We start from the raw sequence: 72,089 nt of genomic DNA, 5'->3' as shown, positions 1-72,089 counted from the left end.
TGCCACGAAATGGTTGCTTCATCTTCGGAATCAAATCAAAGTCACACGGACTTAAGTCCGGGGAGTGTTGTGGATGGCACAGCACTTCCCAGTCCCATCGACCGAACAGAGGAGTCACAGCATGTTGTTACAACACTGAATCCTATTTTTCAAGTACTCGCTACTTTCAAGTGAAGAACTGACTAGCTGGTAATTACAAATGAGCTTCTGTAAGGTAAAGGGTGTGAAACAAACATAAAATCACATTTCCTCAGAGCATTGTAAGCAGGGACTGAATGCACATATGAACAACATGCTAATATCATGGTTTTGTTACCATGTTGCCTATTGTTTTTTGACATCTGTGACAGTTCAAAGTCGCGCAGGATTAGCCGAGCACATATAACACACGCATACACACACACCCACACACACCCACACCCACTCACCCACCCACACACACACACACACACACACACACACACACACACACACACACATATATATATATATATATATATATATATATATATATATATATATAATTTGTGTTCTGCAATTGTGACGGGTCTGCGTAGCTTATTCGGCAGTTTGGCCAGGAAGATTCTAATAAACTGACGCTCATCTGAATATTGATTAGCCTCCATCATTTCCTTGAAATTTTCAACAGGATGACGCTGAGTACTATCAATATTATTTTCTTTCAACATAAAAAGTTTTGTGGGTATGGTACCGCGTCATACTGTATAAAACTACTGCTGGAGAAAAAACAACGTTTCGGCCACAGTTGCAGCGGCCTTCTTCTGGATCTACTGGTGCGTTCTAGCTACGCAGTGCCCCTTATATTTTGTTTTTGCTGTTCACTGCGCATGCCACTGCGTCATGATTTTAAAAAGATAGTTCGTTTCATTGGTCACTTAAGACCATGAAGAACCCGACGCACTTTATAGAATGCCTAAAGGGACAAATAATTTTACCTATGGACATCATGTAAAGTCACTATTTACGGACATGCCAGTGGATTAAACTATCCGGATCCTTTAGGAGCATGTCCCGTCAGACATATGCGACCCGGTTGAGTTGTGCCTGACTTCAGTGTACTTCAAATGGCAAGGAGAATACCACGGGCAGACAAACGGCGAAGGAATGGGGTCACCCCTATCTCCGGGGGCAGCCGACATATTCATGGAAGCCTTTAAAGCAGCGGCTCTTGGTTCCGCTCCTTTACGCCCACGTTGCCGGTTCAGATACGTGGGCGACACGTTCGCTATATGGCCTCATGCTGAAACGGAGCTACACAAGTTTCACGAATATTTGAACAACATGCACGGGAAGATACAGTTCACTCTCGAAGTAGAGAAGAATGGTGCAATTCCATTTCTAGAGTCGAAGTGTACAGGACAACGGAGGGCACGCTGGGGCGCAGAGTATATCGCAAGTCTACACATACAGACAGGTATCTGCAGGCCCAATCCTACCACCACCCAGCGCAGAAGAACTCGGTTATACGTTGTTTGGCAATCCGTGCGTAGCGCCTGAGTGATACGCAAAACATAACACCTAAGCTTAAAAGGCTATGCGCAACGTTTCTAGCAAATGGCTACAGCCCTAAGTCGATCCACACAGCCTTGTCGACAAATACAAGTAAGGAAGATAAGTAAGAAATAGACAAATGGTTCAAATGATTCTAAGCACTATGGGACTTAACATCTGAGGTCATCAGTCCCCTAGACTTAGAACTACTTAAACGTAACTAACCTAAGGACATCACACATCCATGCCCGAGGCAGGATTCGAACCTGCGACCGTAGCAAGAGCTAGACAAATTGCAGCCAACAGTGAGCTTACCTTATGTGAAAAATGTTACTGACCGAATAGGCAAACACCATCGACGGGGTAGGTTGCAGTCTGTCTTCTATATTGGTCCCAGGATCCAGGACGTGCTAGGCGCAACTAAGGACAAGGTGGATGCTTTACACACTGCAGGCGTGTACAAGGTGGAATGCGAATGTGGAGAGGCACACATCGGGGGGACTGGTAAGCCAATAGCAACACGCATTCTGGAACACGGGCGCTGCGTTCGTCTAGGGCAGCACAACAAATCTGCAGCGGCAGAACATCAACATGATTGCGGAAAAGAAAAGAAATTCAGCGAATTGGTCAAGTAGCCGGTTACGACGAAACGCAAAATCGGCGAGGCCATCGAAATACTTATACACTCTAAGAACATGAATAGAGAGGATGGACTCAGGCTTGCCCCATCTTGGCTGCCAGCAATCAGAACCCAACAGACCGCTCTGTCAACACGAGGCACGAGCACTACCGGAGAGTAACTGCCGCCTCGCGGCCGACGTTGTGATATTAGCTATTTTTGACTTCATTAAAACAGCAAATACGAGTAGTTAATACTTTCAGCCAGAAGGCAAATACTTGTTTGTAAATAATGATTAATGTATAATGAGGCGTCGCATGGCGACGGTGGAATTTTCTAAATAATGTAATTCGTCGTCTTTGGGCGGCAATATAAACAGAAAAATACGGATAGATATGCGATCCTTCACTATTTTGTTCGCTGGAGAACAAATGAAGCCTTGAGCGCTAAAAAGACTTGTACTGTTTTTCTCAAGTAAGACGGACGCAGATTTGTGGCAGTCTGATCTAATTTTTACTAAATGTATAAAAACGTGTTATGTCTAAGTTTGAGTGAAGTGTAAAAAACTGTTATAACTTACCGTGACGACGCACGAGCGACTCAAAGAAGACAATGGCTATATAAAAGAGCGCTCAATGGACATGATACGGACATAAAAATCTACCGTCATTGTTGTATTAAGCTTAAGGTACGATATATGTTTTAGTTATAATAAATATTTGTTCTGGGAATACTGAATCATTTAGCAGTGCTCATTCCTATTATCTCCTCAGTATTATTTTCATTTTAATTATGAATTTTGCTAATATTACAGACACCAAGATCAGCAGTCCAATGTGCGTGTTACATTGATAAAAAGAAAACTGTTTTATCGTCTTCTTGCATCAGCTTTAATATTGAATTTCCCTTTTGTGTGATGTTACAGTTGTTTTTGCGCCCTTAAGAACTTTCTGGTCCCTTAGGAAATTGTTTTGTCATAACAATAACTTCACAACCGGGTATGATCGTATCTACGATCATGAAGTAATTAGAAAGACGATAATGCGATTTCTTAATCAATAGCACGCTAGTTGTGACTGCCTCAAGCCACGCGAAACTGCAAGTAGAAACTAATCACATCTCATAATGCAATATTTTATGACAATGGTCAATCCATGATTCTTACGCCAATTGTGATTGATAAAACAGTAAGCTAAATCTCAATTTCCAACTTTCCATTGAATAGCAACATCACTTTTATTTTGTAACATCACACTTGGCGCCCGAACAGGGACTTGACCAAAAATTAGTTCAAATTCTTGGAAAATTTTCTATGTGCTTGTGTTAATATATGTTCTGTCGTTTCATGTACACATCATTTCTCTGTGAGTAAGACAGAAAATACGCTGGTCGATAACGCAGTTTAATTATCGAGAGAAAGGAAAAGAAAAGAGACGTGAATTTGCTGAGACAACATAGCGGTAATCAAGCCATCAAAAAGTAAGTCAGAATTTTGCATACGCAGTGTAGTGCTTCAGTAGCAACGTTGCTTTTCCAAGTCGATCCACATCCTTTCTATCTCCTTCCTGCTATAGAAAATCTGCTTTATTTTATCTTTCAAAGTAAAATTCTTCGTAGTCTGATAATAGAAATTATTTCTCCCCATTGTTAGTATAGCTGTATTACATTTTCAACATGGTGGATAGTGTGTGCAATTTGCAGTGAAGAGCATGTTCATTCATTTGTCTGAAACGTTTAGGTTCCATCTTGTCTTCTCGCCAGATAGAATTTCATTTGTTGCTCACGCGAGAGCGGTGCTCTTAGCGGACTCACCACGTCACTGACAAACGACGAAAGCCTTACGTAGCACGTGATTTACTGACGAAAATGGCAGATAGTGAACAGAGACAGGTGACAACAGGAGACGGGAGTGAAGACGTTAATAGTATTCCATACCCTTTACGATCGCGAACGGTAGGTTCCCGTGTGGAAACTGAACTAACCATGTCTGTAACAGGGGAAAGTGACCCTAAAGTCCAAATTCTTCCCGCTGCAGCTACAAATGACCTCGGTGCGTTAATGGAAGTGCTGAAACAACAGTTTTACGCAGTAAATGAGACTATAAAAACACAAAATGAGACTGTTAACGCCCGATTAGATGCAGTAAAAACACAAAATGAGACTATAAAAACACAAAATGAGACTGTTAACGCCCGATTAGATGCTGTAAGCGAATCAGTAAAAACACAAATTGAGGCTGTTAACGTCCGATTAGATGCTGTAAGCGAATCATTAAAAACACAGCTAGGCACAATCAAAACAGATCTGCATAAAGAAATTACGGCTGAATTAAATACCCATTTGGGTGAGGTGCAAACTAAGATCAGTGATCAAATTCAGAAAATGCAGAAACAGGTGAAAAGTGAAATAGCTGAAGTATCTGGAACATTAAACACAAAAATTCAGGCAGCTACCAAAGAAATAAACTCAGTTAGAAATGCAGTATCTGACATTGAAGGTGTAGTGGAGGATCTGTCGAGGCAGATAGACTCAATCAATATTGAAGAACAGGTTAAGAGCACCGTGAAAGCACACGCGGAGGCATTGTCGGAACACTACGGTGAATGGATAAAGGGTAAAGATATTTTTATCGAAAAGAAGGTCAGGGAGGAGCTTAGGGAGACTGTCAAGGATGTAACTTATGAAATCTTAGCTGCTCCTGGTAAGTCGGGAGACACAGTGGTTTCTGAATTGGGACAGATTCGGAGGACACTTACACGAGATCTTCCCGAGTGGAAGCAGCAAGTAGTGGACGAAGTCAGAATGCTGAGAAACTGGGTAGAAAATCCGCACACGCATACGCAAACTATAGGGAACAACTCTTTAGACGGTGACGAATGTCAGTCAACTCCTTATCGTTCACCGCCTGATTACATGCAAAACAACAGTCCTGTTGAGTCCCGAGTAGGGAAAATAAATGATCCGCCCACAATCGTGAGTTTAATGCAAGAGGAAAGTGTGATTAAGCATCGCACTTTTCCTGTTTTTCATCCGCAGAAACGAGACATACACCCCATCGTGTTCCTAAAGAATTTTTCCGGCATATTTCCCAGGAGCTGGACAGACAGACAGCGTATTCAGTTCGTCACTGGCTTTATTTCTGGTGATGCAGCATTATGGGGAACGGAAATGGTAGACACGTGTAGGAATTATGAAGAGTTTGAGAAAATGTTCTTGGCAAAATTTTGGAGTAATGGGGTACAGCAGAGATTAAGGAAGGAGGTGTATGGTGCGGAAATTTTCAATGAGAAGCATGGAAGTCTCCGGCGATACTTCGAGAAATATCTAGCAAAAATTAAATTTTGGGATTCTCCGATTTCTTCCAAGGACGTAATAATGATTCTCAAAAGCAAACTCCCTGTGTCTATTAGAGAGAAACTAGTAAATGTGTCCGAAGAAGACACGGATGTATTCCTTTCTGTGTTGGATTCCTTAGATTTAATTAGCGAGGGTGTGCGCTCCAAGGTTGGCAGCGGCAAATTCTTCCCTGGCAGCCAGCAGAATGCATCGCACGCGGACAACAATGCGCCGAAGGAGAGAGCGAGCTACTGCGACCGCTGTTGCCAACCTGCCAGCCGTTATGAAAACGCAAATGGCAATAACTTTAAATGGAAGCAGAAAACCAATTACAGTAATCAGCAGAGATACCACCCAATTCACAACCACCAGGTACAACATCAGTACGGAAACCCACCCTTTAATTCTGCGCCTGAGCAGTATGGAAATTCTCCACAAACGATTGGTAATTTTTCAAATGGGCCAGTGTACAATCAAAGTTATAGGTCGAAAAATAGCAAGTGGCATGGTCAAGGCGGAGGCCACCCAGCACATCAGAACAACTTTTCACAGAATAGAGGACCACGGAACAATTTTCAAACGGCACCAAATGCGAACTTTCCTTCACAAGGGCCGGCCGAAGTGGCCGTGCGGTTAAAGGCGCTGCAGTCTGGAACCGCAAGACCGCTACGGTCGCAGGTTCGAATCCTGCCTCGGGCATGGATGTTTGTGATGTCCTTAGGTTAGTTAGGTTTAACTAGTTCTAAGTTCTAGGGGACTAATGACCTCAGCAGTTGAGTCCCATAGTGCTCAGAGCCATTTGAACCATTTTGAACCTTCACAAGGAAATGGTTTTGCCGGCAACCAAAAGATCGGGCGACAGCAGCCGTCTCAAGTATTTTATTCACAAGTGAATGCACCCAGTGGATTTTACCCCTTTACACCGGCATTTGTACCACATAACCAGCACCAATATGAAACGGAACAAACACTTAAGGCCATGAATGACAAACAGGTTAAACATCCTGCGGCAAATTAGAGGCACCGCCTTTCAGCCTCCAAGAGGTCGCTGCGGATTTCCAGTGGGGGTACTAACGAATACTCTGACTCTGAGTATGCTAATGCGATACGGTACGACCATGAGACCGACTTACGAGATGACCTTGCACCTGACATACAAGCTCAAGACATTAATGACATTTATGATGAACAGGTCCAGGCTTCGATTAAGATTTCTATTGCCAACATTCCTGTCACAGCCATTGTTGATACAGGAGCAAACATCAATGTGATGTCATCACGTCTCTTCAGACAGGTGTCTTCTGTTTCAAAAGTTTTATCATTGCCGATTCAGGGCTGCTCCATATCGGGAGCGATTGGTCCATTGAAACAGAGAGTTAGTTTACAGACGCAGCTTCAACTGCAGATAGAATCTGTTTTGGTTTTTTGCCACTTTCTAATAGTAAAGAACTTGTCAGTTCCATGTCTCTTGGGGATGGAGTTTCTTCGACAAACAAAAGCAGTGATAGATATTGAATCTGGAATGTGTACCTTTATCGTAAATCAACAAGAAGTTGTTGTTAACTTGTTAAGGAGTAAAGTGAGGGCAGTGTTGACATTGCATCAGGTTTGGAGACGACAGAGGACCGGCAAACCGTGCTTTGATCAGACAAATGACCTGAGTAAATGGGATGACATAAATGACAATGAGTATGAAGACTTACTTCCTGACACAGACGAGATCGATGCTAAAGCCAAGGAATCGACTGAACTCAGGGGGGAGCAGAAATATGAGTTGTTCCATTTATTAGTAAGTTACAAGAAAATCTTTTCAAAGAAACCAGGAGTAATAAAAGGGTTCGAGTATAAAATGGAAGTGCTTCCCCACTCAACGTTCTACAAAGCAAGCTATTCAGTACCCTACGCCCGACGAGAAACTGTAAAGCATGAGATTAGGAAAATGCTGTGTTGGGATGTTATCGAGTTATCGAATTCGCCGTACTCAAGTCCCTTGTTGTCCGTACTTAAACAGGACGGTAGTGTCAGACTAGTACTGGACGCCAGATCAATAAACAAAATAATTGTACCGATAAGGACTCGACCTGAAGCACTTGAGGAGCACTTGCAAAAATTTCATGGCATTAGATTTTTGAGTACACTCGATTTAAGAAGTAGCTATTGGCAGGTGAAATTGGCCAAGGAATCCAGAAAATATACTGCTTTTATATTTGCCGGCCGCTCATATCAGTTTAAGGTCATGCCTTTTGGTTTAAATGTAAGCGCGGGACTATTTATTTCTGCTCTCGATTTTGTGTTAGGACCTGAACTTCTGGATGAGGTAACTGTTTATGTAGATGACGTGTTGATAGCCACTAAGAACTGGGAAGATCATTTAGCTATTCTACGAAAGGTGTTTCAGAGATTTCAAGAACATGGTGTTACAGCGAATCTGAAAAAGTCAAAATTTGGAAAACGTGAGGTAAAGTTTTTAGGTCATGTGATTACACCTGAAGGGATTAAACCCGACCCGGAAAAGTTGTCTGCGATTAAGAATTTCCCTACGCCGGTAACTAAGAGGCAACTAAGAGGATTTCTCGGTCTTTCGTCTTTCTTTCGACGATTTCTGTCTGGTCAAGTAATGAACAATCCCGCTTTGCACAATCTTCTGAAGAAAATTACGCATTGGATTTGGACACCAGAGTGTCAGAAAGCTTTTCAGGCAATTAAAGATGGTCTTTTAAACAATAACATTCTCTGTCATCCACAAATGGACAAAGAATTTTGTATCACCTCAGACGCTTCGTTTGTTGGAATTGGATCTTGTTTGTTTCAGATTGAATTAGTAGAAGAAACAGAGCAGATCAGAGTAATTAGTTTTGCGAGTAGGGTCTTAACAGAATGTGAAAAGTCCTATTCAGTTACTGAGCTGGAGGCACTTGCAGTTATTTGGTCCTTCAAGAGGTTTAATTATTACATTTTTGGCAGAAAGATAAAAGTGTTTACGGACCATAAAGCACTTTCGTATCTTTTGACCTGTAAATTACAACATCCGCGCCTGACCAGGTGGTGTTTATTTTTGCAAGAATACGACTTTGATATTGTGTATATAAAGGGCAAGGATAACATTATTGCAGACGCACTTTCTCGTTCACCAGAAGGTCTGCCTGAGACAAGTGAGTTGGTAGAACAGATGTCGAATTACAAAGTTCTTCTTATGCAGGATCCCATTCATAGAAAATATTTCTTGGAACTGTGCAAGCAAATCCAGACACTACACAGCACAGATCCTAAGTGGGGAAAAGTAATCAGACTTCTTCAAGAAAATCCAAACCATAAGTTGTCCAAATTCTTCAAGATTCATAATCAGGTATTATTTCATCGTACCTCTGTGTCATCAGACAACTGGCTTGTTTGTATACCTAGCAGTTTTGTCGAACATCTTTTGTGGTATACCCACATTTCTTGGGGCCACTATGATCCAGAGAAGTGTAAAAAGAAGATTGCTACTTACTGTTATGTGCCCAACCTACATCGTCGGATACACAAGTTGCTAAAATTCTGTGTCATCTGCCAAAAGGCGAAAGCTCTGAATATTCCTACTTTAATTCCATTGAATCCGATCATCGCAGAAAGACCTAATCAGCTCATTAGCATTGACCTGGCTGGCCCTCTACCGATGGGTAGGGGAGGTGTCAAATACCTCGTTGCTGTTCTCGACAACTTCACTAAATACGTTCGAATGTATGTTATGAAGACATCTTGTGCTCCGCCTATTATACGCTGTCTTGAAAATGACTATTTCCCTCGTTTCGGAGTCCCCGAATCTATACTTTCAGATAATGCATCCAACTTTACTTGCCGCAAATGGCGTGAGTTTTTGGCCCATCACAATGTCAAGCAGATCTTAATATCACGTTTTAGACCTCAGTCGAATTTGACTGAGCGGATCTTCAAGGAGTTTAACAGATTTGTTCGGACGTACATTCCAGACAAGCAAACTCGTTGGGTTGATTTTGTGACACCCTTTGAGGAGATAGTTAATAATTTGCCACACACTTCCACAGGTTTTACTCCACACGAGTTGATATCTCGAAAGAAGGAACAGAATGAGTGGGTTGATCCTCTTGCCAAGATACCTAGCACTGAGGTAGATCGAGATGTTAAAATTCGAGAAGCTTTAAGTTCCATTACCACCAATGCTCAATTAAGGAAGAAAGGCTATGATAAAAAAGTAAACAAAGTTGTAAGTTACCATGTAGGTGAAAAGGTATTACTTAAGACTCATTTCAAGCCATCCTTAAGTAGGAAAAATCGCAAGTGGCAACATATGTACCAAGGTCCTTACCTTATTTTAAGGAAACCGCACATAGGGAGCTATTTATTAACTGACCCGGCTACGGGGAGAGTAAAAGGCTTATTTCACCACCAAGACTTAAAGAAATTTTATAATGGTAGTGGTTAAATACTGTCGTGGAAATGAATTCTTGCTTACTGGAAATTTTCTTGTGTGAACTGTTAATGATAAGTATTGTGTTGAACAGCGCACTGACTACATGGTAACGGCTATTACATGTAAACTTTAAATATTAAATGCTATGTATGGAAAAATTGTTTATAGTGATGGACATTGAACTGATATTTCTTCAACAAGCTGAAGCAGGAAATTGGGGTTGCACCAAGAATTTCAATTTAATTTTAAGTTAGTATTAAGAAAAAAAAAGTGCTTGCGAGGCGATTGCCCGGAGCTATATAAATATGTAAAGGTGAGAAATGGAGGAGGATGCGTAAATAAGCACTTCTCTCAAGGTACAAGAAGATTTATAGATTTATTTTTAGTAATGTAAGTACTTGAAGTTCTGTTGTAAAAGCCCAAAAAACCTGCTTAAAAAAAAAAAAAAAAAAAAAAAAAAAAAAAAAAAAAAAAAGGGTACATGTTCAAACACTCCAGACAGTGGACAGGAGTAGAAGAAATAGCTTAAAGTTCAGTTAAAGTGTGCTGGTAAATGGAAAAACAAGTGGTAACCCGCATGTGTTCACGCAAGGAGACAATAAGCTGTAGTAAACTAAGTTAGGTGAAATACAGTACAAATAGAGGCAAACCATGAAGCATCAATAATGTAGCGTAAGTACTCCACGAGGCCATTAATTGCTATGAAAGTAAACTATTTCCCTGTGATCTGTGCCCAATGTAAAGAGTATATGAGGAATGTTAGCTGACGAATTGATTTCAGTAGAATAAAGGTACTAAATAACCACACAGCAAGCCCCCTGTATCATAAATAAGTCCAAGTAAAGATCTTCAGAAGATTTGTAGTGTAATCTAGCGTCCATTCAATACCCTAATTGAAGGCTAATCTAAAGAACAAGCAATTCAGTGATATTTAAACTTAATACTGACTATAACCAGAGTAAGACGTAGAAGTAGCAAAGCATGCTGTAATGAAAGAGGTTGAAATTTATGTATGTGCCTATGTTTATTATGATAATTTTATTTACATGCAGATTTTATTGCAAAAATGTCTCCTAAGACACTCCTCTTATGAAATCCATTTTCCTTGTGCCCGTTCCTTTTGATCCTGGTTCATTAACCCAGACCAAGGGTCGACTTGTAAAAGGCACGTGTGCTTCGAGGCAAAGCAGTGCTTATGAGAAATGTGACACGTAGCGTGATGAACTTCGCTAGCTTTGGTAATGTTTGTTATGGACCGGTTACGTAAGCCCAGTGAACTGTCGGTAATTCCATTCATGCGAAAAATAGTAGACACGCGTTACCCTATTTTTTTTTTAACAGAGAACGATTGCTGAGTACGTGAAGCGAAGAGGGAGACCTATTGTTATCCAATCTGCCCTCAAATATATAAAAAAAATTTGGCAAGCCCAAAAAAAAAAAAAAGATTCAGCGTTAAATGCGTACTCGTTAAGTAGTAGATATGCTGCGTGGCAGTAGAAAATGATCTTGGGTGCACTAAAGAATAAATGCAACGAGTGTTGGGAAACCTGTAGTTTTCATAATGAGGAGATGAGCCCTTAAATGAAAGTTTGAAAGAATATTTTTAGGTTCACTAGTGAAAGTAAACCTTGAGATATAAAGAGTCCATTCATAAAGCAGTTGTTCACTGGACTTAACAAAAGGAGTGACCATTAATTGTAAATATTAGCTCGTAAGTGATCTTTTGTAAATAGTAGAATATAAGTCTTTCTGTACCAATGGAGGAAACTTGCAAAATTAATTGTTTTGTAAATGAACTCCATCGGCGAAGGAACTAAGCACGAATGCTGTGTGAAGATGCACACTAAAGTGCGACGTGCATCATAAAAATAACTGTTTACTGAATAATAGTGGTAGTGTTGTACTGCAAGTGTAAAAAGAAGTCAAGGCTACGACAACAGGTGCAACGCAAAGTTCAGTGTTGTTCTAAGTGCAGCGACAGCTAAAACATTCGTCGTCACTTACCTGTGAGTCTCATGGGAGGCAGTTGACAGAGAAGTATGGAGGCAGCTTCAGTGTCTGGCTCCTCCGATGGAAAACGCGCGCGAGGTGTTTGTATCGATGCACTCGTGTGATACGAAGTTCACAAAAAAAAAGGAGCACTCGACGACCAGCAGCTCTGTTGCAGCCTGAGCGCGAACGGATACTGAGTGTTGGAGCTCACGCAACACTGTGCAGCCGCTGTGAGTGGCTGACATGTGGGTGACGAAACAATCCAAACTTTAAACTGCTAACCGCCATGACTTCCATCGTACATACTGGAGGAAAGACATTTGTACACTTGTGTGACTACATCTTCATATGTAAATTAAGCGATTTTCTTGAGTTGAAGTTAAGATGAGTGAGAAGTAGATTGTTAGATTACTCAGACCTTAAAGCCATTAATACCGGCACTCCTGAACACTGCTAAAATGAATTATAATCCTGTCTCTTGATGGACAAAGAAAATGAATGTGCACTATAGGAAGACCCTAAACTCCAGACCAGTCCCGATCCTTAACAAATGTACCCAATAGGTTGTAAGTTATACTAATAATTTTCCACTTCTTCTGTTTCATATTGTAAATAAAAACCCGGGAAGCCACTTGAATTCCTGGCACCACAGTGGAAAGGACAGATGTACTGCATGATGAACGCCGTAGACAGCTAACACAGAAAGTGAAAGCATCACGAAGTGTAGTGCTACGTTATTAAACTGTAATTGAACCACAATGAGTCAACAGATGCTCGAACATTGTCCACTCTAGTTTAGTGAAAATAAGCACTCGCTGTACTCATGTATTAGTTGTTAAGCTCAAGAGAAAGTAATTTCTGAATTCTATCCCCTGAAGAGCGAAATGAACGTTCACTTATTGTTATAAGCAAATATGAACCAAACTTAAATATGCACATAAATGTTAATCTTGGTACTACGGAATGAAGTCATTGATGAACAAAGAATGAAAAACTTTATTTTGAAAAATGATAAATATCTGATATATGTTTATAAATGTAATTTCAATTTATGTACACAGTACGCCAGTAACATTATGTAAATGTCACACCAAAAATCACGAATATCTCATGAGGACATGAGGATCGAGGTAATCTTTCGGCATTCCCTCTCTCCTCATGGGAGGCAATGTGATATTCGCAATTTTTGACTTCATTAAAACAGCAAATACGAGTAGTTAATACTTTCAGCCAGAAGGCAAATACTTGTTTGTAAATAATGATTAATGTATAATGAGGCGTCGCATGGCGACGGTGGAATTTTCTAAATAATGTAATTCGTCGTCTTTGGGCGGCAATATAAACAGAAAAATACGGATAGATATGCGATCCTTCACTATTTTGTTCGCTGGAGAACAAATGAAGCCTTGAGCGCTAAAAAGACTTGTACTGTTTTTCTCAAGTAAGACGGACGCAGATTTGTGGCAGTCTGATCTAATTTTTACTAAATGTATAAAAACGTGTTATGTCTAAGTTTGAGTGAAGTGTAAAAAACTGTTATAACTTACCGTGACGACGCACGAGCGACTCAAAGAAGACAATGGCTATATAAAAGAGCGCTCAATGGACATGATACGGACATAAAAATCTACCGTCATTGTTGTATTAAGCTTAAGGTACGATATATGTTTTAGTTATAATAAATATTTGTTCTGGGAATACTGAATCATTTAGCAGTGCTCATTCCTATTATCTCCTCAGTATTATTTTCATTTTAATTATGAATTTTGCTAATATTACAGACACCAAGATCAGCAGTCCAATGTGCGTGTTACATTGATAAAAAGAAAACTGTTTTATCGTCTTCTTGCATCAGCTTTAATATTGAATTTCCCTTTTGTGTGATGTTACAGTTGTTTTTGCGCCCTTAAGAACTTTCTGGTTCCTTAGGAAATTGTTTTGTCATAACAATAACTTCACAACCGGGTATGATCGTATCTACGATCATGAAGTAATTAGAAAGACGATAATGCGATTTCTTGATCAATAGCACGCTAGTTGTGACTGCCTCAAGCCACGCGAAACTGCAAGTAGAAACTAATCACATCTCATAATGCAACATTTTATGACAATGGTCAATCCATGATTCTTACGCCAATTGTGATTGATAAAACAGTAAGTTAAATCTCAATTTCCAACTTTCCATTGAATAGCAACATCACTTTTATTTTGTAACATCACAACGTCCAGCAGTTGGTAAACAGCAGCCAACTTCTCGTTTGCCGGTGACCACCAGTCATGGCACATAACACAACAGCCAAGAGACAACAGAGGTTACGCTCTCCATCCACCGCAATAACCTATTAAAATAAAGTTCCGCCTCCTTCTACCGTAAGTGACGAATGAAACGAACTACCTTCATGGTCTTAAGTGACCAATGAAACGAACTATCTTTTTAAAATTACGACGTAATGGTATGCGCAGTGAACAGTAACAACAAAATATAAGGGGCATTGCGTAGCTAGAACGCACCATTAGACCCAGAAGAAGGCCGCTGCAACCGTGGCCGAAACGTTGGGTTTCCTCCAGCAGTAGTTTTATACAATGTCCAGAAAACTTTTATGTCAACTAACTCTGCCCACGGAAGCCTAGGAAATTGTAATTTTCATTCATTAAAACATTTAATTTAACTCTGTTCTGAACGCTCTTTGACGAATACTCGTTTAGAAATGCCAACCGGAACTCTTCGTACGTTGTGCAGTCTGTCATTGCGATCTGCATTTTCGCTGCTGCTTTGCAGTGTAAACGACAACATTCAAATTTCAGACACAGAACACGTCCCCAAGAAGTGGGTAATGACAAATCAAATTGCGAAACCCACTTACATGGGTGCATACGCGAACAAAGAGTAAGACCGTACAGATACGAAGTGTCTTCTGCACTATTCCTCATCAAAGTCATTAGAGATACTTTTACAGCTTGTATTAGCTGTGTCGACCAGTCTCCGTAGATTACATAATCTTTCTTGTAAATCTCTATAGCCATCTACTTCACAACGCCTATGTTTACTGCTTGCGGGATCTATATCCCTTGCGTTGCTAGTAGTTCCAAATTTCTCGCCCTCATGATCTACCTCTTTATTAAACAACTGCGTGAGTATCTCTCTAGCTCTCTTATTGATCTGTATGAATTTTGTTGTGGGTAGGCAGGAGAGCCAACACCGTGTTACTAGAGGAAGCCGAAAGGCACGCGTTTTAGCTCACGCAGGCTGGCGTGAGGTCTGGAGCAGGACAAGGATAGTAGAATTTAGAAAAAACGGACGTAGCTGGTGGAATACTTAATTTTAATCCATTAATGGTGAACGTCGCTCTTGACGGTACATTATTCAGTATCAATCGTAACTGGTAATGGCGCCTTGCTAGGTCGTAGCAAATGACGTAGCTGAAGGCTATGCTAACTATCGTCTCGGCAAATGAGAGCGTATTTTGTCAGTGAACCATCGCTAGCAAAGTCGGTTGTACAACTGGGGCGAGTGCTAGGAAGTCTCTCTAGACCTGCCGTGTGGCGGCGCTCGGTCTGCAATCACTGATAGTGGCGACACGCGGGTCCGACGTATACTAACGGACCGCGGCCGATTTAAAGGCTACCACCTAGAAAGTGTGGTGTCTGGCGGTGACACCACAAATTTCTTTAAGTCTGGGTAGCGAGCGTACCTCATCACACTGATTGCGTTCTATCAGAAGCAACTTCGTTACGTACGGAATTCTGCTCTACAGCAGCTGCAAGTGCATCGATTTTATCTTCTTGTTCTACTACCTGCTAACAGACGTGATCAACAATTTTGCTATAAGTTGCACAAACATCGTTTTGCTGCCTTGATATGTGCTTCATCAGGTGTAGCGATATTCTGCCCAGACAGATCATGTTCGAGAGCTACCTACCATTCTGTTCTCAAAACGCTCACTAACATCACATTCCTCTTGACGTAAAACTTCTACTTGATTCTGAATTGATTTAGCAGTCGACTGATCCCCATTTGCCTCTGTCTCAATTCGACTTCCAAATTCACCTATTCTTTCATTTTTCTGCTCAAATTTAGCGTTTTGTTAATCAAATCTTTGACTGATTGCACTAATTTGTTCCTCCAGTAGCTTTTTATTCTTATTTTGCTCTTCATAAAAATTATTATCCTTCTCTTCAGCCTTCCTATCTAACATTTTTGATACTTTGCGTACGAATGTCATAATAATGTCTTCTCTTGGACTGGCTACTCCATCTCATTGCTCTGCTGCTGCTTGAACCTAGGGTTCTTCCAGTGCACTTCTACGCTCGCATTCTGGCTGTTTGCACAGCCTGCACCCACTTCCGACATTCCGGAGCGGTCTCCCGTTATCCTGCTTTTGTTCGCAACCTGCTGTGGGCTGGCCGTAGCCTCGCGCCCTTGGCTCTGCCCCACGCTGACATCTAGCCGCCCACAGCTGACGATGCCTGACCACTCTCGACACCATTAGCTTCCGTGTCTCCTGAATTCTCCATGTTAACAAAACTCTTTGCATGCGACCTGGTAAGGCTAGTGCTCATAGCTTTCCTACATCCTGCGCTCTACAATAGAGACACTAAACACTAACTAAAGAGTTGCCATCTTGGACACAAATATCACAATTACTAATTGAGATGTTGTTTACACTAATGTATACACACGCACAAAGCATATAACAATGAAAATTCCAAAAGAATCAAGACAAATTGAGTTGTACAAAAATAGAAATATTCCTATAAGACAGTGGATTAGTATATCCTAGGATGACTGTTTCTTATAAGAACCTGTGATCTAAAATGATCCTGGAAGAGTTGCGACTTGTAAGATTATCTCCTGGTTCTTCTATGTAAATGACTCAATGATATTTTATTTGTAGGATCGCTCATAATCTCGCTAGACATTTTCCCTCAACCAAGAAACAATTATAAACACATGTCAACATCGACCTTTTACCAAATTTGGTAAACAAATGAATTACAGTGCAACAGATAACATTAACGAGGCGAGTTAACGTGAAGTAACACGTATCACAAATGTAACAGGAGTTTGTAATATTATGGGATTGGCGCAGGTTCATTCATTAAGTTATTCGTTGAACTCTGTTGCAACTATTAATTCAATAATTGTGCCAATCGTTTAAATTCTGGGGTGAATTAGATTCATTAAGATTAAGCAAGGGGGGGGGGGGGGGGGGACGCCTGAGCAGTTGAGGGAATTTAGTTTTCTGAGAGTTTGCATTTATTTATCCTAAAACTGGCAAAACGGTAGCTGCAGAATTTATAGTGCTTTCTACGCGACATATTCTGTACATTTTGAATTACCTGGACGATACAAATGGAGAATTACCATCAATAATCTCACTAAATACATGGTTATGCTCATACATTCCTTCTTTTGGGAAATAATTGGAAGGAAAAGGAAGGATTTACTCAAGTACACAGTACACAGCAATTCAACTACATACACATGCAGTTAGATCAACATAGGGCGTCGACCGAGATCTACGTGACAATCGTGAGCAAATTTCTGCAACGCTATCGAGCGTACACATGTTAATTAATTGTCTGGTTCATTAGCAGTAGAGTGAAACTTCTAATTAAGCAACTCATACGGCCGGCCGGAGTGGCCGAGCGGTTAAAGGCGCTACAGTCTGGAACCGCGCGACCGCTGCGGCCGCAGGTTCGAATCCTGCCTCGGGCATGGATGTGTGTGATGTCCTTAGGTTAGTTAGGTTTAAGTAGTTCTAAGTTCTAGGGGACTTATGACCACAGCAGTTGCGTCCCATAGTGCTCAGAGCCATTTGAACCCAACTCATACGGAGTTTACTTTATAAAGAGAAAAATACAATACTTATTTATTAACTTTGGTGCAACATTTGAGTACCTAGCTAAATCTAGGCCATGCAACGTGTATTACTGCTGGCTTCACGACGAAAATCGGGGCAAGATCTGATATAAAAAATTACTTTAATGCAGAAAATTATTAAATCAGTACAAAATTAAGGAAAGATATGAGGTGGGTGGAATGCTTGTACACACTCGGTTAATTTCTAAACAATTTCTAAAACTACTTAGCTTTCTGGCTAAAATAATTGTATCTCAAATAATATGGATCGACACTACAATTCTTTTCATAGGATTACAGAAGGGGACTTCAACTTTTGTGTAACGTAAGTAATACGACATATGGTCATACGGCAGGCACGAAATCACTATAAGAACACTTAAAATTGTCACAGAAATCTCTCTGACTTAGCTCTTATTCTCATTATTAAGTTTGCAGGGTCCTTAACATCAAAATGAGATCGCGATAGACACTATATAATCCAAGAGATGCCAGCCATGTGCTGTGTGGTTGAACACAACACACAAAGAAACTGCACAAATAAACTTACATTCCCCACAAAATTACTCCTCCACGAAATATTTTGAATTTACTTCACTTTTAATCCCAGGATATCAGTTGCCCACATTTTCTGGGAACAGTCCTCACATATTCACGCTTTTCTTTAAAACTGATTGGAGCCAAAAAACATCCCACTTTCTTATTTTTTGTCCTTTATTTTTGAAATTTTCCAAATTAGTTAGAATACGAAGAATGTTTTGATCAGAAACTTCCTGGCAGATTAAAACTGTGTGCCCGACCGAGACTCAATCTCGGGACCTTAGCCTTTCGCGGGCACTTGCCCACGAGAGGCAAAGGTCCCGAGTTCGAGTCTCGGTCGGGCACACAGTTTTAATCTGCCAGGAAGTCTCATATCAGCGCACACTCCGCTGCAGAGTGAAAATCTCATTCTGGATGTTTTGATCATTTTAAACTAGAACTCAACTTAGTATACCAGCACAATCAAATCTGGCATCACTAACTTATTTTATTTAACTATAAGAAAATGGACTAATAAAGGTGGGGAACTATTTTCTGGTGCCAATGAATTTTTTCTTGAATTTATAAATTACGATATACTGATGGGAGACATGCCGGAACATCAGACTAGGTCACCTAGATAATCGTGGTGTTATTCCGTTTCTGTTTCAATCGAAATATTTTAGAATAAAGAATAAATCTCATCTTTTACGGCATACACTTACGTCAAAGTAAGTAAATAATTATTAATTAAATGTTCCATATGCTTTTGAAAAAAAATTATGTGTTTCAATTTTTTCTCGTCATTTGCTCAATTTTTTTCTCTACCTGAGTTGAAATTAATTTTTTCTGTCCTTTTCCGCCCCTAAAATTTTGTCGCTCTATGCGGCAACCTAGTGTTACCTAATGGTAGCAACGCTCCTGAGCATGATGTTAAAAAAAGTTACCCTCTGATGTGGAAGTTAAAATGGGTTTCTTTCAATGGTTTATTCGTTAATTCTCTTCGGTATGTCCTTCCAAAGTTTCCACTAAGTTTCATTGGTCTACAGTTTGTACTTGAGATCCTTGAGTAATGTTGGTCATGGAACGCAGTTTAAGTACCGTATTCAAGGAAGAAAATTTTGTTTAACCATGAGAAGAAAATTGCATGCTTAAAGAAATGTTTCAAAAATACACGATCCACGCGTCTCGCGAAGATCTGTCAACATTTTTTCCACCTACGTAGCAGACACTCACTAGAAAATCAATTTGCAAAAGCAGCTATCAATGTCACGTCACTGCTGACGTGTTAGGCGTTAACGTCTGGGTTATCGGCCATACCTTCAGAAACGACACCGACGTCTTTCAGAGCGGAGAGTGATTTACATCCCTTGCGTAAAAGTGACTGCAGATAAGTGCCTAGACGAGTAGTAATAAAAGTGGCGAGCAGCAGGGAACACGGGTTGTGAGTGAGATGTGGACGCCGGCGGTGGTCTCTCTGTGCCTGCTGGCCGCGTGGGCCGGCGCTCTGCCCTCCTCGGGCCCTCGCAGGGCGTGGCAGCTGCGCGGTGGGCGCATCGTGGGCGGCGAACCGGCGGACATCTCGCAGTTCCCGTGGCAGGTCTCGGTGCTGTGGTACGCCCAGCTCGTCTGCGGCGGCTCCATCATCAGCAGCAGATGGGTGCTGACTGCAGCGCACTGCGTCGACTACGGTAGCGCGCGACAATATACAGTCCGAGCCGGTAGCTCCATATACTACCAAGGTGGCACTGTCTACAGGGCCGCTCAGTTAATTCTTCACAACCTTTATAGTAGAGTGACGACGGATTACGACGTCGCCCTCATCAAAATAAGGGGCACCATTTCGATGGGTGACCACGTTAAGGTAAGACGTGCAGAATTATCATAGAACCACTTAAGTAAAATGTAGAGATCAGAAAATTGAAATTCATTCACTCTCTATGTCCTACGGCATTAAAAAAAACAGGAACTGTTTCATGTTGTGTGGTACGATGAACTACCTACGTTGGTAACGCCAGTTCGAAATTGCTTGACTGGGTTTTGCGGAGTATCGAATTTGGAGGACGTTGTTGTTAAAGCTTCTTCAGATTGTGTTTCGTATCGTAATTAATTATTTAACCTGTTAGTAATCAGAATATGGCAGACCCACGGAATGCATGCGTGGAACGGCTAGCATGAAGAGGCCGGCCGGAGTGGCCGAGCGGTTCTAGGTACTTCAGTCTGGAACAGCGCGACCGCTACGGTCGCAGGTTCGAATCCTGTCTCGGGCATGGATGTGTGAGTGATGTCCTTAGGTTAGTTAGGTTTAAATAGTTCTAAGTTCTATGGGACTGATGACCTCAGATGTTAAGTCCCATAGTGCTCAGAGCCATTTGAACCATTTAGCATGACGAGTAAGCCGCTAAACTTATAATATTTTCAAGAATCAACTCACGACGAGAATTTCATGAATTGGGTTCCATGGAGCGTCGGAGAAAGGGTAAGATGTGGTGATGTGTGTGCGTTACACATTCTGTCATGAAACCAAACAAGACCATCACACTGAGCAATAGATTTCAGAAAGAGTTCAAAATTTGATTATTTATTTACTCAATTTGGGATCATCATACAGTGATAAGGGGTTTGTCATCTTAATCCAACCAAAGTAAATACACTATTGGCCATTAAAATTACTACACCAAGAAGAAATGCAAATGATAAACGGGTATTCATTGGACAAATATATTATACTAGAACTGACATGTGATTACATTTGCACGCAATTTGGGTGCATAGACCCTGAGAAATCAGTACCCAGAACAACCACCTCTGGGCGTAATAACGGCCTTCATACGTCTTGGCATTGAGTCAAACACAACTTGGATGGCGTGTACAGGTACAGCTTCCCATGCAGCTTCAACACGATACCACAGTTCATCAAGAATAGTGACGAGCATATTGTAACGAGGCAGTTTCTCCGCCACCATTGACCAGACGTTTTCAATTGGTGACAGATGTGGAGAATGTGCTGGCCAGGGCAGCAGTCTAACATTTTCTGTATCCAGAAAGGCCCGCACAGGACCTGCAACATGCGGTCATGCATTATCCTGCTGAAATGTAGGGTTTCGCAGGGATCGAATGAAGGGTAGAGCCACGGGTCGTAATACATCTGAAATGTAACGTCCACTGTTCAAAGTGCCGTCAATGCGATCAAGAGGTGACCGAGACGTGTAACAAATGGCACCCCAAACCATCACACCGGGTGATACGCCAGTATGGCGATGACGAATACACGCTTCCAATGTGCGTTCACCGCGACGTCGCTAAACACGGATGCGACCATCATGATGCTTGTAAACAGAACCTGGATTCATCCGAAAAAATGATGTTTTGCTATTCGTGCGGCTAGGTTCGTCGTTGAATACACCATCGCAGGCGCTCCTGTCTGTGATGCAGCGTCAAGGGTAACCGCAGCCATGGTCTCCGAGCTGATAGTCCATGCTTCTGCAAACGTCGTCGAACTGTTCGTGCAGATGATTGTTATCTTGCAAACGTCCCCATCTGACTCAGGGATCGAGACGTGGCTGCACGATCCGTTACAGCCATGCGGATAAGATGCCTGTCATCTCGACTGCTTGTGATAACGAGGCCGTTGGGATCCAGCACGGCGTTCCGTATTACCCTCCTGAACATACCGATTCCATTTTCTGCTAACAGTCATTGGATCTCGACCAACGCGAGCAGCAATGTCGCGATACGAAAAACCGTAATAGCGATAGGCTACAATCCGACCTTTATCAAAGTGGGAAACGTGATGGTGCGCATTTATCCTCCTTAAACGAGGCATCACAACAACGTTTCACCAGGCAACGCCGATCAACTGCTGTTTGTGTATGAGAAATCGGTTGGAAACTTTCCTCATGTCAGCACGTTGTAGGTGTCGCCACCGGCGGCAACCTTGTGTGAATGCTCTGAAAAGCTAATCATTTGCATATCACAGTATCTTCTTCCTGTGGGTTAAATTTCGCGTCTGTAGTACGGCATCTTCGTGGTGTAGCAATTTTAATGGCCAGTAGTGTAGTGCAAAATATACTTACGCAAAGAATATATAAATATGTTTTTATGAGGATAGGATAAATGGTCAGTCGTGGCCTTGATGAAGCAGATATCCCTGGATGTGCCTGAAATTAATTAGGAAATCCATTGAAAACCGAAATCAGGACATCCGGAAAGAACAAACTTCATCCTCCTGAATATGAAGTCAGTGTATTCATAACTGCGCCGTTTCATTCGGTACTGTACAATGTCCTTCAATTTACACAGAATTTGCTCCGGATAACCCATGAAATGAAACACTGTTTTACACTTCATCGTTGCACAAACTAAGAACATGCGCCGGTGACCCTTCGACCTCGGACATGCTGTTATGCGCATTGCACTAACTCTATTCGGAAAGCTAGCTCTACAATAAACTCGCAGCTATGTCACACAAACATCTTCGTGTTTTTTCCTCAATACGCTCGAAAAACTGATTCAGCATTCCTTCATTACAACTGAGATATTGATCTCAGAATAATGAATTACTATCATGAAACTTCCTGGCAGATTAAAACTGCGTGCCGGACCGAGACTCGAACTCGGGACCTTTCTTCCAGGAGTGCTAGTTCTGGAAGGTTTGCAGGAGAGCTTCTGTAAAGTTTGGAAGGTAGGAGTCGAGATACTGGCAGAAGTAAAGCTGTGAGGACTGGGTGTGAGTCGTGCTTCGGTAGCTCAGATGGTAGAGCACTTGCCCGCGAAAGCAAAGGCCCCGAGTTCTAGTCTCGGACGGGCACACAGTTTTAATCTGCCAGGAAGTTTCATATCAGCGCACACTCCGCTGCAGAGTGAAAATTTTATTCATTACTATCATGCCGTATAGATGCTGAATGCGGAAGGATATGATCTTACAGTCATGCATGCTGTGAACAGTAGAGGATCAGTTCAGAGATGATAATTTGTATCAATACAATTCACCCTGTGATAAGGCAGCATCTGCGAATCCATAGTTTGTGGATAACATCATAAATGGACTCACGTGCCCAGAGTCCGATGTGAAACCAATGGGAAGCTTTTGTGATGAGTTAGAACATCGACTACGCTTCAGACACCCGGGTACGAAATCACTACATTTCTGGTTAAGGCTCCTGACGAGCAATGGGTTGCCATTCCTGCACGTTACATTTTGCAAGAAAAAGGCCAACTCTCATTGCATGTATAAATTCTTAATTATCAATAACTTTTAAAATGTTGTTTAGAGATTTTTAATGTCTTTTTAATTTTAATAAACTTTGCTAACCATCTTTTTGTCGTCTGTCGTGCGGTAGCGTTCTCGCTTCCCACGCCCGGGTTCCCGGGTTCGGTTCCCGGCGGGGTCAGGGATTTTCTCTGCCTCGTGATGACTGGGTGTTGCGTGATGTCCTTAGGTTAGTTAGGTTTAAGTAGTTCTAAGTTCTATGGGACTGATGACCATAGATGTTAAGTCCCAAAGTGCTTAGAGCCATTTGAACCATTTTTTTGTGGTCTTAATTTTAGAAGCTAAAGGTCCATGGCAACGGCCTTGCCGCAGTGGATACACCGAAGTTAATCCTTTCATGGATAAAATTCATTTTTTACAGATTTTTAAAATATTAAGGTGATAACAGTTTCTTTTCAGTCCCATTATTATATTTTCACCAACAAAATATTTTTTAAGTTCTCCAATTTTTCACAACAGGAAGTGGGACACCCATGTCCCATGAACCAACACAAGATACTTTTTCTGCTGACTGACAGATTTTGTAATTTTGTTTTTTTTAGCCATAAACAGGATTTTGCAGAGAATAAAATAACTGCAAATTATACATGCATATAATCTTTTTACTTTTGTAGAGCCAGTGTAAAAGATATTCATTACATTTCAGTTTTCATGATACATGATCAATACTTACAAAACTTTACATTCCATGAAACTTGGAAAAACATGGTGTGGCACAGAGTGGTACACCACAAGCAGTGCAAGCAACTTTTGTTCTCTTCTCTGTAGAGTTTGTGCTGCAGAATCTGCATGGCTTCCTAGTGCCACTGTCTTTCGGTACATGTTTGCCTACGTTCACGAGCCGGACGTCATCTGGCACACTAGAGCACTTTGCTGGGAAGAAAGTGGGCATTGATCCCCTCTTTTTCCTCGATGAATACCCATTAATCAATTGTCTTGGTAATCTTTACAAATAATGTCTGCTGGGACACATGTGTCCCACTAATTTTATTTCGATTATAAGATAATACAGTCGCTGAGAAGTACATTCCACACTGTATTTGTACTAAAAAATGATTATTAAGCTAATAATAAGATGAATTACTTACTTCAGACATCGCTGGAAAGTGAGAAAAGATGGAAACTGAAGAATGACACAAATAAGTGGCGTTGCAGCGCCCATAGATACACGCCAGTCAACAAAAGTAGTCACCGCTTCTCTATTGCCTTTGCAGTGCAGTCCCGATCTCTTTCTTAGGTTCAGTACAGTCGTCCCTAGATGGCAGCACCGTGCAGAGCTGGGTAACATATATCCCGACACTCGAACTGGGTGCCCATCCAGGCTGCCATACGCTGTTGCCATTTTTCGGGCTGCACTCAGAGTCGTGATGGCAATTGAGGAGCTACTCAACCGAATAGGAGCGGCTACTGTCAAGAATACCATCATAACGACCAGGAGAGTAGTGTGCTGACCCCACACCCCTCCTATCCGCATCCTTCACTGCATTCACGGCGGTCGGATGGTCCCTGTAGGCCACTCGTGGCCTCAATACGGAGTACTTTAAAGGTCCATGGAAAACTTTTAAAGTCGATTCTCTCGAGAATTTTTTGAGAGTTGTATCAAACTGCTTGCGATATTAATATTTGAGTTCTGAACTTCATGTACTACAAATAGAAAAATTGGAAGAAGTCACCTGATGAATGGTCTCCTTGTTAGAATTTTATGTAGTATCCAATTTTAATGCACTGTGTGTCACTAATCTCATTCCTGTTGTTTCTTAATACTTCCGTATTTCTTTGGTTTACTCTCGACCCGTATTCCGTACTCAGTTCTTAAATAACTCGAAAACCGCGCTTCTAGCGAAACTGTTTGCTAGTCCAAAATTAAACGGTGTCCGATATCCCACAAAAATATTCTATTCATTTTTCCTCTAGGACTAATAGTTAGCCGGCCGGGGTAGCCGATCGGTTCTAAGGGCTACTGTCTGGAACCGCGTGACTGCTACAGTCGCAGGTTCGAATCCTGCCTCGGGTGTGGATGTGTGTGATGTCCTTAGGTTAGTTAGGTTTAAGTAGTTCTAAGTTCTAGGGGACTGATGACCTCAGAACTTAAGTCCCATAGTGCTCAGAGCCATTTGAACAATTTTTACTAATAGTTTCCGCGTTGTAGGGGATAGAAAAATCGTAGATTATTAAAAATATTAGTTTAAAGATATAAATCAGTAGCAGCTAATAGAAGAAACAGTCCCAGAGGAAAGTACAGTGGCGGAATGGTTGTCTGCCGGCAGGTATCATTATTGAATTCAGTATTCCGAGAACAACAGTGTCAAGCGCAAGCTGAATGACAAAGTTTCATATATAGCCTCTCACCACGGACAATGGAGTGGCCGATGGCCTTCACTGAACGACCGACAGCAAGGGCGTTTGCGTACAGTTGTCGGTGCTAACAGACAAGAAACACTACGTGAAATAGCTGCAGAAATCAGTATAGGACGTACGACGAAAGTATCTGTTGGGAGAGTCCAGCGGAACCTGACTTTAATAATCTATGGCAGCAGACAATCGACTTGAGTGCCTTTGCTAACAACACGACGTAGGCTTCAGCGCCTGTCTTGGGCTCGTGATCAGATCGGTTGGACCATAGACGACTGGAAAACTGTGGCCGATTTCAGCTGATAAGAGCTGATGATAAGGTCCGTGTGTTGCGCAGACCACACGAGGCCATAATGCCAGGTTGCCGCCAAGGCACTGTGCAAGATGGTGGTGGCTGCATAACTGTGTGGGCTGTGTTTACATGTAATGGACTCGGTTCTCCGGTCCAACTAAATCATTCATTGACTGGAAAAGTTTATGTTGGGCAAGTTGGCGACTATTTGCAGCCATTCATCATTTCAAGTTCCCAATGACCAGGTCACAGTTGTTTGCAATTGACTTGAAAAACATTCTGGACATTTCGAGCGAATGGTTTGGCCACGCAGATCGCCAGAGATGAATCTCATCGGACATTTATGGGACATAATAGAGAGGTCAGTTAATGTACAAAATCCTGCACTGGCAACACTTTCGCAATTATAGATGGCCGTACAGGCAGCATGGCTCAATATTTCGGCAGGGAACTTCCAGCGGTTTGGTGAGTCCATGCCGCGTCCAGTTGCTACACTACGCTGGGCAAAAGCAAATCCGACACGATATTAGGAAGTATCCCGTCACTTTCTTCACCCAGGTACTCTAAGAAAAGGGGAACTAATAATTCTGTTTTTTTTTTTTTTTAATTTTCTACTATTTGTTTCAGAAGTAATTACAAAAGTACCAATCCTATTAATTACTTAGTTGTTGTAGCATCAACAACGATAGAAAGATGTAAAAAAATGTAAAAATGTAGCTGTTAATCAGATTAGTATGTATGAACCTTACTGATGCTTTGTGAACGATTGAGTTATCTACCCAAATATAGGGAACTCCTACAATCTTTTGTATTTGTCGCTCAAGTGACTACAATTTAAGCTAAAAGCTGATTTTATATGTCAGTGGTTTGCTTTTGTTACTCTGATACAATCATTCAGTCATGGTTAAAAAATGGCTAGAAATACACTCCTGGAAATGGAAAAAAGAACACATAGACACCGGTGTGTCAGACCCACCATACTTGCTCCGGACACTGCGAGAGGGCTGTACAAGCAATGATCACACGCACGGCACAGCGGACACACCAGGAACCGCGGTGTTGGCCGTCGAATGGCGCTAGCTGCGCAGCATTTGTGCACCGCCGCCGTCAGTGTCAGCCAGTTTGCCGTGGCATACGGAGCTCCATCGCAGTCTTTAACACTGGTAGCATGCCGCGACAGCGTGGACGTGAACCGTATGTGCAGTTGACGGACTTTGAGCGAGGGCGTATAGTGGGCATGCGGGAGGCCGGGTGGACGTACCGCCGAATTGCTCAACACGTGGGGCGTGAGGTCTCCACAGTACATCGATGTTGTCGCCAGTGGTCGGCGGAAGGTGCACGTGCCCGTCGACCTGGGACCGGACCGCAGCGACGCACGGATGCACGCCAAGGCCGTAGGATCCTACGCAGTGCCGTAGGGGACCGCACCGCCACTTCCCAGCAAGTTAGGGACACTGTTGCTCCTGGGGTATCAGCGAGGACCATTCGCAACCGTCTCCATGAAGCTGGGCTGCGGTCCCGCACACCGTTAGGCCGTCTTCCGCTCACGCCCCAACATCGTGCAGCCCGCCTCCAGTGGTGTCGCGACAGGCGTGAATGGAGGGACGAATGGAGACGTGTCGTCTTCAGCGATGAGAGTCGCTTCTGCCTTGGTGCCAATGATGGTCGTATGCGTGTTTGGCGCCGTGCAGGTGAGCGCCACAATCAGGACTGCATACGACCGAGGCACACAGGGCCAACACCCGGCATCATGGTGTGGGGAGCGATCTCCTACACTGGCCTTACACCACTGGTGATCGTCGAGGGGACACTGAATAGTGCACGGTACATCCAAACCGTCATCGAACCCATCGTTCTACCATTCCTAGACCGGCAAGGGAACTTACTGTTCCAACAGGACAATGCACGTCCGCATGTATCCCGTGCCACCCAACGTGCTCTAGAAGGTGAAAGTCAACTACCCTGGCCAGCAAGATCTCCGGATCTGTCCCCCATTGAGCATGTTTGGGACTGGATGAAGCGTCGTCTCACGCGGTCTGCACGTCCAGCACGAACGCTGGTCCAACTGAGGCGCCAGGTGGGAATGGCATGGCAAGCCGTTCCACAGGACTACATCCAGCATCTCTACGATCGTCTCCATGGGAGAATAGCAGCCTGCATTGCTGCGAAAGGTGGATATACACTGTACTAGTGCCGACATTGTGCATGCTCTGTTGCCTGTGTCTATGTGCCTGTGGTTCTGTCAGTGTGATCATGTGATGTATCTGACCCGAGGAATGTGTCAATGAAGTTTCCCCTTCCTGGGACAATGAATTCACGGTGTTCTTATTTCAATTTCCAGGAGTGTATGTATTTAATTCAACCAATCTGTTCCTAAATTCACTTACCCAACAAAATTAAGAATCAAGAGGCTGCAGTTTGTGAGGGCTATGTGTTGGTAAGCTATCGATGTATTATTTTCGCTGTCGTATGTTTATCCTCTCCAAGCTTCTTGTATGAGAACAGGGCCCAAGTGAAACCTGGCTCTCCATCTGTGGGTGACGGTTTCGGGTAGCGCTTACAATCTGCAGTTTATTTTTTTTTCCTTTATACTCAAAAACACTAGAGATTTTCACAAAGTAAGCAAAATGTCTTAGACGCTGCCCTGAAACATCTGATAGGTTTCATTCTACTCTTTTTTGCTGAGACCTTTCAGTGGATGCAGAGGTGCTACTTTCCTAAGCGCGTATACAGTTTGGACTGGCAAGTGTGAGTGACAGACGGAACAACCAATTAAGTACTTTGGTGATTTCCGTGTTTGGTTTAACCAGCCTGGGACAATATACAGGGCGTTCCAAAACAATACCAACAAACTTCGAGGAGTTGTAGAGGGTGTCGCGAGGAATACGTTGAGGATCGGGATCTGTGTACGGAGGCGTCATCTTACGACGCTACAAACCGTCGAAGTTATGGGAGCCAGCGCCTGACGCTAGGCCACCCCTCTGGCAGCAGTCGTGAGTCTGCAGGCTGATGGACTGTAGACGGAACTTCTCGCAATATTGTTTGTTGTTCAGGAATAGCGACTGATGGCCAAGACCGTCAGCGGAGAAGATGGAGCTAGCTGCTGTGTAGACGAGCGTTGTCTCCTATAAATGCAATGCTCTTTTGCTTCAGTAGATTACGGTTTCCGATACGGGCTTCCATCTGCAGTTTATTTTTCTCTTTTACACTGAAAAATACATGAGATTTTAGAGGGTTCCAGGAGAAAAATCATCTGAAAAGTGGAAACCTGTGCACGAAACCATCATCCAAAAGGCAACAGAACACCGCATTCACACGAAACAAGGCCTGTTTATGCAGCAACTAGCTCCCTCTTCTCCACTGCCAGTCGTAGCAATCAGTAACAATTACTGAATAACAAACAACACTGGGAGACGTTTAGCCAGTTGTCCGTCAGCGAACAAAATCATGTTTACTGCCAAAGGGGTGACATGGCCTGTACTTCGCCGCTCTGTACAGTCGTTGGATGACATTTCCGGACACGAGTTCCTTTCTTCAATTTGTTACTCGCGACACCCTCTGCAACGCCGCGAAGTTTGTCGATATGACTTTGTAACACCATGCGTAAGGTGCGAGAACAGCGGCAGATACTGAGGATTACTATGAAGGACACGGAGATGCCACTTACTCTTGTAAGACATCTGCGACTTTGAAAGGGACATCATGTGGGCCTCCATTTGGACGATTGGTCTTGTGGTGCATTATTCAGATTTATTGGACTTTTTGAAGTGGCAGTGTCCTGCTGTTGGACTGCATGGGAAGGTGACGGCTACTCGTCGTGAAGATTCCGATCGGCCATGTCTCACCACAAGAAGGGATGGTCTTCCTATTGTGCACAGAGCGTAACATAAACATTTCGTATCTGTTCCTACCATCCGAGAACGAGTAATGGACTTCAAATAAATGTGTGTGTTCCCGCATCTCGTGGTCGTGCGGTAGTGTTCTCGCTTCCCACGCCCGGGTTCCCGGGTTCGATTCCCGGCGGGGTCAGGGATTTTCTCTGCCTCGTGATGGCTGGGTGTTGTGTGATGTCCTTAGGTTAGTTAGGTTTAAGTAGTTCTAAGTTCTAGGGGACTGATGACCTAAGATGTTAAGTCCCATAGTGCTCAGAGCCATTAAATGTGTGTGAAATCTTATGGGACTTAACTGCTAAGGTCATCAGTCCCTAAGCTTACACACTACTTTAACCTAAATTATCCTAAGGACAAACGCACACACCCATGCCCGAGGGAGGACTCGAACCTCCGCCGGGACCAGCCACACACTCCATGACTGCAGCGCCTGAGACCGCTCGGCTAATCCCGTGCGGCAGCAATGGACTCCCTGCGCCTTCGGTTGAAGACTAGCAACGGCCAAACTAGAGAATTGCATTCCCCTGCAAGGCTGTTGTTAGCTCAAATAGTGCGTTTGGAGTGGTACCGCGACTGGGAAACATGGACTGTTTATAAATGGAGGCGCATTGACTTCAGCGGTTAATCGAGATTCTGTACAACCCTGGATGACCAACTTCGTGAGTATGGCAGCGACCTAGGGAGAGCTGCCATTCTCCCAATGGTTTGGAGAAGCACAACTGGTTTACTACACAACCACGTTATTTTTGGACTTGGCCTCTCGTGGTCCTTATCGGGAACACACATTCATGTTACAGCAAAAAAGAATAAAGGTGACTAGGGAAAACGAATCACACTGTCTCTGCTTTCAGGTCATTTGTGCATATACTGTCCTGCAGATCAGCGTGTCCTCGTAAAATATCAAAAAAATGGCTCTGAGCACTATGGGACTCAACTGCTGAGGTCATTAGTCCCCTAGAACTTAGAACTAGTTAAACCTAACTAACCTAAGGACATCACAAACATCCATGCCCGAGGCAGGATTCGAACCTGCGACCGTAGCGGTCTTGCGGTTCCAGACTGCAGCGCCTTTAACCGCACGGCCACTTCGGCCGGCGTAAAATATCATCAGTAGTCCAGTAGGGTGTTATCCGTAATGATGAGTGCCTATGAGAGTGGAAAACAAAGGATGACTTCCTAGAAACGGACACATTCGGGTGAAAAATAGCTTACAGTCAAAGGGGTAAAATTTTTCAGAAATAAAGGAAACAGCACGAGGCAATGATACATCTACAGAGTGCACTGTTGTAGGCAGAAAAGTGGGAAAGAAGTAAGAAAGAACAGCAAAATACATTCTGAACGCGTAAAGAAAGCGGAAGAAACCTCGTGAGAAGCTAAAACTCCTGTAAGACAAAGCCGTCTAGAAAGATAGTTTCTCTGGATGACTGGATAACAAGCTTATTCGAAAAAATGGGGTAGTTTCAGCACAAGAAGGAACTTCCAACGTTGAGGAAACAGCTTATATTTTCAAAAACTGAGATAAATTTTGAGGAGGTAGAGAAACATTTCGGAAAATTTGGAGAGATGAGATTTCGTTGAAAAATGTAAAAATAAAAGAAGTATTCTAACAATATATTCCGACATTATTAAAAAGTATGGGGAATACTTGAGAGTAACCTAAAATAATGAAAAGGGCCCAAACAAAGCAATGATATTCATGGACAGTTCGTAGGAGCATACGCATTTTACCATGAAAAAGCGCTAGCAACATGGAAAAGTTCAGGGTGTAATGACTAACAGCAGTGCGGACGAAATATCTATTGTTTTCCACGATGCGGGCAAAATGGGTTTCATAGATGTAGCAAAGTTAATTTGTGATGCTAAATCTACATCCCAAGATAATTATCATGATGCGAATGGGGATAATTATTACAAACGTAAGAGGAACTGATTCCTAACATACCAGGTGATATGTTGTTGTTCCTGATAACGCACTGCATCATACTCTTTAGATAATTAAAGCTTCGATTCCCGTAAATCACAAGAAAACCACATTACTAAATGCCTCATTCATAACATAATTAGTTTTGCACCGAACTTAACAAGAAATGTGCTGTTAAAAATAGTGCATTGTAGCATGTCAAAGCCTGTTTTTGAAGCAGAAGCAGTTTTAAATCATAAGAAATACACTGCTCTGAGGCTCCTACGATGCCACTGTGATTTCAACCTGTAGAGCTAATCTGGAATACAGTGAAACAAAAAATTGCAGAAAAAATGTTTCTTCCATTAATTAAACTGTGTACAGCAACCTGGTTGGTTAAAAGCTTTCGAACATGTAAAAGGAATAGAAAATGAATATTGGCTTAGAGATGAGTTAGTGGAAGAAGCAATAGGGAACATAATAATCAATGTTGGGCTGGAGAGTGAAGATGGATATGCAGCACATGACGACGACAGTGATATGGAGACTGACACGGCGCATGACACTGGAATTGATCCCAGTGAAATAGGTACAGCAAATGAACTTGGCCTATACCCCCTGTGTGATAGACCATCTACTACATAGCTCTAATGACCAAGGTTAGAGCAGTTTTTAGTCGTTGAGGGAACACTGACGGCCCAACTGTATGTCATGGACATTCTGCGTCGTCACGTTTTACTTCTCACCAGCTATGACGTAATCTCATCCGGGCGAGAGGTGGTGGGTGAACGCCGTACTGCCAAGTTCTACGTAAATTTGGCTCAACCCTGTAATTACTCAAACAGCATTACGTATCCCCGCAAAGCGTGAAGTTTCATTTCGTTTCCTCCTATTCTTCTGGGTGTTTCACTTTTTTTTTTGTCCGGCGGAGTATAATTTCAATTTTTTCCTGGGGTAGTTGATGAAAGCTTTTGAGTCTCAGATTTGGCCAGCAAAGAAATCAGAGAAAATTATGTTATTTTGTTTAGTGATCACTATGATTAAAGCTTTCTTAAAGACTGTTGTACATTGTTTTCCACAAATCTGTGTCAGATAGGTAATAACGCTGAACATCAGCAAAAGAACTTTGTATAGTCGTTTGAAGAAAGTCAGTTGCTGCTAAATTCAACGAAAAGCGTGGAAATTAATTCTGTCAGCAGTGTATCTGAAGGTGCTTAAAAGCTTTTCCTATGATCGAAGTATATCTTAACAGCAAAAAGTGTATGATTGATGTCTTGACAGTAGTCGGTGTCTTGATACTTCTGGCCAGTTAGTGCGAGTTAGTATCGAGTGGCGGCTACTATGTACAGTAATTTCTACTTAACAAGTAAGCACCAGCAATACGTTCACAATAAATCTTCCATTCCGCAGCGGAGTCTACGCTGATATGAATGTAGTAGACGGATCAAAGCATGTAACCAGTATGCCTACGCTGCTTTAAAATCCCCACAGATGTTCTGTTGGATACCTTTCAACTACTCCCTGCTGAAAAGAACGATAAGGGATGTCCTCGGATCAAGTCTCCGGATCCGAATTCAGGTGCTCACACAGTTTCCAATTTTCAGTGAATTCTGTTTCCAGTAATGCTTCTCTGCATGATTTTAATACACGTTATTACTTGCATTACGTATATATATCCTTAGACTCAAATAGTGGTCACCTAGGTTAGCTGAAAGGCTGGTATTTTGTAATAAGTATGGCTGCCTCAATTATACGGCAGTAGAGAGTATCTCAAATTACATATAAACTTTACTCCTCACCTGTCCTTTTCAGTTCTTGTAACACTTTTTTCCGTACTTTACCTGATAACGAAGTTTCGAACATGCTGCGATAGGAGAACATTTCGAATATTCCGTTTTTTGTTTTGTTTACGCTTGATATGCTGCGGAGGTACACATTTACGAACTTCTTCTCCAATTAAAATTAGAAATAGCAGAGCCTATCAATAATATTCGAAGTTAAGCATTCCAGCTTTCGAAAATACTTGAGAGTCGTGACATAGATGTAATACTTCTGAAGAGGTCATTAACCGGAGAATGACGGACGGTCTTGGGTATGAAAATTATAATCCATGTAGTCAAGGATATAGGCACAATAATATTATACATATTAGGCATTTCATTCAGTCCGGACGACACTTCATACGGATGGAACATCATGGCCCGTTTATGGGAATTTTGGTCAGAAATAACTTTTAAAAAATCCGACCAAGGTTTGTGGAAGGTTCTAGATGCTTGAACTTGAAGACCCCTTGAATACCCTTGTTGAGGTACCACGTGTTCAGCAATGTGCGCTGGACGGTGTGCTCCGGAACACCTGCGCCCGTCCTGCTTTGCAGACCGGGAAATCCTCTTGCCTTCACGGACTGTAGTGAGACGTGGACATCCAACACCTCGTCGCTACTCATGGTTGCAACTTCCTTCAAGCACATTCTGTAGACTCTCACGGCAGTAGAACGCTAACAACTGACCATCTTAGCTGTTTCCGACATGATACTTCCCAATCGACGGGCCATAGCAATGTACCTTGCGTCTAAGTTGCTGACATTACTAGATTTTTCCCTTTTCGGGACTACCTCTATAAAATTTTTCGACATTGCAGGTACCAGGCTGATAACCTGGTAACTCTTCGACGAATAAGGATCTTTACTAGCCTTGGGTATGGCCAATTCCTTAATGTACTTCTACATGGAATGGGAGCGTGAAGTACTTATCATGGTACTCATAGCGTCCAATAGACGCTAAGTGAGAGGAGTTGGCATTTCCCACACTATCGGGTTTCCAGCGGGCCAGTGTCACCTGGTTTTCTGGTATTCAGCGTCTGAAGTTGCACCTGCACTTCGTCTGCTGAACTTGGATCTATGGTCTCCCCTCCTTCACCGTGTACCGATAGGAATATTAGGAACTGCTAGGTCATATCTATGAAGCACCGGGGTGCCTATATGGGAGGTAGTCATTGCAGACGAGTCAGTTAAGGGTGTTTGGCTTGGCTGCCGGCTCAGGTACGTCACTGTCTCCTGTGGGCGACACGGAGTGTCCTTTGAGATTTTCATGCTGAGTCATTGTCCAAACGGAGAGTTACTATTGTGTCTGCCCCCTGCCAGGATTTATGCCCCTCAATTGTAGACTTAATGTCGCTAAACAGCTGGTTAAGCAGACGGCTAGTGTCAGCACTCCTCGTCAGCCGACGGACGCGATTTCCCTTCGCATTCGAACTGAAGTTTTCGTACCGGTAATGGATTATTAAGCGTGCATGTACATCCAATCAGTTGCCAAGTGTGTGCTGATTAAGTTAAGGCATCAATATGTTGATCCTTTCTTGAAAAGACTATACTTGCATTCAAACAATAATCAAAGGTACATTGTGGTAATGGTGGCGACATGTGTTTTCTGAATGGAAATAAACAATGCTGGATTGGTTTTCACGGTTTTATCTAATTGGTTGAAGCATTTTCTCATACAGATGACACATTATAAATATCATATAAATTGAAATTACAATATCTCATGAAGTTAACTACATGTGTGGTTGAATGCCCGCCATGGATTTTACACTAGGGTGATTTGCAGGTGACCTGATTGACATCCAATTTCTGAGGTCCAGGGGAGAGAACGGACGCTTCATTGCCATTTGTGCGTGCTTAGTACATATTGCGCGCCAACCGACTTTTGGTGACCCTCTCACAGTCTCAGATTCATAACATGCCATCTTTGGCACTGCCCGCCGCTCATAGACTCTGATGTATCGAGACACTTGTTTATAGAATAGACCATCAACCTTTTACTTGCGCGTTAAACAACACAATGAAGACATCTTGTCTCATTAGAGCACAGGGTCGTCTCGTCCCCCTCTCCCCAAATTTGACTTCTAAATAAGGAAAACTTACGGTTTCCTCAAATGGTTCAAATGGCTCTGAGCACTATGGGACTTAACTGCTGAGGTCATCAGTCCCCTAGAACTTAGAACTACTTAAATCTAACAAACCTAAGGACATCACACACATCCATGCCCGAGGCAGGATTCGAACCTGCGACCGTAGCGGTCGCGCCGTTCCAGACTGTAGCGCCTGGAACCGCTCGGCCACGCCGGCCGGCCGGGTTTCCTCCTCCGATTGACGAAGACGGCGTTTTATACGGCCAGGTGTAGCCCCTTCTCTGTGGCATTATCAGTGATTACCTTTCTCCGTCCAAGGTGCAATTCAGCGGTCCTGTTAATTTTATGCTGTTTCCCTTCCACGCATAAATATCTAGCATCAACTTCCAGTCTCAGGGGAACGGAGTTGCAAACAATGAAGTTTGCTATCCTCAAAAATCTCGTATTTGTGCTACACTTAAGTTGTGGACTATTCGGAGCACGCCTTTCTGGTGGGCCTGCCGGTCCTGGTCGAACCTACCGACGGAGGAAGTGACTGAGCGGCGGGTTTTCTTTTTCAAGCAGCAATCAAAAGCATGCAGCTGGTCCATGATAATAAGTTTTTGTAGCTCAATGGCCTGTTGCAAGACTGTCAACTGGACGTCGCTTCGAAGACTTCTGTGTTCCTGACCTACCCCCGATATCCAACTAGGGAAAGAGGACCTAAAAGTTTAACGTGGAACCTGAACCCCGTGTCGTTTCTGGCGGCTCCTCACTTCATTGAGAGGTGAATGCTAGATTAAAACGCAGACTGGCAAATCAGTGTACTACTGCGATTCGATACCACGACCTCTTGATTTCCAGAAATGCACTTTACTGCTAAACCACCAGGCCCAACTCGCAGCTGTTCCAAACTCATGCAGGCAAGGCGTTATTAATAACAACCCAATACTGGCTTCACACTAGGTTATCACTACATTCGAGATACTACATTACTGGCCATTAAAATAGCTACACCACGGAGATGACGTGCTACAGACGCGAAATTTAACCGACAGGAAGAAGATGCTGATATATGCAAATGATTAGCACCTACAACGTGCTGACATGAGGAAAGTTTCCAACCGATTTTTCATACACAAACAGCAGTTGATCGGCGTTGCCTGGAGATACGTTGTTGTGATGCCTCGTGTAAGGAGGAGAAATTCGTACCATCACGTTTCCGACTTTGATAAAGGTCGGATTGTAGCCTATCGCGATGGCGGTTTATCGTATCGCGACACTACTGCTGGCGTTAGTCGAGATCCAATGACTGTTAGCAGAATATGGAATCGGTATGTTCAGGAGGGTAATACGGAACGCCGTGCTGGATCCCAACGGCCTCGTTATCACTAGCAGTCGAGATGACAGGCATATTACCGCATGGCTGTAACGGATCGTGCAGCCACGTCTCGATCCCTGAGTCAGATGGGGACGTTTGCAAGACAACAATCATCTGCACGAACAGTTCGACGACGTTTGCAGCAGCAGCATGGACTATCAGCTCGGAGACCATGGCTGCGGTTACCCTTGATGCTGCATCACAGACAGGAGCGCCTGCGATGGTGTACTCAACGACGAACCTGGGTGCACGAGTGGCAAAACGTCATTTTTTCGGATGAATCCAGATTCTGTTTATAGCATCATGATGGTCGCATCTGTGTTTGGCGACATCGCAGTGAACGCACATTGGAAGCGCGTATTCGTCATCACCCGGCGTGATGGTATGGGTTGCCATTGGTTACACGTCTCGGTCACCTCTTGTTCGCATTGACGGCACTTTAAACAGTGGACGTTACATTTCAGATGTGTCACGACCCGTGGCTCCACTCTTCATTTGATCCCTGCGAAACCCTACATTTCAGCAGGATAATGCACGACCGCATGTTGCAGGTCCTGTACGGGCCTTTCTGGATACAGAAAATGTTCGACTGCTGCCCTGGCCAGCACATTCTCCAGATCTCTCATCAATTGAAAACGTCTGGTCAATGGTGGCCGAGCAACTGGCTCGTCAAAATACACCAGTCACTACTCTTGTTGAACTGTGGTATCGTGTTGAAGCTGCATGGGCAGCTGTCATTCTACACGCCATCCAAGCTCTGTTTGACTCAATGCCCAGGCGTATCAAGGCTGTTATTACGGCCAGAGGTGGTTGTTCTGGGTACTGATTTCTCAGGATCTATGCACCCAAATTGCGTGAAAATGTAATCACATGTCAATCCTAGTATAATATATTTGTCCAATGAATATCCGTTTATCATCTGCATTTCTTCTTGGTGTAGAAATTTTAATTGCCAATAGTGTAGTATGGTATTGGGTTAATGTTAGCCGAGGGCTGCGAAGAGAGATCGGGGACCTGTACCTGTCGCAGCACTATTGCTTCGACTGCTGCGAAAAGCGCAGCTGGTGGCATTGCACAGATTCCTCTGCACTAATTGTCTTTGAGTCCGGTCTGTTTCCACAACTGGTGGTTCAAATGGCTCTGAGCACTATGGGACTTAACATCTGTGGTCATCAGTCCCCTAGAACTTAGAACTACTTAAACCTAACTAACCTAAGGACATCACACATATCCATGCCCGAGGCAGGATTCGAACCTGCGACCGTAGCAGTCGCGCGGTTCCGGACTGAGCGCCTTAACCGCGAGACCACCGCTGCCGACCCACAACTGGTCTCAGAATGCATCGCAGTTGACGCCTTCGTGCGGATTACGAGCAAGCTGGTGGCAAACTCTTGGCGACCGAATCAAAGGTGATGCAATGTGATTCAGTGACGGCGCATTTCATGAACTGGCAGCCACATGACGTGTTATGCTTTCGATGATCGATATGACCAGGACATCTGCGCTTCCCCACTCATTGGGTCGGGTGTGGGATCAAACTGTCCCATGACAACAGCATCATGCCGTTCTTCGGTACAATCCAGCTGCCTCCCAGAGGTATAGGTGACACGAATTCCAGGCAGCTTGCATCGTGTTTAAGTCACTTGCGACAAAGAGCTATCATTCCATCAACAGAATCAGCTCAAAATCTACCGTATCCAACAATCAACTGTCGAGTCTGTGACCGTAACCAAGGTAATCTCTCTACGAGATAAGCTAATAACCACTGCTGTGTGTTCTGCCACCGACAGAGCTAGTACATATGACCTCTGTTGATTCAGAGAAGTGTGGAGAAGACCGCCGCCCTGCTTCGAGTTGGCCCCACATGTGCCAACCAAAAACCGCATTAAAACTCGGCTTGAGAAAACAGATCAATAACTAAGCCCATGTTCATAACATCATTACGAAGGAACTGCCAAAATTCTAGGGGTTAAGAGTGCCATTAGCAATCCAGACACCTGCTGTCTTCCCAACGAATGTGCAGCCATAGTTATCTTCTGTTGTTTATCTGCTGGCGACAACAAGGCTGAAGTGACTGCAGCGGGAATCAGCTGTTATATGTTCGCTTTGAGCACAGTTGTAGATACGAGATGCACGTCGAGTTTCTCGAGGAGGCGGGGAATTTCGACGGGAAGAAGACGCATCTGACGAACATTACGAGACACATGGTCATCAGAGGGTGAACTGCTCTCACTGTAAGAGCTCTACTATGAATCTGCAGCTGCATCGATGGGCTGCGGCAATGCCTGGGCTTGGAGAGCCACTTGGTAGGGGTGGCCAGACTGTTAAGCGCGTGACGTTCTGTGTTCCGTCCGCTCCCGGCGGTTGAGGAGAAAGAATGGTTTGCTTGCTGGACCTTGCCAACGCCGATCACGCTTATTTTAGGTCTACTTTCGACTCTGTCTTCTCCTTTCGCAACTTGTGGAACGAATTTCTCAGTGTTGGTTGGCTTCACCAAGGAGTCATGCGTTACATCTGTCCAAACTTTGACCGTACCGCCCCCACCCCAATGCGTAGTCTTCCAGCTCCCTGCCTACAGCTTGTTCATCACTACTTTAATGCCGTACCAACATGATGGTGCATCTGCGCACTTTGCTCAAGTGGTAGGAAATGATTTGGATGAGATCTTTGCTGAGGACTAAATAAGGGGCAGTGGACCGGTGGCATGGCCTGCTCTTGACACTTCTTGATTTTTTCGTCTGGGGACACCTGAAATATGTTGTCTACGAAATAAATATCGAATGAGATGAAAAGCTAATAGTGCGAGTTATGGTAGCCTCTGATGCAATCCCCACTTTCCCAGGGTTGCTTGGAAGGACGCCACATAGGTGTTGCTCCACGGCGTGCATTCAAGCAGGAGTGCGTAATTTTAAGCAGTTTCTGTAACTGCTTTGAAATAAAGATCGTGAAACAACCCCCCCTCTCTATTATTTTGACGTTATGAAGAAAATGATAAACGTTGCGCTGCAGACCTGCTACCACGTCGACTCGGGTGGCGCGTTGTGTGCCTACCTTCCCGGCGGCGCGCGACGCTGTTAAATGACGCCAAGCGTCGAACGGTAAGGGATGTGGACAATGTTTACTAAGTTTAAATGTTTGCTATGACCCGCTTTACCAGCCCTCTCGTTTGTATCATCCATTTTAGAAACACGTGTTAATGCTAGTGCACTTATAAGTCAGGACGTAATATTTATTAATGAAAGTCCTTCACTCTTAATTTCTGTTGGAATCTCCTTCTTAATAGTTAGTCTTTTACATTTCTGTATGTTGTCCTTGTGTTCCAGTCTGCACCATAATCTTTATTCCTGTGGTAGATACAAGAGAACGGAAGATGTCAGACTAAACATTCTCTATTGGTTATTAAAAGTGTTAATTGAATTACATTTTTCGTTGTTAGGCTTCCAACATTTATGTCCATGCGCTGCGCCATTCCTTTGAATGTATGCTGCGTCTTAGAGGAACGAGTAGTCGGTGCACCTGATGATTCGCATTTTGGAAATTACTATTATCTCACGGAATAAACTTTTTGTTGTGAGGCTAGCAACCTAAGTAATTTCAATCAGCAGAATTGTGGAGTGATTTTGGAGGCAGGTAAACGTGAACGTCTTCATTTGGACTGTTAAATAAAGAGGTGTTACGTCACACTCTTTCCCTCTTCTTTTCTTTGTAAGGAAACAACGATATAGGGCCGTGTAACATCATTAGATGGAATTAGAAGTGATCTGGACATAGTGAAATTTTCCCCACATGGAACACGAAACAACTGAAGTCCTTTCTCAGCTTCCGCAGTTATTGACACAAAAATGTATCAAACCAGTATATTCGAGACCTATGGTCCACAGCGTTATTGAAAGGCGATGCTCCTTCTGTCAATTTAATCCATCAGTTAGGGTTAACAAAGGAAGAGCTATTAGTAACTTTTCGTACGGGAAAAATAACCGTGGTACTTATGGAATTAGTGTTCAACGTCCCACAAAGTGTAGAATGGAGAATAAGAAAAACACAGGATGACAGCTTTTGCAAGTCGAAACTAATGAATGAAGTGAAGGCGATGGTCTTCGATATGTGCCCTGTCATGTGGCTGAGGTCGCCATAGACGTGTCACTAGACTCCCCTGCATCTGACCGTTGCGCCTAACAGCGACGCGAGGAGGAACCACCGAGCAACTGAGTGCCAAACGCAGTGTGACAAAGTGCTTCTGTCTCCAAAAGACGAAAATGTTGCCAAGCACTGCTCCATACCCAAACGGAGGATGAGATGTGCTCGTGAATAACGCAGCTGTTTGTCCCCAGGCTAAAGTGCGCCCTTTGTGGAGAGCAGAACGTGGCCAGTTGGACCAGATGCGTCGTATGTAAGCATCATGAGGCTACATTCTGTTCCAAATTACTCAAGGACTGATTAGTAAAATCCCGATTCTTTAAGGAATCGGACCCTCATGTTAAAAACGCTTGAGTCCGCTAATTATTTTACAAATCAGTATATGTGTTAAATATTTGACGTAAAGCTTGTGAGCCAGACAGCGTTTCGTAAAGACGATATTGCAGTGCCTGTTTATTCTGATTGCGATGGAAAGTTCCTTTGGACATGCATGCATGTCGACAACGAAACTTTGTGCCGGACTGGGACTCGAACCCGGATTTCCTGCTTATCGCGAGTGGTCGCCTTACCATTTGGCTATCCGTGCAAACTTCCACATGTGTCAGCCAGGCGTTTACGATCTGTACTCGTACATCCATTATGTATATTCCCGTACAGGTCGGTCGCTGTACTTGAAAGTCGCTTGCCCGGTATCAGCAGATAAAGACGATATTGCAGTGCCTTTTTATTCCGTTTATAATGCAAAGATCCTTTTGACATGCATGCAGTTTTGTGAAGTCCGTGAGAAATCTATTGATTTTACTCTCGTCAGTATCACAGATGTTTGAAGTGATTCTGTCACCAGTCATGGAACAGCGTTACTGTTACATTCACATAGTGCGTTCTCGATATCTGACATGATATACAAATGATAATGTAATGGTGACTGTATAGCGAGAGATGTGAAAGAACCATTGCAGAAGTATATTTGGATTAGGAACTGTTGATTTATTTTATTGTTCCACAGTTAAGAATATAAAACAAACCAATCTGTAAAAGTCTGGGTATGTTGTGATTTATTATCCTTGAAAGCATGGAATTCTGCCCAAGAGATCAAGAAATTAAGAAAGTGGAGACACACAACTTTGACGGGTCGCTTTGTGACGATACACCAGGCTAAGAAAGGCACACCAACAAATTAATACAACAGATCGGATCATAGCGTAACTAAAACCACCTCATCGTTCTAAATCTCAAAGAGACATCGCTATCATAAGGAAAAACCCACATTAGATGAATACAAGCTTACAACGCTTCATACTCTCGGTACGTTGCATGTTTTTAATATTGACCATTTTCTGGTCGTTTGTAAACTTATACTCATCCAAGATGGGACTTTCCTTATGATATTGATGTCTCTTTGAGATTCGTAATGCTGAGGTGGTTGTTGTTATCCTATGGTCTGATTTCTTATAAGTAATATATTTGTATCCCTTTTTTAGCCTGGTGCATTTTTGGTCCCAAACTGACATACGTGGGCTATTCGTTTTTTCTTGACTGCATCTCATCAGCTGCGTTTCGGTTTGTTTAATATAGCTGTGGCTCTGTGATCTTTAGTTCGCCATACACTGTATGGTTAATTTTATGATGGTGCTCTTACCATATACACGAATTTTTTGACGTCCACCTGATGACAGCTGTGAGGTTTGAATATGTCAAGTGATACTGCTGTGGTTCACAAGTTTTACTATGTGGCTCAAAATTACTGTCATATGTAGTCTCAAGTTACTACACTGGTTGTATTACTCACCTGGTTTTTCTCATTTTTAGAAGGGTTTGATTTAGTGTGCGTTCGATTTCCTAAAGGCCTATCGTATGTTTTTTATTTTTTTTGTAATGTTTTGCATGTTCTGTTATAACTCTGTTATGTCAAAATAGTTACTTTCGATAAAAAACTTGTCGTGTAAATAAAATAGCAACTTCTGGAATCATATGGCTGTTTGGTGATTGGTCTTTTGTAAAAAGAAGAGTCTCCTTTAAATTGACACACAACAGGGTGAAGCAGACTCTACAATGTGTACAGGTGCCGCCCTTTGTGCAGCATCGTATAAACAGGCATCTGCACTTCCAAAAGCAACGTGTTCGCTTCCGAGTAAATACCGGAAGATCTCCTTGGTGTTGGCCCGCCCGGAGGGGGTGGGGGAGGGTTGTATCCCTACCTCCTCAGTGGCGCGCGGCGTTGTCAAATTTGTGCCCTTTGTGCAGCATCGTATAAACAGGCATCTGCGCTTCCAAAAGCAACGTGTTCCCTTCTGAGTAAATACCGGAAGATCTCCTTTTGTCCCGCCCGTGGGGGGGTTGTATCCCTACCTCCCCAGAGGCGCGCGATGTTGTCAAATTACTCCTAGCGCCGATCTCTGAGGGACGCGGACATGTGTTGCTATGTGAGAGTTGCTTGTTATGACTCTCTCTACCAGACGTCTTATTTTTTACGTTCATTTCAGAAACATCCTTAAAACTCGAATCCCTCGTCTTACTGACTCATAGAAAACCAATATTTCGTATTCCGCAAGTCAACACACGGTACATGGAGGAGTGTACCTTCCACACTGCTAGTCACTGGTCCTGCAGTCTTCTACCAAACAGAATTCTTTCCTCCAAACGGTAAACTAACTACAGTGAACTCCCTTCGCCACTTTACCTTATGCTGAGAAGACTATTACGCCGCCCTAGGTGCTACTGCCACCTATTTTCTTCCTGCCGCTTACGCACTGCGTCTACAGTCTGTGTACGCATTCCGCACTCTCCGTCTACACTAGGGCCGGCACACCGTCCTAACACGTACGCCAGCGCTCCTCATATACTCCTATGTCCCTACACCCTTTATGCTTCTTACTCTCTTGATTGGCTGCCTCCTGAAGAACCATAAAGCGAGTTCTCTCTGATGATTAGGCTCCGTTCAACACCACTGTAGTACTAATTCCTGACAGGTGAATTTCGCGATATATTTGTCACCCGGAAACCTCAAATATTCCTTCACAGAAAGATATCAGTACTTTGCAACTAACTTACCAAATCAGGTATTTTTTAATAGTCTAGAAGTTCCCGGAGTCACAAAGATTCTATAAGTACTCCCGGTACCGCACATCGCAGCAAACTTTACCATAGAGCGGTTAACTTCGCTTATTCGTCGTCCCTGCGGCTCTTGTAACAGTTGTTGTTGTTGTTGTGGTCTTCAGTCCTGAGACTGGTTTGATGCAGCTCTCCATGCTACTCTATCCTGTGCAAGCTTCTTCATCTCCCAGTACCTACTGCAACCTACATCCTTCTGAATCTGCTTAGTGTATTCATCTCTTGGTCTCCCTCTACGATTTTTACCCTCCACGGTGCCCTCAAATACTAAATTGGTGATCCCTTGATGCCTCAGAACATGTCCTACCAACCGATCCCTTCTTCTGGTCAAGTTGTGTCACAAACTTCTCTTCTCCCCAATCCTATTCAATACTTCCTCATTAGTTATGTGATCTACCCATCTAATCTTTAGCATTCTTCTGTAGCACCACATTTCGAAAGCTTCTGTTCTCTTCTTGTCCAAACTATTTATCGTCCATGTTTCACTTCCATACATGGCTACACTCCATACAGATACTTTCAGAAATGACTTCCTGACACTTAAATCTATACTCGATGTTAACAAATTTCTCTTCTTTAGGAACGCTTTCCTTGCCATTGCCACTCTAACAGTCTTGTAACAGTACCAGAACATAAGTCTACCTTATGGCATCACCATGTCGGTAAAAATTCACTCATGTCACTTTGTTTCACCAGGGAGATGTTATTCTCCCTGCGGCCTAGGAGCGGAAACCGAGAATTGTAGGTTTCCCCAGGAGCCTTTAACCAAAGAACGATACGTGCCAAATTGAAGCATACCATCCGATTATGAGCCCACTAGATGAAACATCACTAGGGGTGCCGTAAAATTTGTAATTACCAGAATTTGCTCCCATGTTCCGGATTAAATTCCAAACCTCCCTGCAGTGTCACATAAGTGAGGGATGTGTCGATGTTTGACGTTTCCTGTTACATAAAGATTTTAAAAATTAAGTAGTCTAAAAAAAATATTCAAATGTGTGTGAGATCTTATGGGATTTAACTGCTAAGGTCATCAGTCCCTAAGTTTACACACTACTTAACCTAAATTATCCTAAGGACAAACACACACACCCATGCCCGAGGGAGGACTCGAACCTCCGCCGGACCAGCTGCTCAGTCCATGACTGCAGCGCCTGAGACCGCTCGGCTGATCCCGCGCTGCTAAGTAGTCTAAAAAGACACTAAATGGGGAAGTTCTCCATATAGTCGACGAGAAATGTAGTATGTGCAATATATTAAGTAGAAGAAGTGCAGGACATGTTTCAGATATCAGAGAATCTCTTACACGTTACTAAATAAATACTTCTTTGTATGTGAGTCAGGATCTCTTTCTATTTACTCATGCAGTCCAATGTTATACGGACGTTCCTTATATTTTTGTACAACTTACCCAGTTCTGTCAAGGTCAGTGCATGTGTCACTCTTACCTTCATTTGTTTGGACTGCTGGTTCAAACGTGTTTCAAGAGTGACTCTCACGCAACATTCTTCAGTAGTATGTGTATCTCGCTCGTCGCTCAAGTAAATTATTCTGGAAAGGACATGCTGTTACTTAAAGCATTAACTCCATGTGAAATCACTATCATGCTCCTCAAATAACTGTAGCACGATACTGACTTTGTGATATGGTTAGTTATGCTGATGGAAGATGCCACTGACGCCAAGGAAGACATCAAGCATTAAGAGATGTATATGGTCCATAGCAGTGATCACGTAATTCACAGCAGTCATGGCTCCTTCGATTACTGGAACAGCTCTCATGGAATCCCTGGTGAATGTTCTTCATAGCACAATTCTCCCTCCACTGGCCTTCGTAGATGCCATGAGTATTTGGTCAATGTTCCTTCTACCCCAAAGTACCATTATCAAAGATGGGGTCGATGACGTCATCCAATATGGCGGATTTTGGCGGGAAAGTGCCACCCCCCTCCCCCAGAAAAATGGCGGGAAGTTCAAGTTCCAAAAGGATAATGCGTCACACCTAAGAAAATGGTGGGAAAGGAAGGTCACTTGGGCTACCTCCACTAACCTAAGTCACCCGACTGCCACCTCTTCCTATGAACTGGCGCCAAGTTTGAATTTTGACTGTAAATAAAGGTCAATTCGCGTATCTCTACTAAGCTAAGAAAATGGCGCAAAAGAAATGACACTTGTACTAATGTAAGTCACCTGACCACCACCTGCTCCTAAGGACTCGTGGGAAAAGGACTCGTCTAGTGCTGGACATAAGTCTTTATTTTGCCTGCACCAGTCTTTATTTAAACAATTTCATGCAGCACAGCCATCCAGTGTGTTGACAACTAGGTCCAGACTCCAACTAACCTAGTACACTGTATCACCACCAGAGGGCGCTCACATTTGTGATGTAATCCAAGATGGTGGGGGTAAATGCCTGGAAGCAGTGTGTTCGCCATGAGGTCCAGACTCAAACTTACCTAGTACACAGTGCCACCATCAGAGGGCGCTGTCGTCCAAGATGGCGGCTATTACTTCAGGTGATGACGCAAGTATCATTATCCAAGGTGGCGGCAAACAGTGTGTTCACCATGAGGCCTAGTACATATTGCCACGTGACGTAATCCAAGATGACGTTCTGGGGTGAGGGAAATGCCGGGAACCAAAAGGACCCCTTAATCCAGTCACGTGCTCGACTTCAGCCAATAGGGTGGTAGTATCTCGTGACATCACTGTAGGAGATATAGGCGAGGCTCAGTAGCTCTGGGACCTCAGTCTTGTCCAGTCAGGCAGCAGAAGCAGCAGCAGAAGAATAAGAACAACGAAGCATCAACAGCAGTTGCACTCCAGCACAGTCATGCACAACAGAATTAAACGGAAAAGTAAGCATCCCATATTACATCTTTCTCTCTGGCTAGCCTTATTACTATTATTATTCAAACTTTTCACATCTTGGTCTATATCTGATGCTTCCTCATCTTTGTTCAACAGGCTCGAGCACCAACATGCCAAGCTCTGCTGACACATCTGGACCAGTATCAACCTCAGCTCTGAACTTGTTGAGACCTGCAGCAACAGCCTCCAGTGCGTCAGAATGAGTAGCGGCCACGTGGGATCCAGTAGCGCACGTAGCCCATTTGATGGAGCAGGCAAATGAGCATCTGTTTTCCGTCCCACTCATCGATTTGCGTGATGAGGACACGCGATCTGCCCCCGACACATGGAATGCTGTCATTGGTGGTGTTAAACAACAAGATGGAGGTCAGTACTGGTCACCAACGTATGACCCATCCCAGCAGAACACCCCTGTGATAGCGCAACCACAGAGTGCAGATACTGTAGATAAGAAGGCTTCGAGTACACCTTCGCTTTTCACCTCCACATACAATTTAACTCCCAGTGGATCGAAACGTGTGAACATCGCTATAGAAGCACAACTTGTCTAGGGGTTGCATGCGAGAATGGAGACTGAAAATGTAGCCAAGTGTGTTAAAGTGCCAATATACGAGTTAGACTGGAATGAAATATGTCATACAGAGCGCTACATAAATCAGCAGATGACTGCAGAGTATTATCCAACTCATTCTCCCCCAAACATTCGGTTTACTGGTGTGACACTTTCTATTACAACAGGGTATGATGACTGTGCATTATGTGTGAAATCGGATGACAACTGCGTTTATCTAAGACATGCTTCAGATATGAAGTTATACGATCTGGACACTCCCATACGTCTTGCACTGGACAGACTGAACCATTGGTTGCCTAGCATAGACTCTGCATACCGTGATGTTGTAAACTCCCTACGTGTGCATAGTGTACATGTTGACGATCTTAAGCAGCAACTCTGTTTGCGCATGAACGCTGTACCTAAAGAGAAACAAATTAAATGTGTGTGAAAAACCTGAGTTCTGTGAGGCACCTATTGGCTTGAGAGAGATACTTGCTGAATTTATAGCATCTTAAAAAGCTTTGTTTGGGAAGTACTGTACAGGTGCGAAGAAGAAGATACATACAGATTGTAATGATATTCCTGAAATACTACACCATATGTACGATATTTAAATAAATAATTACATATATATATATACACTCCTGGAAATGGAAAAAAGAACACATTGACACCGGTGTGTCAGACCCTCCATATTTGCTCCGGACACAGCGAGAGGGCTGTACAAGCAATGATCACACGCACGGCACAGCGGACACACCAGGAACCGCGGTGTTGGCCGTCGAATGGCGCTAGCTGCGCAGCATTTGTGCACCGCCGCCGTCAGTGTCAGCCAATTTGCCGTGGCATACGGAGCTCCATCGCAGTCTTTAACACTGGTAGCATGCCGCGACAGCGTGGACGTGAACCTTATGTGCAGTTGACGGACTTTGAGCGAGGGCGTATAGTGGGCATGCGGGAGGCCGGGTGGACGTACCGCCGAATTGCTCAACACGTGGGGCGTGAGGTCTCCACAGTACATCGATGTTGTCCCCAGTGGTCGGCGGAAGGTGCACGTGCCCGTCGACCTGGGACCGGACCGCAGCGACGCACGGATGCACGCCAAGACCGTAGGATCCTACGCAGTGCCGTAGGGGACCGCACCGCCATTTCCCAGCAAATTAGGGACGCTGTTGCTCCTGGGGTATCGGCGAGGACCATTCGCAACCGTCTCCATGAAGCTGGGCTACGGTCCCGCACACCGTTAGGCCGTCTTCCGCTCACGCCCCAACATCGTGCAGCCCGCCTCCAGTGGTGTCGCGACAGGCGTGAATGGAGGGACGAATGGAGACGTGTCGTCTTCAGCGATGAGAGTCGCTTCTGCCTTGGTGCCAATGATGGTCGTATGCGTGTTTGGCGTCGTGCAGGTGAGCGCCACAATCAGGACTGCATACGACCGAGGCACACAGGGCCAACACCCGGCATCATGGTGTGGGGAGCGATCTCCTACACTGGCCGTACACCACTGGTGATCGTCGAGGGGACACTGAATAGTGCACGGTACATCCAAACCGTCATCGAACCCATCGTTCTACCATTCCTAGACCGGCAAGGGAACTTGCTGTTCCAACAGGACAATGCACGTCCGCATGTATCCCGTGCCACCCAACGTGCTCTAGAAGGTGTAAGTCAACTACCCTGGCCAGCAAGATCTCCGGATCTGTCCCCCATTGAGCATGTTTGGGACTGGATGAAGCGTCGTCTCACGCGGTCTGCACGTCCAGCACGAACGCTGGTCCAACTGAGGCGCCAGGTGGAAATGGCATGGCAAGCCGTTCCACAGGACTACATCCAGCATCTCTACGATCGTCTCCATGGGAGAATAGCAGCCTGCATTGCTGCGAAAGGTGGATATACACTGTACTAGTGCCGACATTGTGCATGCTCTGTTGCCTGTGTCTATGTGCCTGTGGTTCTGTCAGTGTGATCATGTGATGTATCTGACCCCAGGAATGTGTCAATAAAGTTTCCCCTTCCTGGGACAATGAATTCACGGTGTTCTTATTTCAGTTTCCAGGAGTGTATATATATATATATACACGTCAGAACGTGTTTGCGTTTTATTTCATACATATCTCATTATAGTCAGTAATACAATTATTAATTTTTTTCAATGCTAGACGAGTTATTGAAAACCAAGACCAAATTCGAAAATACTTCTGTTTCGGCCGTCATATGGGTGCTGATGTATTTTATCTAAGTCAGACATATTCCAGAATTCCCAAACAGTTGGTTAGGGATAACGCAAACCTCATTATAGCCTTCAAACAAGGCAACCTGAATTTAAAACACATGTCGGAACGGACATGTCGTTCAATGATTTTGTAAAGATATGTGCAGATTGCTGGAATCATTCACAGTATAAGTTTCTCGTTATTGATAAAACAAGAAAACTGAGGAAAGGTAGGTACCGACGAAACTTTCAAAAGTTTTCGCATATACAGGGTGTTACAAAAGGTACGGCCAAACTTTCAGGAAACATTCCTCACACACAAATAAAGAAAAGATGTTATGTGGACATGTGTCCGGAAACGCTTAATTTCCATGTAGAGCTCATTTTAGTTTCGTCAGTATGTACTGTACTTCCTCGATTCACCGCCAGTTGGCTCAATTGAAGGAAGGTAATGTTGACTTCGGTGCTTGTGTTGGCAAGCGACTCGTTGCTCTACAGTACTAGCATCAAGCACATCAGTACGTAGCATCAACAGGTTAGTGTTCATCACGAACGTGGTTTTGCAGTCAGTGCAATATTTACAAATGTGGAGTTGGCAGATGCCCATTTGATGTATGGATTAGCACGGGGCAATAGCCGTGGCGCGGTACGTTTGTATCGAGACAGATTTCCAGAACGAAGGTGTCCCGACAGGAAGACGTTCGAACCAATTGATCGGCGTCTTAGGGAGCACGGAACATTGCAGCCTATAACTCGTGACTGGGGAAGACTTAGAACGACGAGGACACCTGCAATGGACGAGGCAATTCTTCGTGCAGTTGACGATAACCCTAATGTCAGCGTCAGAGAAGTTGCTGCTGTACAAGGTAACGTTGACCACGTCACTGTATGGAGAGTGCTACGGGAGAACCAGTTGTTTCCGTATCATGTACAGCGTGTGCAAGCACTATCAGCAGCTGATTGGCCTCAAGGGGACACTTCTGCGAATGGTTCATTCAACAATGTGTCAATACTCATTTCAGTGCAAATGTTCTCTTTACGGATGAGGCTTCATTCCAACGTGATTGTAAATTTTCACAATCAACGTGTGTGGGCTGACGAGAATCCGCACGCAATTGTGCAATGACGTCATCGCCACCGATTTTCTGTGAACGTTTGGGCAGGCATTGTTGGTTATGTCTTGATTGGGCCCCATGTTCTTCCACCTACGCTCAATGGAGCACGTTGTCATGATTTCATACGGGATACTCTACGTGTGCTGCTAGAGCATGTGCCTTTACAAGTACGACACAACATGTGGTTCATGCACAATAGAGCTCCTGCAAATTTCAGTCGAAGTGTTCGTACGCTTCTCAACAACAGATTCGGTGACTGATGGATTGGTAGAGGCGGACCAATTCCATGGCCTCCACGCTCTCCTGACCTCAGCCCTCTTGACTTTCGTTTATGGGGGCATTTGAAAGCTCTTGTCTACGCAACCCCGGTACCAAATGTAGCGACTCTTCGTGCTCGTATTGTGGACGGCTGTGATACAATACGCCATTCTCCAGTGCATCAGGGATTCCATGCGACGGAGGGTGGATGCATGTATCCTCGCTAACGGAGGACATTTTGTACGTTTCCTGTAACAAAGTATTTGAAGTCACGCTGGTACGTTCTGTTGCTGTGTGTTTCCATTCCATGATTAATGTGAATTGAAGAGAAGTAATAAAATGAGCTCTAACATGGAAAGTAAGCGTTTCCGGACACATGTCCACATAACATATTTTCTTTCTTTGTGTGTGAGGAATGTTTCCTGAAAGTTTGGCCGTACCTTTTGGTAACACCCTATATAGCACGGTAAGAGAGGTCAGTACATCAGTCTTCGCTACAGCATGGACAAATTCGTGCGTATGTCTACCTCTCAACCCGAGAGGCTGGGTGTCCACAGACAGAACATTCGCCTGTACATGAATGCGAAAATTAAGGCTATTGCGCATTAAGTTGTAGGTATGTGTATGACCTAGAGACGTCTTACCGAACTCTTGTGAGCATGGTGAATGCATTAAATGAGCTAGTTAATCAAGTCAGTAAGAAAGTAACCGACTTAACTGAAAATGTCGATGCTATTCAAAGGAAAATAGGTGTTAACTTACTTGTTGTTGAGAAGCGCGATCAGGATCATAGTAAGAGGAGGAAGAAAATGACCAGATATATAAAGCCTCATGCTGTGGAGATGTCTGATTAGTATACACCGGGATGTCGATGAAGCAGAAAGTGATTCAGGCGCTTAAAGCAGTTCGTGAGAAATGACGTCTGCTGATCTGAGGGCATATGGATTGACAGCAAACACTAAAAGAGACCTTTAAGCCGGTTACTAAATCTCTCCAACAGCTGTCAGTAAAAACAAAAACACACGATAACGAGGGTGTTGCCATTGATGAATTCATTATTTGTCACCCCCACCCCCCACTCAGATACATAGAACATTCGGCGTTAGCAGGGGAAGACCGTACGCATCCTATAACTGTAACTGATGACACAATACAGATTGGTGATAGATGGTTTGAGAGACAACCCGGCTTAATAAATCTTATTTTCCTAAGACCTGCCAAAAACCTATAAATTATTCACTTAATGACAGGGAAACATACCATGAAATACCGCACATTACTGGTTTACACAAGATCACGAACAGCCTAAGCAACAAGAAATATAAAACCATTATAAAACCAATACTTGAAGCTGAAAACAACAGCAGCAGTGGTGATGGTATTGACATTGAGCATAAAGCAGTGATCAATCAAATCCTTGAATATATATATATATATATATATATATATATATATATATATATATATATATATATTTTATGATGACCCCAGCGAACTAATAGATCGACTGCAGCTGCTCATGGCATCAGCGGCTGCAGGTAATACAGCTCATTGGAATGAGGTTGTTTCAATAATCTCAGAGCTTAGAGAGAGAGGTATCATCCAATAAGTATGGAGACATATAGCGTCCCCAGTGCCATATTACGAAAAGACTTTAAATTATTTATAAAGAAGACATTCATAATTTGTAAGAGATTTTTTTTCATGTAGCCGTAAAATAATAATTTCTCTGTCCAAGTTTCAAATGCAAAGAAATAATTTATGACAAAATGATCTAAAGAGGTGACAAGATACACTCTTTTGTTAATTTTTTAGTCGTCTTCACTTCCTCTTTTGTCTTGAATGTGTCTAGAGGGACATCTTACGTGTGCTGACGAATGTAAGCATATTTGTATGAGTTAAGCATATAATATACTGATTTAATATTATTGTGCACTTTTAATTTGTAAGAGGTGATCCCGATTTCATGTCCGCCTTCCTTGAATTAACCTGCATTCAAGTAATTTACAGCTCAACAATTGCAGCGGCCGATGCAGCCAATGACGCCATTACGTGGCGATATTAACTTATGAAAATTTAACGGAAGCTGAAAACTCGCCCGCTATTAGCATAATATCAATTTTTCTCCACAGCCGCACGAAGTTGCAGAAATACTTAGCTTTAAGATTCTTATTTTCAGTACCATAGCTGAGAGCCAGAGCCAGGACTCCGACTACAATACAATGGTCAACGGAGGTAAGAAAAATACTCTCGCGCGTGTGTGGGCCGCAATTTTAATTAATAACTAAAGATTTCTTGCTTTAAAGTGAACTGATTAGCCGAGGAAAGTAATATGAAAAGTTTATTACATTGTTCAACTTAAATATCATTTTTATTAAGGCCCACCACGTAAGTCGGCAACAATCAAAAAATAATAATAACATCTCGCGTCCGTCGGCCGTCGTAATTTAATGTATATATTATTATTATTATTATTTTTTGATTGTTGCCGACTTACGTGGTGGGCCTTAATAAAAATGATATTTAAGTTGAACAATGTAATAAACTTTTCATATTACTTTCCTCGGCTAGTCAGTTCACTTAAAAGCAAGAAATCTTTAGTTATTAATTAAAATTGCGGCCCACACACGCGCGAGAGTATTTTTCTTACCTCCGTTGACTATTGTATTGTAGTCGGAGTCCTGGCTCTGGCTCTCAGCTATGGTACTGAAAATAAGAATCTTAAAGCTAAGTATTTCTGCAACTTCGTACGGCTGTGGAGAAAAATTGATATTATGCTAATAGCGGGCGAGTTTTCAGCTTCCGTTAAATTTTCATAAGTTAATATCGCCACGTAATGGCGTCGTTGGCTGCATCGGCCGCTGCGATTGTTGAGCTGTAAATTACTTGAATGCAGGTTAATTCAAGGAAGGCGGACATGAAATCGGGATCACCTCTTACAAATTAAAAGTGCACAATAATATTAAATCAGTATATTATATGCTTAACTCATACAAATATGCTTACATTCGTCAGCACACGCAAGATGTCCCTCTAGACACATTCAAGACAAAAGAGGAAGTGAAGACGACTAAAAAATTAACAAAAGAGTGTATCTTGTCACCTCTTTAGATCATTTTGTCATAAATTATTTCTTTGCATTTGAAACTTGGACAGAGAAATTATTATTTTACGGCTACATGAAAAAAAATCTCTTACAAATTATGAATGTCTTCTTTATAAATAATTTAAAGTCTTTTCGTAATATGGCACTGGGGACGCTATAGACAGTAGTTCGAGAACTACTTAAACCAGCACGCAAAACATACCCTCGCACGCATGTTATTATTAAACGGTTGGATGACTTATGGCAAGCTGATCTTGTAGATATGAGGGAATATTCACATGAGAATAATGGATTCAAATATATTTTAATGGTTATTGATACATACTCCAAATCTGCCTGGGCATTACCTGTCAAAACAAAAACGGATAGAAACGTCGCGGATGTTTTTGAGCGTTTGCTACAGACAGGAACGAATCGATGCCGAGGGAACCTCCAAACCTATCACGGTGGGGAGTTCTACAATAGGTATTTCAAGACCGTGGTGCAGTGGTATGGATTACATCACTACTCAACATTCACTCACCTGAAGGCGAGTATCGTCGAACGTTTGAACAGAGCAATGAAAGATCGAATGTGGATGCATTTTAACCTTCGTGGCTCATGCAAATTGACAGATGTCCTCCCAGAAATAACTGCTCAGTACAACCGAACCAAACGTATCACAACAAAAATGAGACCAATCGAAGTTCGTGATAATGGACTCATGCATGCGGTGTACTATCGCATTAAAATGCTGGATCCACGCAAACCGAAATATAATGTAGGTGATTTTTTGCGTATCTCAAAACACAAGACGGCATTTGGGAAATCATACTTATTGAACCGGTCAACTGAGATATTTATAGTTTCAAAGGTGCAACGAACGAATCCTAGAACTTATATAGTGAAGGATAGTAAAGGTGAAGAAATTGCAGGCTGCTTCTGCACCGAGGAGTTGCAGAAAAGCTCAGAACCGGATATTTTTCTCGTGGAGAGAGTCATAAGACGTCGGGGAAATAAAGCACTAGTCAAATGGCTTGGTTTTCCTGCTACACAAAACAGCTGGACAGATGCCGGCGGCCGGCCGGAGTGGCCGTGCTGTTCTAGGCGCTACAGTCTGGAGCCGAGCGACCGCTACGGTCGCAGGTTCGAATCCTGCCTCGGGCATGGATGTGTGTGATGTCCTTAGGTTAGTTAGGTTTAATTAGTTCTAAGTTCTAGGCGACTGATGACCTCAGAAGTTAAGTCCCATAGTGCTCAGAGCCATTTGAACCATTTGATGCCGGCGATTTGCTATATAATGAGTGTGCATAGTCCACAACTATCACAGTAGTGTAACATGCGTGCTAGGAGACGCATAAGCGGAGGTGGTGGTATTCCAGACAAATTGCCAGTGGAATTACACATCCCTGGTTATAACTAGTGTGGACCTGGGACAAAGCTTCAGAAACGCTTGGCGCGAGGTGATGGAGTTAATTTGCTCGACGAAGCGTGTATGGAACACGACATCACATACGCTGCAAATAAAGATCTATCAAGTCGTCGCATTGCAGGTAGGGTTTTAGCGGATAAGGCTAAAACTATGCGAAGAAGAAAGGATGTTGGTGTAGGTCAACACATGGCAGCATTTGCAGTTAATAAAACCATGCGTGGAAAAATTAAGTTGGGTTTAGGAGTGACGAAATTCAAGCGAGTTATGAATGCTGCACGTTTTGCACTAAACAAGAAGAATTTTAAGAAGGGCTGTTTGAAGAACTGTATCCTGACAACGATGTATGCAGCTAAAAACGCACTGAAGCAGAACGATGTGGGAAGATGAAGAAGAAGAAGAGCATCGGTTAAAGCACCTCGAGTTCAACCATTACCCAAGACATCTGGCGCGTTTATTCCATTTCTCATCCCGGCACTCTCCGCGCTCTCGGCGGTAGATTCCCTCGCTGGTGGTGCTGCAGCTATTGCTCGAACGGTCAAGAACGCGCAGAACTCCCAAGCACAGTTATAAGAGGCAAGAGGACATAACCGCATAATGGAAGCCGCTGCCATCGCAAAAGGACTATACTTGAAACTGTACAGGAAAGGGCTTGGTCTATTCATAAATAAAAAAAAGCCCATTAACGGTCCTGCCAGATCAACCACTCACAAATACAGATCTTCTTAAGTTTGTTAGAGTCAAATTAAAGATACCAGGATTCTGTGGTGTGTTTATGCGGGGTACATTACCGAAGGCTACGTGGAAAACTGGTGAATGTGGTATTGTGAATTTGGATGTTGCTGGAGGCCCTGGGACCCACTGGGTGTGATATGTTATGAATAATGAGAATAATGTCTACTATTTCGACTCATTTGGAGACCTGCAACCACCAGAAGAATTACAACGATACTTCACTCACAGAAGACGTGTGCTCCACAATTATCGTCGCTATCAGGACTTTAATACACACCTCTGTGGACATCTATGCATCATGTTTCTCTTGACGTTCACAAAGAAGAAGTAGAAGTAGAAGCATGTTATATAAGGAGGATGTTTAAACATTCATTCATTAGTTGAGGTTCACATGCAATGTCGTAAACTTTGGCGTTAAGAGAACGATCATCTGTATTCTGTGCAAATTACTTCCCGCCCGTTGATTTGAGCGTTGGTGAATGGATATTAATGCCGGCCGCAGTTGCCGAGCGGTTCTAGGTGCTTCATCTGGAACCGCGCGACCGCTATGGTCGCAGGTTCGAATCCAGCCTCGGGCATTGATGTGTGTGAATGGAGTATTGCATTGATTGGACTGGAGATGTACAACAGCATCCCAAATATCACTGAGGCTAACAATAAACTGCATCTGGATATTAATGCCGGCCGCAGATGCCGAGCGGTTCTAGGTGCTTCATCTGGAATCGCGCGACCGCTATGGTCGCAGGCTCGAATCCAGCCTCGGGCATGGATGTGTGTGAATGGAGTATTGCATTGAGTGGACTGGAGATGTACAACAGCATCCCAAATATCACTGAGGCTAACAATAAACTGCATCTGGATATTAATGCCGGCCGCAGTTGCCGAGCGGTTCTAGGTGCTTCATCTGGAATCGCGCGACCGCTATGGTTGCAGGTTCGAATCCAGCCTCGGGCATGGATGTGTGTGATGTCCTTAAGTTAGTTAGGCTTAAGTAGTTCGAAGTTCTAGGGGACTGATGACCTCAGATGTTAAGTCCCATAGTGCTCAGAGCAATTTGAACCTTTTTTTGATATTAATGGTGAAAAACATATTGTGGAAATAGAACTGGGTGCATACGATATCTACGATGTGAACGAAGTCTTGAAAGTCTGCAAAAGGTACTGAACTACGTGCAAACATTAATACACTTAAATCTGAAATAAGGACTGTAAATGCAACGATTATCTTTAACGAGAAAGGTTCAATAGGGCGCCTGCTGGGTTTCACAAATGGGCAGATTTTGAAGAAGAATCCAAGTAAATTTTACAAGTCAGATTAGACAGTGGACATACTTCCAGTCAGCACAATCCATGTCGAGTGTAACATTGCAACGAACTCCTATCTCAACGATAGTCTGATTCATACTATTTGCGGATTCTTCCCCTCAGTTGCAATGGTGTATAAGATTGTTGAGACCCCTGCCAATGCAATATACCTTTCTGTGACAGCTCAGACATTGGACTATTTGGAACTGCGTACTGTGGACCAGAATAATCAACTTGTCGGCTTTCGTGGCGAGGAAATCATTGTACGATTACATCTAAGGCGGGATGGGTGTACGGTATAAAACAAGTGCACGCAATCCACAGCATCACAATTCTCTACCGAACAGCAAAGTGATAACACGTGCGAACTACGAGTTTCTTAAATCAGTTGGCCTGAAGCTGTGTGATGACGTCTTCACTCAATATAACCAGTCCAGTAGAGTATGATGAGAGAATTACGTCAGGAATACTTCTCTCATAAACCTTACACTTCAACCACGTTTAAAAGGAACGATGAAATCAGGATTGTCATCCAGCACCAAGACGCACTCACGCTTTCATGAAAGAGTTTCATATATCTGGAGGGGTCATGGGAGAAAACTGACGGCAGCGATACAGTGGGAGCCAAGCTGACCCGTAACGCTTTAGCATTCCTATTCCAAGAGATATGCTATGAACGCAACGGTTCTGAGATCGACCATACACACAATGTCAGCATAACATCAACCCTTAAAACATACATCTCGGCATCGCCAGCGGATTTCCCAGGTTAGAAAATGCGGGATGGTTCATAGACGATGCAGAGATTAGAACTGTTGCAAAGTACAAGAGATTTATGGCCTGAATACCTCTAAAAATGCTTATGGGGACTTTGAGGACATGAGACAGAATATTACGAAACTAAACAGGAACTCATTCTGGTACGGAGTGCGACGGACAATAACTCATACATTCACGGAGCTCAAGAGGAGAATATGCTCATGATCAGCAAAATAATATGTAAAATGTCTCACATCAGTGTATCAGACGAGGAGCGTTTGAAGTCATGAATTCAGGTACATTTCTGTCACTGACATTTTGTTCCTGGCAGATTTTCGAGTACGCAGTGTTACCGACAGCGAAAAGACAAACATGGGCTATTAAAACCTCCAGCCCTCTAGAGACACCTAGACTCATCATTTTATTGTTTTGACACCTACGTCCCTAGCAAGTAAGTTTATTGGTGATACTGTTCCCGCCTCCATCTATGCATGCATTACACTGGAACTGTCTGATTCACTTACCACAACCTTTGTGCGCTGTCACCAAGGGAGTAGCGCTAGCTGTGCTATTAATAGGTGCGCTTTCACATTGCTCGCCCCTCGCCTGCAGGGAAGTCTCTGAAAATTTGTATATTCAAGGCAGTACGTCATGTAGCTGCGTGGTGCAATGCAGATGTAACTGCAGAGTGTTCAAACATGTATATTTTGACAAAAACATAGTGATTAGGTTTTTTTAAAATAAGAACAGTGACGTAGGGTAACGAATGTTTTTCCCTTTATTCATCTCAATTCAGTCCTTGAGTTTACAATTTAGTTTGTGATGTGCAATATATATATATATATATATATATATATATATATATATATATATATATATATAGTCCTCGAGATACATTTCAGTTCAATGCAGAGATATTCTTAACTTATTATTATTGCTAGAATCCAACACATGTTGGATATTCATTGAAGGGAATGTCGGTTATAGAGCCACACTTAAAACTAAAGCAGAGGTATTGACTAACTTACTTACATGCTAAATACTATTACTAAAGAAATTCCATCCCAACAGACTATATTGAACAGAGCTGCTATGTGAATTAACGTTCTCCTACTTAACTAGATGGCTATAAATTTTGTTTTCTTTTGAAGTAGACATTTTCCATGAAATAATTAATTAATTGATTGGCTCCAACTTATTGAGACAATATATATATATATATATATATATATATATATGTGTGTTATTAAAGTATTTCAATATTTCAATGATAAATTTATAATATTTTTCAGCACATTGTGGTTATATGTAAATAAAGTTGCAATAATTTTTTTATTTTCCGGCACATGGTGTATATATATATATATATATATATATATATATATATATATATATATGTGTGTGTGTGTGTGTGTGTGTGTGTGTGTGTGTGTGTGTGTGTGTGTGTGTGTGTGTGTGTGTGTGTGTGTGTTTACACATTCATACATATTTTACACATACACATACACTTTCATACATATTTTTACACCCCCACATATGCACACACACTCACACCACACATCACACACACAACCAATAATTACACTATCATAAAAGAGCCATACTATTTGATGCATAAACCCCCTCACCCCATTCACACACTCATTCTTTCTCTATCTCTCAATCAGAGTCCCTCACCCCTACTTTCACTTCAAGTAAATAGTGTGAGTATGGGAGGATTTGCACCCCATCTTCACAAATGACTTTTATCGTCTTGAGGAGACAATCCAACTTTAGATTGTAGTAAAGCGTACACTTTGTGACCTCATAATCAAATACTAATCTGCTGAACTATGTGTGGAGGAGTGTCTTCAGCGCTGTGACCATAAAGGCACTGCATATAGTCTTCAACTCTTAGAGCTCAAGGTGCCACATGTCTAACACCCTTTGCCCACCTCTGGGTGCCCCCATCTATTGTACGATATGCAAACATTTTGGACCTCAGTCCCACAAACTCTACAATCAGTAAACCATTCGCCTCGTCTTTCATGAGACCGATAAGCTCCCTGTTCTTAGGAACAACACCATAAGGATTATCGACCTCATAACAAGACATGTCGAATTCCTTACTGTGGCACCTAATTACTTCATATGGATCACAGTCTTGATCCAGTAGATAAAGCTGTCTGTATCCATATAAAGCAACTTTGGTTCCATGAAATGAGATTTCGTCGCAAACTCGTAGTGGAAGCGGTACATGTAGAATATGGAGATATCCAGTTTGCACATCCTCAAATAAATAGGCTTCATAAATTCTACTGCAGTCTTCGACATCTCCACAGCAACAAAGTTTTCATTGAAGATGGTGGCACACTTAAAATTTGGCCTGACGATACACTTTCTCACGCCATAATGCCCTTACCATGCAGTTCTAATCAAAATATCGCCTTAATTTCTTACATTCTGCATAGTTTTCCCGAAAATGGAATTGTTTTTCAAAATCATTACTCGCGACCACCCTCTTTTCGGTATTTAGTTCAATACACGCCTTCAACCAGGAGGATTGCTTGAAGGAGATAGCTCGGGTGTTTCATTCCTAAGCTGAGGCACTGCTGGAGGTTATGATAATGGATAATATACCTCTGCTTACCTCCAACAGTAGCCAACAGTTTAGGTATGGTGCACCCTCACGGAATTTGTTGCTCTGGACATAACGGCAAGTCACTTGTCTCTCCATGCAAATTATTAGGATATGTGATGTCTGCCTCAAGCACATACCCTACAAAACAATCGGCTGCAAGACCCATTATTTTTCCACCTAATCCCTTCAATTGGTTTTCGGGCACCCATCGAAACCCACCAACCGGCAGTGGCTGCATCATGGCGTACCCGCATAAGTTGTTCACATCTAAGAACATAATGTAACTCGAATCAAGGGATGCATCAAAGCTGACACCCATCTGCGGGTTATTTGCCTTCGCATGCCTGTGAACGCATTGACAAAGTCCCCCATGGATACCACGCTCAAAAAATAGAAGCATTGCAGCATCCGTCAAATGTTCGATGTTCCACCCCTTTTTTTGAGCATAGCGTCCCAGAACAACCCAGGTGCCATGTATTAAAAGGTGGGGTCCAGAGAGTACGTGGCCATACATACAATCCGGAACTTTTTGAATACATCTGCAAGCAAACGCACATTTGTGTCAGTGTGTAGTCTTGCGTATTCTACCAAACTGGGGATGTTGAATTCCCGCCAGATATTCACTGCATGCTCACAATCTGCTGCAGTTACGGCATCGCCTGTGAGAGTACTGGTAAATGCAGATATGGCGGGAAGCCTGCTTTCATTGAGTTTTGCCATGCTATCTACATACTCGTATGGGAGAACTCCTTTCCTAGTCGCAAGCTGGAACTTTTCCTCATCAGGAAATGCACATCGAGTGATTTGCTTATCATTCCGAGGTAAAGTTTCAACGAGTTTCTGGAGTGAAGTCTGCATAAAGCATAAAGAGTCAAGGAAGCGGAGTGTAATTTTTGGCGTCATTCGTTCTGAGACATAAATGTACTTCTCAACACTTTCATGGAGGACACTGACCTGATCATTCTTCATACCGAAACTAACGAAGTGCTCAACTTGAAAATTAGCGTCATACCCACTCAAATTATAAAAAAAGACAGGTATGTGCTGTCGTAACTTAAACTTCAAATTTCAGGCATTATGAGCTACACCACAGAACTTACCCATAAGATGGCAATGCTCTCTACGGGGAGTTTCCGCTTTTCTATCTAATGGTAACCCACAAATGTGACAATTAACCGCCTTCTCATACACTTCATCATCTTCCTTTCATTTGGTCATATAAATGTTTGTACTGTAGAGCTTATCAACTTCCCATGGAAGTTTTTCAAGCTCAGTGAGAAGCCAAACTGCAGGATCGTCCTCGACATAAGACTGGTAGCGGTTAAGTTTAGGATCATGTCCACCTGCAACTTGGAACGCTGCTGCATAAGGTACGTGTTTTTGTGTCAAGGTTGTATGTGAGGCTAAGGGGAACCTTCACAATGAGTAGTAGGAGCCAGCACGCATTCAAAGTTGGTGTACACTACAAAAGGACATCGCTGCTGGTGGTGAACATTTTGAAATTGAATGAAGTTATTTTCCTCTGTGGGAATAATAACTCGTACCGGGTCCTTGGAAGCACAATCTAATAGCTAAAAACTCTTCTGATGAAATATAATTCAGACAACTTAAACAAATATGCTTTTTATAGTGATTTTTTGATAGTTGGGAGGAAAGGAGTCGGGACATATCTTTGATCCAAACATAGTGATAATTATCACCTTCAGAGAAGAGCAACATGTTTACATGCAGCTCTCACTCACCTGCAAATTTTGAGGAATGGAGGGGGCCGACGATGGTGTGCTTGTCTTGCTCATCTGACTTGTCGTTATTCTTCTCCAGACCATAAATGTGAACCGATATGCCGGTATTCTGCGCCTCAAACTTAGGTATGTCCTGGATCTTTATGGGGAACTCTATACCATCAAAGGTAAAAGATGTCTTAATATCATGGACTTCGTAACTGTTCGGTCACTCAGGATGACCTCTCTAATTGTGCTTTCTCTCTCTAGCCAGGATTGACAATGTAAAACAAGCATTATCATATGGATTTTCGGCATTAATGTATGCATTCTTGGTAGCTGTATCTTTAGGGAGCTTAATATAACTGGACTCTCCATATACCAGATCATAGACACGTATATGGATGTCAAGGTGTGGTTTATGGCTAAGCGCTTTAGCTGACCCGCATACTTACATCTTGGAAAATCGTGCCATAATAGCGCTCAAGGTGGATTCATGATACCACTCAGCAATGGATGTGGTAAAAAAAAAGAACGCCATTAATGCCACATATATGGTGCAGAGTTGTAGTCTCTGCATCACCTGGATGTTTACATGGGTGATTCAACTCACAGCATAGTACTGCAATGCATTTAATGGCTTTAAATCTCGGATACTCTAGGACTTTGAGGAGCTCAGTCTCTAAGACAGAGAGGCACACTTCTAAAATCCAACAGGATTGTGGTACCCTCCTGGATACTCAATCCTTGTGAATGAGATGCACCCCTCAAAAGCCCTAGAAACAGCTGGGTATTCTAGAGGGATCATTATACGGTTATTCTGATGTCCTTCACTATCAATAGGATGGGGGAGAGCACTACCGCTAGCCATACGTTCAAATGTGTGTGAAATCTTATGGGACTTAACTGCTAAGGTCATCAGTCCCTAAGCTTACACACTACTTAACCTAAATTGTCCTAAGGGCAAACACACACACCCATGGCCGAGGGTAGCCATATGTTAATCAATATCACTAGTACTACTACTACTGCAACTAGGAGTTCAGCCCATCGATGATGATGCTGGTGAGGGTGCATCAGCTATAGGGTGGGGTATGCGTCTTGCCACACACACCTTTCATTGACGGTAGGGGCGAATTGTCTGAGGAAGTGGAGGCAGTGTTGCTCGGTGGGAACAACCGGGCTGCGGCGATGGCCTGCAGGATCTGATGTCTCCATTACCGACTGGTGAGGTGGGAGACATATGCCCTTGTTCGTCTTCTTGTGCCAGCTGAATTGCCCATAGGTGCCAGAGGGCTTGTGGGGCTACAGGGCAGGTGCTGCTGCCACCTCTCGCCCAGCTGTGATTGGCGCTATATTTTCAGTGCAGCATGTCTCTGTGTAGGCAAATTCCCGCCCCTGCAAGTACTGCTCTAGATACACGATGTACTTCGTGTGATACATGAAGATAGTAACTGTTTTCGAAAGAACATATACCATTGATGACCACGCAGCTTCTCTAGAGTAAATGATAATTAATTGAAACCTTCAGCTGTCGACAGGTGTTGTTGATATACCTTGATGGGGACAGTTGAAAATGTGTGACCCAACTAGGACTCGAACCCAGGATCTCACATTTTAGGTGTCCCCATCAAGGTGTATCAACAACAGCTATCGGCAGCTGAGGTTTTCAATTAATTATCATTTACCCTAGAGAAGCTGCATGGTCATCAATGGTATCTGTTCTTTTGAGAACAGTTACTATTTTCATATATAGTTAAAAGGCTACCCAGCCATTGACCTTTGTCTGTGTGAATGTGCACAGGTTGCCCGAACTCTTACCGGAATCGTCACCTTGGTGTGCGTGAGTAATGAGTGGATGAGCAAATATCTATTAGGAACATTACATATGTAGATTGCGAACAGTTGGGAATGTGTCTCATGGGAAGCGTGCAAGGTATAAGTCCCTGCAGTCACGTTATTCATCTGTGTACTCAGTGGCTCAGATGGATAGAGCGTCTGCCACGTAAGCAGGAGATCCTGGGTTCGCGTCGCAGTCGGGGCACACATTTTCAGCTGTCCCTATCAAGGTATATCCACAACACCTGTCGGCAGATGAGGGTTTCAATTAATTATCATTTGTTCATGTGATGTGCCTGTAACATAAATAAGAAAAAATTAAGTTTAATGATCTAGATTTGAAACAATAAATAATAAGACTAAATAAGAGTAATTATTTGCTGTAATGATGAGGTTCAAAAAATATTCACCTTCTCCACTCTGGCTTCATGACTTGAGCAACTCATCGGCACATTCAGTGAGGTCTCCCACCCACTCAGGTATATCTGCTACCTCATCTTTAAGGGCCATGAGCTCTTCTTCTTCATCCACAGCGGTCGCCATCTAATGAACCCAATCAGGGATTTCACCCCCGCCTTGCTCTGCTTGCATGACACTCTCAGTGGCTCCCTCCCTATGCATTGAATCATCTAGAAAGAAATGAAAAGAGTATGTCTCAGACAGCTCAATCTAGGCACTTGGAAAACCAGTACATATTACACAAAATTATTTCATCTAAGAACTACGTTTTACAAATGTACTTACATTCACACTGTGCTCCAGCCCTCTCGACCTCTAGCTGATGGGCTAGCTCAGCTAAAATGCGAGGCATGAATTCTAGAAAGACGGAAAAGACTGAGTATAATATCCAGCATGGAAAAAAAATCTCTGCAGCATGCACACACAGACACACAAAATCTTAAAGTGCGCAGCAGTCTGTGGACTGTGGCCCAAACAGATATAACACATAACACAGAGATAGAATCTGTTAAAGGACGCAGCAGTCTGTGGACTGTGGTCGAAAAAGATATAAAACGCATAATCCGTTAAAGGGCGCAGCAGTCTGGGTAGACTGCGGTGCAAAACAGATATAACACACACAATCCGTTAAAGGACACTGCCGTCTGTGTAGACTGTGGTCCAAAACAGATATAATACACAATCCGTTAAAGGGTGTGCCAGTCTATGTACTGCGCCCAAAACAGATATTTGATAATCACAGAAAACACATCACAGACACAGAATCTGTTAAAGGGCGAAGTAGTCAGTGGACTGTGACTCAATCGGATATTTGAACACTGAAAAAGTACTTACCAGGTAATTGATCTTAATCTCCTCGACGGCTTTTGCAGCAGCTGCAGCTGCTGTCGCTGCTGGTGCTGCTGGTACACTTCTTGATGATGGTGAAATTACAATGATTTACCTGTGACAAACTCTTAGAACTACAGAAACAGACTGAGGGCGAGTTTGGTTGTGCTTTGGCTTATATAGCTTTTATGACGTCGAATCACGTCACTGATGCAGTAGCCAATAGGAGTGCAGCATTATAGGGATGGAGGGTGCTACATCATGAATGAATGATGACTGCGTTCCTAGTGGGAAAACCTCGAACTTCTCATTTGATCATTGAATCTCCAAGTGAGACATTCAGTTATCGAATATAATTAAAACTGGATTGGAATTAAGTACTATGTGCCACATGTGTTCCATTACAATCGTTAGTATATTTCTAGAATATGATCTGTGGGGTCAGTATGAGCGTGGGGGCTAGATGATGTCAACATTCGTGCACTCACGGGCTATACACGTGGTGCATACCCCGTTAGAAACACATGAGAGAGAAAGTTTTGCAACATCTCTCTCAGCGCTTGACTACAGGTGAGGCGAGGGGTGACACTTGTTTCGCGTACTGTGAGTGACGATCTTGGATTATGTAATGGGTGCATACTCTGGTCGTGTCCTAGACCACGTGGTGAACACAATGCTTGCCAACATCTTGCGTGACGTCATGGACGACAGCGCCCTCTTGTGCCAGTACTGTGTACCAGACCATGTGGTGAATACACTGTTTGCCGCCATCTTGTGTAATGGTACTCGCATCATCAGCTGACGTCACAGCTGCGCTCTCTGGTGGTGACAATATGTTCTAGGCCTCATGGTGAACACACTGTTTGCCGCCATATTAGATAATGGTACTCGCATCATCACCTGACATCATGGCCACCATCTTGGACTACAGCGCCCTCTGGTGGTGGCACTGTAAACTAGGTCAGTTTGACTCCAGGCCTCTTCATGAAATCACTGTTTCCAGCCATTTCCCACCACCATCTTGGATTACATCACAGATGAGAGTGCCCTTTGGTGGTGGTACTGTGTACTAGGTCAGTTGGAGTCTGGACATCATGGTGAACACATTGGATGGCTATGCTGCATGAAATTGTTTAAATAAGGACTGGTGCATGCAAAATAAAGACTTATGTCTAGCATTGGTTGCGTCCTTTTCCCACGAATCCTTAGGAGGAGGTGGGGGTCAAGTGACTTAGGTTAGTCCATGTGTCCTTTCATTTGCCTCATTTTCTTAGCTTAGTAGAGATATGCGAATTGACCATTATTTATAGTGAAAATTCAAACTTGGTGCCAGTTCACAGGATGAGGTGGCGGTCGGGTGACAGGTTAGTGGAGGTAGCCCAAGTGACCTTTCTTTCCCACCATTTTCTTAGGTGTGATGCATTATCCTGTTTGAATTTGAACTTACCGCCATTGTTCTGTGTGAGTGGAGGGGAGGGGTGCGTGGCAGTTTCCCGCCAAAAGCCTCCATCTTGAATGACGTCACTGCCGCCATCTTGGATGCTGTCATCGCCGCCATATTCGATGACAGTACTATAAGGTACAACAAATGTTGTTCCAATACTGGCATGGTACGTATTTCGAACTGTCCTCCTGGACGATGGAGTGTGGACATGAATGTCAATCAGAGTGCTCGTTTAATTTGATTCCAATCTCGATGGACTCATGTGCACTGCAATTGTAATTGATTGTATTGATGGGTCAATTCGTGGATACTGAAGGTCACCTGGTGTGGTGCTCCATGTTCAACAATATGTGGTGAACAGTGTGCAGCGAAACGATTGTTGGTGCACAAGCATTGTAGTCTGTTGTCATATCTGTCACAGATCGCCGCCTTTCCTGCTTTATAGAGCGGAAAAACCTCTGTCCTTCACGTTCTTTAAAGAGGCATGGACATCCCGAACCTTGTCGCTTCCCGTGGTTTCACCTTTGTTTAACCACTCTCTGCATGTGCTCAGAGTATGCGATATGATCCCTCTCAAGTTCGGGGCCGCAACATTGTACTGTGTGTGAAGGTCGCTGACATCAGTAGATTTTCCCTTTTGCAAACAGTATCGTCACTCAATTATTTCCGCATACATCTCTGTTAGTTAAAATACACTGTCCAGTCACATAAATGCAACTATCAGTCAAAAGCCTAAATAAACGTCTTTTGCAGCCTGTGTAACAGTGAGATGTGCAGGAAGAAAGTCAGTGAGATTGTGGACAGTACCGACAGGGATGTGGAGATGTGCCGATTCCGGTGCCGGTTCTCGGTTGAGGATCTGTGGGGTGAAAAGACCGATAGAGAGCACAGATTCCCAATTGGGTTTGCAACTGGGGATTTCTATGGATAGAGAAGTACGATAAACCCATCCTGGTGCTCCTCGAACCAGGAGCAATCACTTTTAGCCATCTAATGTGATACATTGCATTGCCCTGTTGGAAGGTGCCATTGTACCAAGGAAAAATAACTAGAAAATAGGGGGGCATGGTCAACAGGGATAGATGCATACTTCTGTTGATCTATTGTATCTTTCGGAATAACGAGACCATCCAAGGAATGTCACGAAACACTCTGCAGAACACAACACTCTGATGATTGTTGCAGGGTGTTTTCTTTCTGACGTTTCTCTCCATAATTCCCTCAGCAGCTGCGCGTTTATTCGTCGATACACATCACCATAGTAGTCGTTCATCCCTGTCATTTATGGCCCATGGTGCACGGTAGTTGCCTCGACACCAGTTTTATGTAGCACCATTGGAAATTCGGAAATTTGTGGTACAGTCTTAAGGGACCAAACTGCTGAGGTCATTGGTCCCTAAGACTACAAACTACTAAATCTAACTTAAACTTACTTATGCTAAGGGCAACACACAAACCGATGCCCGAGGGAAGACTCGAACGTCTGTCAGGGGAATCGCAAAAATCCGTGGCAAAACCCTAGATGACTGGAAAACCGTGGCTTGGTCCCATGAGTGCAAATTTGAGTTGGTAAGAGCTAATGGTATCGTTCGAGTGTGGCACACGCCCCCAAGCCAAGGACTGAAGCTTTCAACAAGGTACTCTGTAAGTTGGTGGTGGCTCCCGGTTGCAGGTTCGAATCCTGCCTTGGGCATGGATGTGTGTGATGTCCATAGGTTAGTTAGGTTTAAGTAGTCCTAAGTCTAGGGGACTGATGACCTGAGATGTTAAGTCCCATAGTGCTTAGAGCCATTTGAACCATTTTGGTGGTGGCTCCTTAATGATGTGTACTGGGTTTTCGTCGAATGGTCTGGATCGTTTGGTTTAACTGAACCAATCAATGACATAAAATGATTGTGTTTGGCTACTTGGAGACCTTTTGCAGCCATTCATAGACTTCATATTCGAAACAATGATGGAATTTTTATGGCTGACGCTGCGCCATGTCACTAGGCCACAATTGTTACCAATTGGTTTGAAGAGCATTCTGGACAGTTCGAGAAAATGATATGGGCAACGAAATGGCCCGACGTGAACCCTATTGAACTCTTGTGGGATATATCACCAGCAACACTTAAGCAATCATGGACGGCTATAGAGGCAACATGGCACAGTATTTCTACAGGGACTTCCAACGACTTGTTTAGTCCATGCTACATGGAGGTCGCGTAGCTGCGCTACACTGGGCCAAAGTAGGTCGGTCACAGTGTTACGGGGTGTTCCATAACTTTTCTCACCTCAGTGTACGTGCCCTCCACTGGTAGTGTGGCCACATGCTGTCTGTGAGTCGTTATTGCAGATTGACGTCGAACATAGGTGGTGGTCACATTAATGTGACTGAACCGTGCACTTTCCAAAACGCGTCGCGTTCTAATAACGAAGAAGGCTCTCAGTCTGGTGGTAGATAGCGGTCACAGTGCATTGGCTCACCAGTGTTTGTACCAGGTTTGGCTGAAACTGCACCAGAAGTTCCAGAGATATATTTAAGTGTCGTTTTTTCTGAACGGATCCCTACAACTATGAAAGCCACAGGTTTGTCAGCCCAAACGTGAATAGTCTCCCGCTAACAAATCATACGTTTCCTAAACTTGGTTGTAATGACTCCTCGTAGTTGACACACACACACACACACACACACACACACACACACACACACACACACACACACATATACACAATTTTCGTGTACAGAAATGTATTACAGTGTTAGAACCAACAGCCCTCGAGAATGTGAAGGTCCATATTTCTGTGTAAGTTTAGGAAACGTGCACTAAATATACAAGAAAGTTAACTGACTTTGGAGCTAACAACTACCGAATTTTATAGCTTGCACCAAAGAATTGATCTGATGTCTTGTCACTACTCTTTTCTGCACTTGTCTTTCTTTCTCCGGAAGAAATGAGGTGAGTGGCATATAATCCGCAGACATAATGGTCTGAGACAACTTCAAGTGAAAAGATTTGTTAACTACAAGAAGATTTGTGTCTTGCATTACGACCAAATCAACCATTTAGCGAGATTGCCTGAAGCTAGAGCCTGCATTATATCAGGAACTCCTCATTACCAAATCACATAAATTCCAACAACGAAATCAACGTCCATAACTTAATACCGTTATTTTCTGCCAGCGTTGATGTTCTCTCCCAACAAAGGTTTTTCCAATTGGTATTCTTATAATTTGCAGACGGTCAATCTGGGAACATCTGAACCAGCAGCTGGCACCTCCATGAATGTCACCGGTTGGGGCACTACAGACACAGGGTCAATCTCCAGCAGACTTCAATACGTCACCGTCGAGATCCAGGAGCGCTCGTCGTGCAACAAAACCTACGGCGGCACAGTCACGGAGCGCATGATCTGCGCGGGTGTAGAGGAAGGCGGCAAGGACTCGTGCCAAGGAGACAGCGGCGGGCCGCTGGGGGCGGGATCCACCCAGTATGGTATCGTCTCTTGGGGCGCGGGATGTGGTCTGCTGGGGTACCCTGGCGTCTACTCCAGCGTCGCTGCTCTGCGTTCCTGGATTCAGGATCAAACGGGTGTATAGTCAAGTGCACCTCGTCCAGAGTCATTTTGGATACCCAAAAACATCGAATTTCAATAAAGAATTATGGATATAAGCGTGTTCTTAAATCATCATGACCAATGTTCTACCTAAAAGCAGTTTTTCCCAAAGCAATTCTCCGTGCCCTCCTGTCTTCTGCTATCCTCTTCTGGTTCACATAATTTCCATATCCCTTTATGACGTCTAACATCTTGCATCTCCTCCTTCCTCTCAATCTCCTGTCACGAACTGAACCTGCCAAAGCGTCTGTTTGCAGGCACTCCCGTCTCGTCGAATGTCCCATCCAGCTCTTCTTGCTTTCTACTATAACCTGCAGCAGTCTTCTTCTGCCACCAACCCATTCCAACATTCTTTCGTTACTTGCTCTTTCCACCTAGCTTATCCTCCCCACTCTCCTCCGCATACACATCTCAGATTCTTCTAGCCTCTTTCTCATCATTTCGTCTCAGTTTCCATGTTTCTGCTCACTAGAGCGCCACGTTTCTGGCGAAACACTTGCCAAGCATTTTCCTCAGACCCTTATCTAGTTGGTCACATAATAATCTCCTTTTTCTACAGCCTCTTCCGCTATAGTAATGCGAGTTCCAATCCATAATGGCATCTCAAGCATTCAGTAATCATACTTCCAAGATCTTAATAAACTCTCTTACTTGGCTTAAAACAACTTTCTCTATCTTAATATATGCCAATCTCCTTCGTTTTTCAATCACCATAATGTTTGTTTTTACTATATTAATTCTCATGCCACATTACACACA

General features: G+C 43.3%; 1 protein-coding gene across 1 annotated transcript; it reads left to right on the top strand.

Moving 5' to 3' along the window:
- Positions 1-19,723: 19,723 nt before the first annotated feature.
- LOC126474423 (trypsin alpha-3-like) lies at positions 19,724-71,313 on the top strand. The gene is made up of 2 exons (XM_050101894.1): positions 19,724-20,134; positions 70,954-71,313. The coding sequence occupies exons 1-2, from the start codon at positions 19,724-19,726 to the stop codon at positions 71,311-71,313; spliced, it is 771 nt and encodes a 256-aa protein (XP_049957851.1).
- Positions 71,314-72,089: the final 776 nt, after the last annotated feature.

The sequence above is a fragment of the Schistocerca serialis genome, chromosome 4 (genome assembly GCF_023864345.2).
Source record: "Schistocerca serialis cubense isolate TAMUIC-IGC-003099 chromosome 4, iqSchSeri2.2, whole genome shotgun sequence".
Classification (NCBI taxonomy): domain Eukaryota; kingdom Metazoa; phylum Arthropoda; class Insecta; order Orthoptera; family Acrididae; genus Schistocerca; species Schistocerca serialis.
This window is presented reverse-complemented; position numbering and strand designations above follow the sequence as displayed.

Excerpts from the sequence above, each read along its gene's own strand:
- LOC126474423 (XM_050101894.1), top strand. The coding sequence starts at position 19,724 with ATGTGGACGCCGGCGGTGGTCTCTCTGTGCCTGCTGGCCGCGTGGGCC. Across the intron at positions 20,135-70,953 it reads CGATGGGTGACCACGTTAAG|ACGGTCAATCTGGGAACATC; the intron begins GTAAGACGTGCA and ends TATAATTTGCAG.